Genomic DNA, 72,089 nt, shown 5'->3' on the forward strand with positions numbered 1-72,089 from the left:
GGTAGGGTGTAGATAAATTACATCCAAAGGCTTGAGAGAGCAAAACCACTCCAAGGAAAGAGATGGCAGTGCGGTTCTGTTCACAAAAAGGATGAATATAATTCAGAGATCTGCTCCCTGCATTTGTCAAAGCACATAGGCTTCTGTGTCAGTTTAGAAAAGAAATGTGGAGTAACTCTGGCGGGTTACAGACGGGCAAAAAGGGATGTACTCATGACGTCATGAAGGTAGAGCCTTCAGACGGGCTTTACCTGAATGCCGTCATGAACACGCCCCCCGCACGCCCCAAGCGGGAAGAAGCGGCATTAAAAAGGTGCTGCTTTTTTCCGCTTCTTTTCTGTTTGATGCGTACCTGCGCAGCTCCGTCTGTAAGCCCCTGCACCGATACGTCAGAATTGCTATGCTGCAAATATAAGTTGCCGGTTTAAAAGCTCCGTGTCAGCTGCATCGCATAATGGGTCGGGTTCCCGGGACATGCGTGGTTTGCAGTCAAGCTTTAATTGCAACGTCCGCTGCCATGGAGCTGTGGAAGCTGAGGCACAGCTGCGGCGCATTTTAAGCCTCGTAACCCTAATCCTAGAGCCACTTGTGCGCATGCGTTGCTAGAACCGCGGGAAGTTGTAAGTTTTGCCGGCGGATGTTTTGGTTGTAGAAAGTGAAAAGGGAAAGTTTGGGATTTAAAGTGACCCCCTACACACATTCCTGCGCCATTCTCACCTGGGAACGGGCACAGTTTGGCTGCTCCTGGCACAGCTGTGTGGCGGCTCCCCTTTGCCACCAGGCAGGATGGCTCAGCCATCCACCAGCACCCCGAAAAAAGGCAGGGGGACGTCTTGGTCTCATACTGAGACGGCTGACCTGATAGCTATATGGTCCCAGCCAAACATTTTGCAGAAACTGGAGCAGTCCTACCTGAATGCTGACACATATCGAGAAGGGGAAGAAGCCATGAGAGCTGCTGCACCGGTACACCAGAATTGCTACGTCGCTACTTTAAGTTGCCCATTTAAAAGCTCCGTCGCATAGTGAGTTGGGGTCTTGGAACATGCGCAGTTTGCAGTCAGGCTTTAATTGCAACGTCCGCTGCCATGCAGCTGTGGAAGCTGAGGCACAGCTGCGGTGCATTTTAAGCCTCGTAACCCTAACCCTAACCCTAACCCTAACCCTAGAGCAACATGTACGCATGCGCTGCTTGGAAAGTTTGGACTTTAAAGTGCACCCCTACACACATTCCTGTGCCATTTTCACCTAACAATAAAAAACGCTAAAACTGTAAATATTGACATATGTACAAGGGAGGTGAGGGGAGATGGCAGAGGGACAGCGGTGGCAGCGGAGACAGCTGTGGATGTGCATTGCAGATTCAGCAAGAGCGCGGGGACCAAAGGAGAGGAGGCATCCATGATGCTGGTGACATTGGCAACGTGCAAGTGGACAAGGATGCCAACACCAGCTGATCACCAGCTGGCAGGAGACCACCATTGTTTTTGGGCAGAGCAGGGGGGGGGAAGTTTAAAGGGGCTTGGGCACTTTAAATGCACACATAGGCTTTCTGCCGCCGCTGCTTTAGCGCTGCGCAGCTGCGCATCCGCCAGCCGGCAAAGGAAAAAAAGAAAAAAGTACTAAGAAGGGCGCCCCCCCGCCCTTTTACAAGGAGCTGTATGCTTTCATTAAAAGTGATGGAAGCATCAGGCCCAACAGACTAGCCACCAGTGGGGAGCGTGTCAGGGTCCCGGCGGGCCAACCAGCCAGAGCAGAGCCTGTGCTGGTGGAGGAGGAGGAGGAGACCCCGGAGCTTGAATGTGCCCAAGACCTTTTGATGCCCTCTAAACTTGCCCCCAAAGGCAAAGGGCAACTAGAGGGGGCCTGGGATCAAGGGGCAGGGAGCACTGACAAGGCACTAGGTCCCATGATGTCCCATAAAGACATCATTTCGCCTCCCAGGGCATGTGTTCCCTCCCAGCTCTATCTACTCTATTCTACCCTTCCTGTTCTCTCCTCCCACCATGCCTGGCTCACTGGTCCCCAAACCAGCAATCTCCAAACTCTGTCCTCCCAGGCATTTGGACTTCATCTCCCAGAATCCCCAGCCACCTTGCCCTGTGGTCTGGGATTCTGGGACATGAAGTCCAAACGCCTGGGAGGACAGAGTTTGGAGATTACTACCTCACACCACTCCTGCCTAGCTTTAGAGTGCACAGGGAAAAAGTTTAAACCCTGCTTTCTTCTTCTCTTTCTCTTCAAGGGGGTCATGAGCCACTTCCGAATGGGGTAGGCACAGTCAGCCAGTATCAGGGGCCCGATCTGCTGGCCTGTGATGTTGATGCTGGGGTTCCCTGGCACATAGATGCCAGCCTCCATGGCCTCGTAGATGAGAGAAAGTTTAAAGGGGCTTGGGCGCTTTAAATGCGTAGACAGGCTTTCTGCCACCGCTGCTTAGCGCTGCAGCTGCGAAGCTGCGCACTTCTCATGCGGCAAAAGAAAAAAAAAGCCACGGTTTGGGCCGCCCGTGCGGAAGCTGCCTCTCTTTTTGCAGCGTCCTCCGAGGCGGCGGTTTGGAAACTCCGGGTCCGAAACGGACCCAGGTGAGACGTCTTCACTGCCCCCCGTGTGGAAGCTCCAACACCTGAAGCACACCCCCGGGGCGGGCCGTCTGGAGGCTCCGCATTCAGCTGAATACACCTCCAAGACGTCCTCCCCTGCCCGTCTGTAACCCGCCATAGTATTTATAACATCATTCGGAATCCTGTGCCCCTTCAGATGTTGTCAGACTGCAAGCCCCCGCATTACACACCATTGTCTATGCTCACAGAGGCTGCTGAGAGTAAGAACTGACAGCATGTAGAGGGCAGCATGATTCCCATTCATTTAAAAAAATGACAGAAAAATGTAAACTGAATTGCTTCTTGTCAGTGGAGACTTGCAGCCTCTCACTGTTACTGTGGTACTTATCTGCCAAGCAGGATTGTACAACTATCCTCCTTGGACTCTGAGAGCAGCTTTTGCAGAGTTCTGTTCTCTTTGCTTCTTTGAAAACCTTTAGGACTTCACCTTGCAAGCCCTCTTCTTGCTATATCACACATGTCCATAAAAATGGAATTATACATGTTTGCATTCAATGCATCGCCACATGTCTTTGCAATTGCATAACTGCTGCCATCGCATTCTCTTCCTGACTCCCCTGTAACCCAAATTCCTTCCCAATGCCCTTTCCAGCATGCCTTTGGGGTTATTTTTTATTTTCCCTTTTTTGTGCAATTCCAGAGCTCTGCTACTGCAATTTTAAAAAGAAAATAAAAGAAATAGAAAAAAATTAAGAAAATCAGGCTTCTTGGGAATAGCTGTGGAGAGTGGGGACAGGGGGAGAGAAGGGAACACTGACAGCATGTAACTACCAATAATGCAACTACCCCAGTAGCCAGCTTTTTTACCTGAAGACTAGAGTGATTGCAAGCTAACTGATGGGTTTTCTCCATCAATGAAAAGGGATGCCCTACTCACACTTGGGAGATGCAGCAGCTACCAATGAGAAGTTACATTGTGCTATAGGTATTGCCCAATTGCTTTTCTATGGATCTAATTACAGTTTAAAAGCCATTTGTAGTAATCTCCTTAGGGTCTGAACAGACGGCCCTTTTAAGCCACCATCTGGGTGGCTTTGGAGGGCAACGCTTTGGCATGGCATGTCACAAAGCCACCCTGAAACCACCCAGAAGTCAAGCAGGTACCCAGATGTGGACAGCTCCATTATGCTCTAGCGGCATGGTGTTTACACACCACACACTGCAGGAGTGCCCTCCAAAGCCATGGGGCCACGGTGGGAGTGGCAAATCCAGCTTTTCCACAGCCTTTCAGCCAAGTTCACAGAGTGTGTTTGCCGTGGCCTCAATCTGTCTTTGGAAGGGGCAGCTACAAACCACTTTTTCCATCCTGTCTGTTTCCTCCCATTCATTCTGTGGCCAGCTATCCACATTATCAATGGTATTTTTATGAGAGGTGGATAGGTGTTGATTGTTTACTAGAGAGATTAGAATAGCAGTTCCGTTTAACAGATCTGTTTTATCTTTGCGAAGTACATTTCAGTATGGTCATAATAAAAAGACTATGCAATAGATGGGACATATTTTCACAACAGGATGGAAATGAGTGAAATAGGGACATGAAATTCAGCTGACAAGGGGTGAAATGTACCCATTCTGGAGGTGCGGGAGAGACATGGGTCACATTTTTATAAGAGCAATACTAATATTTTCAACATTAATGTCTAGGCAATTTTATTTTTAATGAAAGGGAATTCAGTTGAGTCATGTTACTCTCCAGTGCTGACAACATGTTGGTCACTTTCTTCTTCTTTTGTTCCTGTGGAAGCAGAGGGTTTTAAACACATCATTGAACAGAAAACCACTAAATACTATGTATTTAGTAATAAGGCCAGAAGAGATGTCTACGATGCCTCATTTTTTATTTATTTATTTATTTATTTATTTATTGCAGGTTCTCTGTGTAGTATTTTCTTTTCAATGGTACTATTTATGGCTTTAAAACCTTTATTTAAAAATTATGCTGAGAATGGAGTTGCAATATTCAAACCACAGCAATAATTTCTAGGAAGGCTGGTGTACTTCACAATGGTGGGGCCCATGTACATAGGTTACCACTATTAGTCTGCCGCCACGCCATACTAAGAATAGGGACTGTGAGGTTGGTGCATGGTCCCTAACCCTAGTATCCTCACCACCACGCCCTTTTTGGCCTGTCTGTCTTGGGCCTTTAACAACGCTGGCTCTTCGGCTTAGTAATGGAGATTAGCACCGCCCCTACAGTCGGGCATGACTTGCCAACCTTGTCAAAAGGGAAACCTTTACCTTTAACTTTTTACTCCCAGAGAGATTTTCTAAAATTTATTTGACATCATCAGTGGCTATTGGTGGCATTCATGTCAGCAAGAGAGTAAATCGGCTCTCACTTCTAGACCAAAAGCCCTAAAAGAGCTATCCAAGTGGTGAATTAGACCTCCTTTAAAGATCATACTAAATCCCATAGAGGAGTTACCATCCCAGTGACATGAAGCCATCAGCCATCACTGGAGTTCCAAAAAAAAAAACATTTGATGATGTGACATCTTCCTCTGAATGTGATATCATGTGCCAGACACAACATAACTTCATAAGTGCAACATAAGTGACACCCATATGCACATTCTTTATGTTTTTGTGAGATAGTGTGATTCTGCACCTTACCTGTGATCCAAAGTAGAAACTGTTTCATGATATTGTGAGGCGAAAAACTAGAATGGGAATCTGACACTTGTTGTATTGCATTCTCTTAAGATTTATCTTTTATTAAGTTTTGCTGAGTGTATGCTCTGGCAAAGCAACTTTTGTCCACTACACACTTTCCCGTGTGTGGGGGGGGGGGGGGGGGGGGGAGAGAGAGAGAGAGAGATTTTCTGAAATGTATTTATTAAAATATCTCTGTCCTGTCCTATATCACTGGTTTTCAGGTAGCTGTACAGATAAACTCAGTTTACTAGTACTTAGAACAATTAAACTTTAAAACAATGAAGAATAATTCAAATAGTCTAAAGATATATTAGACTGCATCTATTTTACCAATTAAAAGGGGGAAGAAAATGAATTGCTGTTTAGCTAGTTTTATGGACAAGACATTAACAGGAAGCAGAGGCCAGCAAGGGGAAAATTAAAAGGACCTTAAAGGTTTGTTCTACAAGAGTAAACAAGAAGGGTGATTTATTAGGTACTCTTTGTTAAGAGTCTTTGCAGCTGTGTTTATGGATGATAGGAGTCCAGGGAGAAAAATGCAAACAACCATTACTATCTACAATCCCATTGCATTTTGTGCTGGGCTTTTCAAGCCTTCCCCCTTTGCAAACTCTGGATGCATAAGTAGCTACAACAGATACAAATATAGATCCTTTAAATCTCATTTTGAGTTAACAACTTTGTCTATTCACAGAAAATTTCAAGCACATGTTTAAATTAAGTAACCTTCCCCATGCTGAGAAACTGAAAGTAAATCTACATGATTGTTGTGGCTTTTATGTTAATTGTGAATTGCAGGATTTAAGACTCCCACACAAGTAATGCAAGTGCTGATAGAATTCAATATCTCTCAGCTGGTGGCTGAACAGCAGGTTTGGAACACTGAATTACTGCCTAATCATCAGGTGGATGCATGCAGGTCACCCCATCCTGCCACTTTGCCTGGCTGCCTTGCTCATACTGACAAGCTGAGTGCTGAAAGCATGCACAAACTTTAATGCCTGGAGCATGAGGTTATATGTCGGTGCCAGCCTTCTGTAAGAACAGATCAGGCAGCAGTCAGAGAGAACTGTGACAAGCAGCACTAGCCAAGAAGCAAGTCTCTTTAAAAACAATGATAAATTGGTCCCTGGCCTGTTCTTTTCTTCCAGAAAGTTGTTGGCATTCAAGCTTCTCTGAAATGCCTGTTGTCTGACTGGGAAACCATTCTCCATTATCCCATATGTGTACAGAATGTTAACAGATGAGCTAAGGTAGATTCATTTTAAGCAAAGATAAGCAAAGTTTGCTCCTCCAGAATCCCTCACCATTGGCTGCGCTGACTAAGGGCCTGAACAGACTGGCGATAAATGCTGGCCTCAAATGGGGGCGTGGTGTCCACACAACACAAGCCCCAATGGTGCCCTGACGCCACCACCATGCCATGTAACTGACCACACAGCAAGTGGTGTCACGGCACTCCTTTGGCACTGCATCCAGATGACTCAGCCCCCAAACAAGTGTCAGAAGGTGCCTCTGCAGTGGCAAAGGCACCCTTTCCACAGAGCAAAAATGAGCCACTTTTTGTGGCTCATTTTTTGTACCATGGAAATGCCAGATCAGGGCCACAGCATGTAGCTGCTGTGGCTCCAATCCAGAACTGAAAGGGGAGGCTGCAGGCCACCCCTTAGGAGTGCTCTATTTAGCCCCTAAGGTTACTAAGAGCTGGTAGGCCACATAATTCCTACCCATGAGCGAAAGCATTGTTTGGAGGCATTCTCCAGTGATGGCTAAAGAAAATATCCTTTTTTGCTCCCCAAATGGATTGGTTTTGAAGAACCACAACTTGAGTTGCTAAGTCAGAATTATCCCAGGCCCTGAGATTTCAGTGGCCATCTTGAAACCTAGTGGCCATTGTGATGTCACAGGAAATGGATCCTGGTGAAGCTACAAGGCTGGTATTGGAAGACATTACCTCTTGTGGTGTCATTAAGTATGGCACATTAATCATCAACCACACTTACACAGAGTATACTCTTCAAAAAATTTAAAGAACCAAGCCAACAACAAACAAATAAGGAAAACATTTATACACACACTTTTCAAAGGAGTGCTGTCACACTGAGATTCCTACGTCCTTCACAATGAAGATCAGAGATTCCATGCTAGGCCCTAAGATCTGAAAACCCCTGACATGACGTGTGTCATATTTACAGAGTAACCAGTCTGCATTGTGACAAACAGCTGGCCTAAATACCCTAAAGGCACCAGATCCCATCTGATCTTGGAGATAAAACAAGGTCAGTTCTGACTAGTACTTGGATGGAAGACTGCCAATGAAGACCAGGTGCCGTAGGCTCTATTTCAGAGAAAGGAACTGGCAAAACCACTGCTGAGTATTTCTCCCCTAAGAAAACCTTCTGAAATGCATGGAGTCATCATAAGTCAACAGGCAATACTGTGACAAGAAAACATGTGCTCTCCCTTTAAGCCTTGCCTTCTCCCCAGATTAAAAAAGAGGTGTGTCTAATGGGGCAATGGAATGCATAGATCTGAGTATGTTTTTTTTTCTACATTTGATCACATCAGGATGAGTTTCAGATTATTTTTAGACACAATTTGGGAGACTACGATACAGTGTAAATCAGCTGACATGGGTATCAGCATTCATCAGAGAGATCTATATTCATTTCTGCAGGGGCATTTCTGAAAAGACACAGTTGACATGGAACACAGGATTACTTCACTATACCAATAGATGTGTAGGAAAACAATTTTTGATGTCTTAAGCAGTTTCTTCGGACTTGTTATCTTCCCTGTCAAAGGAAATATAAATTTTCAGGGGCAAACATCCTCATATACATGATAATAAATAATCATTTGCCATTTTATTTATTTGTTTGTACATTTATTTATAGCATTAATATTCCATACTACAGGTAGAAAGAAGTATCTTAAATATCACTTTAAAAAGGTAAGATATTGAGGGTCATAATCTAAAACAGCACATCATGAAAAGGAAAGTTGAGATGATAGGGAGAAGAAATATAGAAAACTCAGGTATAGCTTTTTGATTTTGGCCCATTACAAACGGGCAGGAAAGTATGTGCGGAGAGCGTACTAGGGTTAGAAAGGGGCGGTGCTTCCACACCCCCTAACCCTAGTGCGTGCTCTGCGCGCACAAAATGGCGGGGCCATTCCACATGGCCGCCGCCATGAGGACGTCACGACCGCGCCACCTCTATACGGGGCGGTGCGGATGTGACATCCTCGCTCCGCGCCAGGGCGCTTAGTGCGCCCTTAGCGCGGAGCAGGAAGGAGCTCTGTTTCGGAGCTCCTTCCTGGTTTGGTCCGCTGGGCACAGCCTTCACACGGCTGCACCCAGCGGACTAAAGGAGAAAGGGGCCAAGCAGCCCCTTTCTCCTCCTCCCTGCTGCCGCGGGGTGTCCTTGGGGCTTGAAGCCCCAGGGACACCCCTTTTCAGGCTGTGGGGAAGCGGCCTTTTGCCGCTTCCCTGCAGCCTGGAAAGCGGCGGATCGGGGCCTCAGCTGCTGCTGGTCTCACAGCTGAGGCCCCGATACACCAGAGAAAGGGGCGGGTGCAGCCCACCCCAAACAGGCGGTCTGTAACCCGCCATTGTGACTGTTCTCATCCTGATGGAATGAGTTTGGAGAGAGGCAAATGATTTTGCTATCATTGATTGAATATACCCCCAAAACAAAAAATCTGGAATTTGAATACCATCTGACAAATAGTAGCAACACCAACATCCATCTTTTCTCAGTGCATGGATGGTGTGGTTTCCTAAATCACTGGTGTGAAACTGATGCTATTTGCTTCCTTTTCACGGGAGGGGTGGATGGGTGGGTGGCACAATTACCACCTCCACTTTTCCCTTTTCAAGCTTCCAAGCGTGTTTCTGGATTCCTAGTAGCAGGGCAAGGGGGAGGTGGCAGGACTGGTGGATATTTTGTGGCACTGTGCACTCACAAACGTCTAGGGTTTTGATCATTTGCCCTCTTTTGTGCAAACAGTAGGATGTTTTTGCATCTGTCAGGTATTTTAATTGGATTATATCCAGACAAAATGACTTGTGCTTTAGTCCCATTGACTGAGCACAACAAAACCTGGATCCAACCCATTATGCTATGACTGGTACCATGGCATTTTCCCATTAAAGACTGTCATTCTGAGTAAGTTTGATTGCTGGCATATGTACAGTGAGACCTTGTTATCTACTGAGGTTTGGTTCCAGGAACCCCCGGGGATAATAAAATCTGCGGATGCTCAAGTCCAATTCAATTTAATGACATAACAAAATGGTGTCTCTTATATAAATTGGAAAATCAAGGTTTGCTGTTTGGAATTTATGCTTTTTCTGAATATTTTCAAGCCGTGGATGCTTGAATCCGTGGATAAAAAATCCGTGGATAAGGAGAGCTGACTGTATTCAGAAAAGAAACAAACTGGTAAAGTACACCATAAGACTCATCATGCAGTTGCATATATCATATTAATTGATCCATGACATTTACAGGTTACTTTTCTTCATTGATGGGATTCCAAGTGGCATACAATGGATTGCCAAGGTCTCTCACCTAAGGACAGATCAGGTCCAGATCAAAGTGTCTGCACTACAAGCCTTGAGACCTTGCATGTTGCTTGTCCAGATAAGAAATCCTTGCCTCAGCAAGTCATATGAGCTTTGAGAAGCAAGGATTAAAGGCTTATTTCAAGAAGACAAATTCCACTGCAGGCAATTGCTTTCATATCATCTTGGTTGTTGTCTTAATGACTTGCTGCTTTCAGCTTGAAATAGGCCGTTTATATGTCTATTTTTTTATTTATTTATTGCATTTCTCTATTACCTCTCAGCCTGTGAGGACCTCTCCCCCAAAATGATGTGCAACAGATTGCTGTTGTTTTGTGCCTTCAAGTAATTTTTGACTTATGGGGATGCTAAGGCGAACCTAGCACAGGGGTTTGTTTGTTTGTTTGTTTGTTTGTTTGTTTTTGGCAGGACGGGAATTGCTTTTACCTTCCTCTGCAACTGAGAGAGTATGACTTACCCAATTTCACTAGTGGCTTTCCATGGCCAAGCGGAATTTGAAACCTGGTCTCCAGAGTGATAGTACTCAAGCCACTACACCACAGTGGCTCTTGTGCAACAGATACAAACATTTTTTTTTAAAAGAGTAAAACATCTTCTTGAAATTGTTCAAAAACCATGAATAGCTAAAATATATATTAAAAAAGCATAAATAATCCAGTGGTGTATTCGAGATGATCAGGCTTGCATTCAGACCATATATCCCAATATGAATCTGGTTGAGTTTTGACTACTTCAGGAGAGAGCCTTCTCTCAGTCCCACCACCAGCACAGGCAAGCTTGGTGAGGGCATAGGAAAGAGCCTTCTTGGTGGGTGTTTCACTTCAGCAGATGCATGGAATGAAGCCTCTATGACAAACATAGGAGATTATCGCACCGCCTTTCCTCCTATGGTAGACGTGGGATGTAAACTTAAATAGGTGGATTTTATCACACACACCCCTGCCCAGGCAGTAGGCATCCCATACCTGATCCCTGCTTCTGCAGCACCTTTTAAAGAATGGGAAAATCTCATTCTTTAAAAGGTGTGGGAGAAGCCCAGATCAGGTAAGGGACGCCTACTGCCCAGGCATGGAGGTATGTGATAATATTCATCAGTTTAAGTTTGCATCCCACATCTAGTGCTGGAGAAAAGGCAGTGTGATAATCTTCATAGATACAAGGGGATGGGTAGTATGAAATATACTGCTATCAACAACTGTGATTAAAAAAAATAGCTTATGAAAGTAGTTTATGAAAACAGTACAGAAGTTTACAAAAAGTTGCTACTGTCCTTCTTTGTTCCTTTTAATACTAAAATAGACTAAGGAGTATATCACACAAGGCTTTTTGGAGCTCAGATCCAGGGTGACTCCTGGTTCAGCTATGGAAATTCATGTCATAACGTGCATGTTTTATCACACCTGGTTGCCCTTCTGTTGCTCTTCTGAATCGAGGGGCAATCAAATCCATGGCAAGTCACGTGATGCAGATTCATGCAAAGCAGAGTGAGTGCAAATTGTATTTCCACACCGGTACATACCATGCGGATTCAACTATTCGAATTGGGACCCTTGAACATGCTCAGTGGGGCTCTGGACGCTGTCCTCCTTCCCTGCCCCCTCCTTAGCTGTCATTCTTCATCGGACTGAAGGAGCAGCTGGGGATGATAGGATAGGTCGCAGGGGGTCACTGGGGCCAGAGTTCGAATGCAGGAGAAGGCAGGGGATGATGGGATAGGTCACAGGGGGTCACTGGGGCCAGAGTTCAGATGCAGGAGAATGCAGGGGTGATGGGATAGGTGTCAGGGTGGCAGAGGGGGCGAGATGGGGCGAAGGAGGAGGAGGGGGATGGAGGAGCAGGATGCAGGGGGTCAAGGGGGAGTGACATCAGAGTGATCTTCCACACCAAACCAATTCGAAGTGAAATCGAAGTGAGCTTGAAAGCGAATTCTGTGAATTCACTTTTTTTTCCGATTTTACCAAAATGAGGGGTCACTTTGGAATCACTGTGGAAGCGCCACGGAAGGAGCGCCCATAGAAAGGAATCTCATCTGATAACACATTCACGTTATGACGTGAACTCGCATTGTGGACCCGCAGTCACCCTGGATCTGAGCTCCAAAAATCCCCCAAAAGCCCCATGTGATATACTCCTAACACAGCTTTCTCTCTGAAGATAATTTAAAACAGCCCTGATTTAAAGGATATAACAACACAGTATTTGCAGTCTGCCTAAGAATGCAGTCCTGAACACACACAGGATCAAATGCCACTGAACACAAGGAGATTCTCTTTAGAAGACAGATACAGAACACCACACTACTAATACAGTATTTTAAGTTTTGCTTTAGTGTGAAGGATTTGACTTCTCTGTCACAGTCATCAAAATGTCTTAGGATGGTTTCACTTTTCCTCCCACACAAACAGTGATGCTTGATCCAATGGAGTGATATCTCCAAAGGTATGAGTTGGTCTAGAAAAAGAACACCAACCCTGCCTATTTGCTGTAATGCTCCTGAAACTATTTCTTTCTAATAGAATTGGAAGAGACCTTGAGGACCATCCAGTCCAATCTCCTGCCTTGCAGGAAGACACAATCAAAGCACTCCCAACAGATAGCCATCCATTCTCTGTTTAAAAACCTCCAGAGATGGAGATGCCACCACACAGTGTATTCCACTGTCAAACAGCTCTTACTGTCAGGATATTCTTCCTAATGTTGAAGTGAAATCTTTTTTCACATAGTTTGAATCCATTGCTCTGGGTCCTATTCTCTGGGCCTGCAGAGAACCAGCTTGCTCCATCCTCAAGATGACATTCCTTCAAATATTTATACAAGGCTATCATATCACCTCTTAACCTTCTCTTCTCCAGACTAAACATACCCAGCTCCCTACCTCGCTCCTCATAGGTCATGGTTTCCAGACCTTTCACCATCTTGGTTGCCCTCCTTCTCGATTAATTAGTCATCCAAAGGATCAGCAGTGGAAGGAAAGGAACACTGCTGCTGAGTACCCAAGCATACATCACCATAAATACAAAGTAACTTAAGTGTGAATAATGTAATATGTAGAAAATTAATACATAGCAATTTGATGTGCCATATCCTAGGATGGGACAGAGTTGCTGCTAACATGTTTATTAAAAGGTAAATGTGTGCATGAGCATTTTCTCTGTGTAGCTGGTTAATAATGCAGAATGGGTATGACTGTCAGTGTGTTGGCTGACCTATTTAGAGTCTTTCGATGGAACTTGCAAGCTTGACTCATAGAAAAGGAGAATTTTCCTTTACACAGCAAGCAGTAAAGCGAGCAATTAAGCATTCTTGTGACTCTTCAAGGTTGTCAGAGATTATTTAATACACAGGGCAGATGGAACTACTGCAGTGCTGAGACCAAACAGCAGGACATTTTCCTGCAAACCTTCTCACCCCTTGTTTAGTACTTGTGGAGTGGTGTTGCAAGGGGAGGAAACTGTTCAAAGCACAGCAGAGTGTGATCTCAGTCCTGCTCTAACTCTCTCTCTCTCTCTCCCACACACACACTACAGCAGGGACGTAGCCAGGATTTTAGGAAGGGGGGAAGACTAAGTGCCACCATTATATTGGGACTTGGGCACGGCGGTGCAGCAGCACGCACCATTCATTTTTCTAATGGAAGGGGTGGTCCGGAACCCAAGAACCCCTCCCCCCTTGGCTATGTCCCTGACTACAGACCATGTTTTCTGCCTACCTATATTTAGGAGTCGTTTTCAAGTACTGGTTGCTCCTGACTGGGTTTTGTTTTTGTTTGTTTTTTATACTTTTTCATCTTCCTCTTCCTCTTCCTTCTTTCAAGTTTATTCTTCCCAGAAATAGTTACATAGCCATATAAAGCAGTTCAATTATATCAGTGATGGTGAACCTATGGCACGCGTGCCAGACGTGGCACTCAAAGCCCTCTCTGTGGGCACACACGCTGTCACCCTAACACAGAGTTTGCCAGAGTTTCTTACTAAAAAGCCAGAGGGACGTGGCACTTTGCCATAAATAAGTGTGGTCTGGGTTGCAGCTTGGGCACTCGGTCTGTGAAAGGTTCACCATCACTGAATTATATGATATGACTGAAGGTAAGCAAAAATCCTTGCCCTTTCTCTGAACTAGCTTTGTTTGATTTCACTGATGTCACTAAATTTCACTGGCTCATGATATAATTTATTTTTAAAAAATCACCTGGGGCAAGATAGTAGTTATACTATTATGAAAACAAGATGAGCAGTGAGGAGAGAAGATTAGAGGACTGACCTCTCCAAGTGCCCCTTTTCATGCCAAAAGGAGAAAAAAGGAACGTGAATATTCCTTCCAAAAAGGGGTCATTTTTTTTTACTTCCAATGTATTCCTGTGCCATTTTTATGCTCTAGAGTTGTATTCTTCAGTTTCATAGCAGTCTCTTGGCACAATCCCATTGATGTGCACTGGCACAGATATTGGTAGATCAGGATGCACATTCTACTTTCCAAGTGCAAGCAGTGATGATGAATGGAATAAAACAGCTAATTTGTGCAACTGAGGCATCAAATGTAGGGAAAGAAAAATATGAGACCATACAGTGGCTCTTCAACATCAGTTGAACAGTCCACATTTACTGGAACTATGGATGTGTTTCACACATTTGAAATAGCATTATTCATATTTAACCTATGGCTGAAATCAAAACTACTGATGTATGTACTTCATCATGAAAATCAAATCTGACCCTTGGTTAGCCAACTATTCTCTAATAATCTGATTCTATTTTTGTTTACTTTGAATTAAGTCTCATTGATTTCAATGGGATATACTTCCAAGTGTACAAAGGATTTCAGACTTGTTTTGTCTGTTTTCATTAGGGTCATGAAAACCAGGTTCAAAGACATGTGTCTTGCAGTAAACACATAGGCGGGGTACAGACCGCCAAATAGTACGTATACAATACGTACTAGGGTTAGGAAGGGGCGGTGCTTCCGCACCCCCCTAACCCTAGTACGTATTGAATACGTACAAGATGGCGGCGTCCTGTTCATACGGGCGCCGCCATCTTTACGTATCGGACGCTGAGCATCCGTACGTGTCGCAGCCTTTATGACGTAGCGAGTGCGCCCCTGGCGCCTCGCTACGTCACAAACGTGACTCAAAAAGAAGCTCCATTTTGGAGCTTCTTTTTCGGTCCGCGCGGGAGCCGTGCCGTCTGAAGGCTCCGGCTCCCCCGCGGACCTAGCGGCGGCGGCAGCAGACCACCGCAAAGCGGCGGTCTGTACCCCACCATAGTGCATCACATGTACTTCAGAGGCAGATTTTCCTTTCAAAGTACTCACAAGAAATAAATGTGAAAAAAATAGATCCTGAGAATATTTTGTAAAGGAAAGCTATAGACACACACCCTTCATGTCTAATAAAGTGCACCTATCTATATGCAAGCACAAAAATTACCATAAGAATAGAGATGCCTAATGATTTTGATTAATGCACACTCAGAATGAATTTACCTGGTCCATACCTGATCTGTACTTTCAAATGTGTAAAACATACATTTCCAATTGTGCACTTCTTTGCATTTTTGTGACACAGCTCACACAAATAACAAAATGCACCTAAAGAGTTATATTTGAGGATAAAATGCATTTAAAAATCCATAAGATTTCTAAATATGGGTGTGAAAATTGAATAGTAAAGAAAGGAGAGAGGAAGAAAAATCAACACATAAATGGCTAAAAAGACAACTGAATGTGTCCCAGAGCAAATCAAGCCTTAACTCTCACTAAACAGCAATAAAACTAAACTGAGGCTGTTGTACTTTGGAATATAATGAAGCAACATGACTCATTGGAAAAAATGATAATACTCAGCAAAAATGGAAGACAGTAGGAAAAGAGGAAGGTCACATTGTTACTGGGCACCTTCCAGTCACTTCCAACTCATGGTGACCCCGAAAGGAAACTATCTTGAGAAGTTTTGTTCAAAAAAAGCCAAGGTCACCCAGTGGCTTTCCATGGCTGAAAGGAGATTCAAACCCTGGTCTCTCAGAGTTTAGTCCAATGCTATGCTGGCTCAATATCACAGGTGGATTAAATCAGTCAAAATCAGAAGGTATGGACCCTGACCTTGCAAGACCTGAGCAATGAAGGGATCTACTGGCAGTCTCTCATTCATAGGGCTGTCATAAGCTGAAGTTGAATTAAGGGCAAATAACAACAGTGTTATGGGAATATACCATTAGAAATCCAGATTTCATGAAAAATAGCTGAGTTTCAACATTGCACAGGTGGAACTAAAAGCTCCACCCACACAGTTGTGCAGGGTTTTACTTCCACACTATGTAGAACCCAGCTTCACAGTGGTGGGTTGCACAGTCTGTAGTCATTTAGTCACCAAGTGAGGTTGCAAAACACCCATGCAAAGTTCAGCTGTCTTACTGTAGCTGGAAAGAAACAGTAGTTGTTGCCATCCCAAACCTCTACCAAGTGCACTGGAGATCCAGTGCTCTTCTCCCATAGCTGAACTGGGATGCTTCCCAGAGACCCTATCCCCTTCCTTTGCCATAAATGGCTTCCCTATCTTCTCCTGGTCACTGAATTGCTGAGAGAGGACACACCTGCCCTTGAATTGAATAGAAAAGTACTGGATATCTCTTCATACAATGAAGTTTAAAAAGATATATAGGTGTATTTCCACAGGTAGTCAACAGAATTCTGGCCAGTGTGTTTGTAAAAAATACATATTTAAATATACATTTTCATATATTTCTGAAAAAGAAATACATACATGAGAGACAAAACAGTAGCATTGTATTGCAGAGCAGTTATTTCATCGTCATGCAAAATTCTACATAATTTCCAAGCATCTACCCATCTATGCAGTGAGATATGTTCGTGAAGAAAGCTTTGTACAGACATATGACACATAGAGACAAAATATTCAAGAGCTACTTTTTTGTAGCTCACTTTGTACATGTTGGCTATTTATACATGTTGCTAACTGGATCCATCCACTATAAGGTTGGGGGTAGTATCATAGAGTTGGTCCAATAGTTGTAAAGCTTTTGCGTAATATGGGTTTGTTATCACTAGTTCAGAGTAGTTAACGTTTGACTCCACTTCCAGCAGCAGGGCATGTGATTAGAGAAAGATTAAATGACTCAATTCAGTCTTACTTTATTGGCCACACTGTTACACAGACAAACATTGGCTGATTCAGCATTCCAGAGTTCAAGGAAAAGGTGAAAGAATTGTAAATATAGACAACTTTTTAAAATGAAGCATTTTATTTGACATGGCAAACAACATATTTAAGTCCTGTCCAAATAGAAATTGATTATACTGTTTGCCATGTTTTGATTATTGCTTTTGCTATTCACATAAGAAAATTTATGCATCATCACAATTGCTGGATTTACTACTTTCTTGTATCTGTTTCCCAAGACAGCAAGTACCGTCTCGGTTACAAGCATCTCACTGTCTGAAAAAGTCAGTAGACCCTGCATGTAGGTTCTTAGGGTTTGTCTGCACCAGTTAATTTAGATCCAACAATGAGGGCTGTGTTTTGCAAGAATGAGCACAGATCACATTTTATTGCAATGGAAAAGGTCACAACTTTATTGGTTAATAGACCTGGCCCACAGCATGACAAAGAGCAACCCATTCATGAGTCAATTCATTTGTCAGTCAATAGAAACCCCTTTGGCCAGCTTACCTGCTGTGTAGCACTAGAAAGACAGGTGTGGGAAACCAATCAGGTAGGAGTCACTGTGTGGTTGCATTGCCTCCTGGGAATAAGGCAGAGCCAGCAATGCCTGAGATGGGCATGACCTAGGTGTCACACCATTATGATCCCTTAAGCACCCACTATTCCAGGTATGATAGGTGCACAGGATTCATCTAACCCCAAACTGGATTCACACCACAATCCAAACCTGCCCAAAGTTGTGATAATCATTATTATCAGTGTAATACCAGTAATGAAACAACCACCTGTACAAAAGCTCAAACACTGAGGGAGAATAGTAATGCTGATCAAAGTTGATTTACTCTTGGCACCATAGGGAAAGCAGCTTAAATGGGAATACATCTGAATAAAGCCTTCACTTCCTCTTGTGCACCAACCCGTGCCAGCCAACCAAACTGCCTTTCATTGCATGGCCTTCCAGCTCCATACCAAGGCCATGTGGATTCTTGGGGGAAAGAACAGCACCAGCACATGGGATGTGGTACCTGCCTCAACTTCATCTGGTGCCATGGTCCAGAAACTGTCACTCTTCAGTGCATCAGGAAACACACTTTTTAACGTATGTACAAGATACAAGGGAGAGGAGTGAACCTGCAGAATTTCTGTTTCTTCTGCACCTGTTGAGCTCTACCTCTTCCCAACCCATAATATATACATGCACACAAAGTAAATAAATCTATTTAAAACTCGAACTGTGGGATGGGATGGAGTGTTGAGACAAATGCCTTCTAAACTGGTCAAAATCCAACATGTTGTGAACCACTGAAACAAAAGGCTGCTGCCCAACTCACCGGGCAGGCAGCGTTGCCTCCAATTGGCCGGCCGAGGGGGGAAAGGAGGGACTTCCGCCTCCTGAGCAACGCTCTAGGAGGCGGATAGTCCCTCTCTATGGTCACCCCAGTCCTCCAGGGCAGCCAATTGGCTGGTTGCTCCTGAGGGCAGGGCGACTCCCCTCTTGGCCCCCACCTTTGGAATAGGCCTATATATAGGCCATGCAGCGTCCTGCTCGGCGCCATTTCTGCTTGGCTCTGCTGCTGAGCAGAGCCAAGTTTCGGGGAGGCAAGCACAAGGGGCTTGCCCCCTCCTCCCCACTTTGGAATTAGGGTCCCTGCGACCCTGCACAAGACAGGTGGGGGCTTCCTTCCCCTCCCCCACCCTTACTGCGGTCTTGGGGGATGGAGAGCTGCGGTGGCCACCATTTTGGGCTGAGATCCCTGCCATGGGGCCCAGCTAGTGAGTAGTTTCGGCTGTTTTCCTTCCCCTCCTGTATTTGGATACAGCTTTTGCTTTGGAGAGTGTGTGGCTTGCCCAAGGACACCCTGTGTTGGGCTTGCTTGCTGTTTTCTGTTCAAAAATTTTTCAGCCTGGTCACACTCTCTCAGCCACCTGTTTTGTTATTTGCTCTTTCTAACTGGCAATTGCTGACTGTTTATTCATCATGCCCAACAAAGCGGGGCACAAAAAGACATCCTCGGCAGTAGCTATGCAAATTATGTCTGGTCAATCTGGGGGACTTCCGCGTATGCCGGCCTTGAATTTTAATGCCACTTCCTCCTCTGCCTGTGAGGAGTTCCAGAGTTGTTTCTACATCAGGATCTTCACGTCTTGGGCCATCGCCAGCTGTTCATTGTTTGTCTCAATCGGCAATGTCGAAGCTGTCACGTTCCATTGCTGAGCTGATTGCAAAAGCCACTTCACCTTGCCAGCTAAGTGATCCAGAATCTCCTTCACTTCCGACCATTGCCAGATCTCCTGGAGCCCTATCTTCCAGACAAGTACCTTTGGCAGACCGTGACAAGACCCCTGTGGCAGCGAAGCATTCTGTTGTCTTGTCGTCATCCAGCTCCAGTTCGACGCCGTCATCATCTTCCAGTTCGGACAGCAAGGCTTTCAGCAACGTTGATGATGACAACAGACGTAGACGGTGCAAGAAAGGTCACAGAGCCAAGAAAAGACACCGACGGGCTCGATCCTCACAAGCTGCTCAAGATGCTTTTAATGCTGTTAACTCACCTTTACCTTCTGGCAGAGATCGCTTTTGGGTTGAGCATGCCTTGGCCCCAGGCCTGCCACGCTGGGCCATCAAGCGTTGTAACTGGCGACCCGGTCTTCAGGGGGTTTGGGTCGACCAGGAAGCACAAGGGTTTCCAGTTTGCACCCCTGGAGAGCGCCTTCCTGGCTCTCATCTACCTCGCAAAACAAGGAAGCTGATTCTCAGAGGCTGTTTCGTTGATGTCTTTGGTTTGGTTCCTCCGACAGGTCAAGCAGCTTTGGCAGTTAGCTCGCCCATGGGAAAAAAGAAGGCCCCCTTTTCTCCTCCAGTTGACTGCAATTTTGACAATTGGCTAGAAGGTTTCACCGTTTTTAGGGCTGTGGTTTCCATGGTCTTCCCTGAACGGGCTTGGCAGCTCAACAGCCATTTGCTGCATGTCCTTAAGGCCAGAGAGTTTGCTGGCGAGGCAGCAGCCATCGCTTACGATACGGCGTTCCACCAGCATGCTTCCCAGAATTCTAGAGAGCGATGGGATCACCTTCATTCCGAAATTTGGCTATTGGAAGTTGGAACTCAGGCCATGTCGCCTGCATCTTCCACTTGCTCTACTCCTTCCGATAGTCCAGGCCTTGTTTTCCGAGATTTCAATGTTGGCAAGTGTTCTCACATGCAGTGCAAATTTGATCACCTTTGTGCCTCTTGCAGAGGTCCTCATGCTAGGCTGTCCTGCCCTTTAACCCTTCCCAAATCTCTGGCCTCGCAGGTTCCTTGCTCTGCCTCTCTGCACAGCGGGGGAGCTGGCCCTGCTCCTAAATAGCCATGCTTGAGCTGTGGTTGGTTCACCTGGTTCATGTGGGTGCTCCTATCCCTTACCTTTCTCGTGGCATGTTTGATCACTGGATCTTTGTACTGTTTTGTTTACTGTTTTGCACATTGTTCAGTTCTTTCACTTTCAGGTTTGGACCGAGCACTATCATTGCGGTTTTAGGCTGAGCCACTGCCCAGGTGGATGACTGCGATTATTGGTTTCCACTCTGACGGCGTTTAGGTTGAACCTGGCTTTTCATTGGTGGACATTATGCGTTTCTTCATTGTACATCCCCTAGGCTGAATGCATTGATATGTTTGCAGCTTCAGCCGATTTGGACTTTTTTTTTTTTTTCCCATGGGTCAGGCCAGCTTGGTAGCTTCTCTGAACCCAGTTGGTGTTGCGTTCGGGGTAGGGTTGGCGGTGGCGTTCCTTTGGAATGGCCTTTGTGGCGGCAGCAGAGGTTCTGGATTGGGTAGGCATGGTCTAGAAGGTTGCATAGCACTGTATCGGAAGTCCCTATGGGACACGGGAGCGATGAGGGCATACGTTGTGGTCTTTGGGGGGGGCATAACGTGACACCACTTCCCAGTGACTAGGGGCTTTAGTTAAATGCAATCTGCAGGTTGCATGAATATGAGAGGGCGTTAATCCCGATGCCTTGCTTTATATGACACACCATTTATCCTACAACGGCGGGTTGTAAGATGATCCAGAACTCATGCTTTTGGCCAACCCTACCTTTTGCTGATGCTTGCGTTAATAAAGTTGTGGCCTTTCCTCCACATGCAGCTTTGCGTTTTATTATGGTGACGCCCTCACAGGCAAAGGCTGCCACTCGACTCACCAGGAAGGCAGCTTTGCCACCGGGGGCCTGGCGCCACAGAGGTCTGGCATGCCCCAGCATGCTTTGCTGGGGCGAGCTGGCCTCCAATTGGCCAGCCGAGGGGGTAAAAGGAGGGACTTCCGCCTCCTGAGCGACATTTGGCTGGCTGCTCCTGGGGGCGGGCCGACTCCCCTCTCGGCCCCCACCTTTGGAATAGGCCTATATATAGGCCATGCGGCATCCTGCTTGGTGCCATTTCTGCTTGGCTCTCCCACCCGCCCTCCTTAGGGTGCTGTCACAACTTTTGGGGCAGCAGCAGAGGTTCTGGATCAGGTAGACATGGTCTAGAAGGTTGCATAGCAATGTATCGGGAGTCCCTATGGGACACGTGAGCGATGAGGGCATACATTGTGGTCATTGCGGGGGCCATAACGTGACACCGCTTCCCAGTGACTAGGGGCTTTAGTTAAATGCAATCTGCGGGTTGCATGAATACGAGAGGGCGTTAATCTAGCCCCTAGCTCATCCCGATGCCTTGCTTTATATGACATGCCATTTATCCTACAACGGCGGGTTGTAAGATGATCCAGAACTCATGCTTTTGGCCAGCCCTACCTTTTGCTGATGCAAGTTGTGGCCTTTCCTCCACATGCAGCTTTGCGTTTTATTGTGGTGACGCCCTCACAGCAAAGGCTGCCACTCGACTCACCAGGAAGGCAGCTTTGCCACCGGGGGGCTGGCGCCACGGGGGTCTGGCATGCCCCAGCATGCTTTGCTGGGGCGAGCTGGCCTCCAATTGTACTTTCTTCCCTTTCCTCCTTCACAACAAAACAAAAAACACCTCAACTATTTGGGAGAGTGTCCTGGCCCACTGGGACAGGCTTTGGGCATGCATGAGAGTGGCATCCCCCCCAACACACACATATACACACACCATGTCTGCTAACAGAAGCAGTTGCATCATCCCATTGGTTTCTTGTATCTTTCCCCACTAGGTGGTGTTTCATAGGCAACAGCAATATGGCTGCAATCCTACATACATTAAACTAGGAGTGTGTCCAATTGAACTAAGTGGGACTTTCCTCTGAGTAGACATGCATAGGATTGGGTTGTAAATCAACAAGGGATATGATTCAATTTACGCATCTGGAGTGTGTTCAGAGAAGGACAACCAAAATGGTGAAAGGTCTGGAAACTATGCCCTATGTGGCGTGACTTAGGGAACTGGGTATGTTTAGCCTGAATAAGCCCTGTTTAAATATTTGAAGGAATGCCATATAGAAGATGGATCAAGTTTGTTTTTGGCTGCTCCAAAGACTAGGGCACGGAGCAATGGATGCAAACTACAGGAAAAGATATTCCACCTAAACATTAGGAAGAACCTCCTAACAGCTGTTCAACAGTGGAACATACTCCCTTGGAGTGTGGTGGAATCTCCTTCTTTGGAGGTTTTTAAACAGAGGCTGGATGACCATCTGTCGGGAGTGCTTTGATTGTATGTTCCTGCATGGCAAGAGGTTGGGCGTGATGGCTCTTGAGGTCTCTTTCAACTCTATGATTCTATGGTCTAGCCACCTTTAATTGGCATGTATAATAGCTAACTGAAAATATTAGTGACAAGGCATCACCAAGGAGCTGCACCACACGGTGAGGGGAAATTGAATTAACAGTTGCAACCACTTTTTTTATCCAACTCAGACAGCAGCCAGATATACCCAGATTTTACAGAATGTTCCTGGGGCACCATGGCAACAGTGGGGCATAACCCTGCATTCCCTTGTTTCCAAGAGTCCCCCATGAAAGGAAGAAAGAAAGAAAGACAGGCAGGCAGACAGACAGACAAAAAAGGTTTAGAACTATGTTTCTTCCTCACAAATCACACAGAACACTTATAAGGAAATGGATTTATTTGCAAGGATAGATAAGAAAGAATACACAGAATAAACAGACTTTTTCATCAACACATACAGTGGGCAGACTGCTAACCAGCATACTCTACTGCATGCCAAAAGTATGGACTTCACAAAGCATGACCTCAAGACCCAAAATAGCATGATGCGCACCAAAGACAAAATCTCATTTTAGGATTGTTGTACTGTTGTGTATCTTTAAATAATTTCCAATTTATAGTAACTCTCACAGGGATTTTTCATGTTGAGAGTGTGTGACTTGCCCAGGGTCACCCAGTGGGTTTCCATTGCCTAGTAGAGATTCAAACCCTGTTCTCTAGAGTTGTAGTCTAATTCAAACCACCATGCCATGCTGTCCCACTTTTAGGATAGTGAGGGCAGAGGAACACATTTTATGGGAATATCTAGCTATGTATCTGGTGAGCCTAGTTAACCAATCTGGAACCATTAAGGTCCAAAGGTCCTAGTATCTTAGGCCACAAGTATATTCCCACCAGAAATGAGATGAAGAGGTCCTTTCACTAATAATGAAGCTCCTTGGAAGCTCCTTGAGAAAATAATAAAAAAGAGATGCTTTTTGAAAGCATTATGTGATCCATAAGCAGCATCAAGATGTTATATGTTCTGTGGCTATTTGAAAATACACTCCACAGGAAGATAGACAAGACAAGGATGATTTCTTTACAACCAGGAAAGAATTTTAGTAGTTTGGCTTGCTCAATCACACCCATATGGAGTGACAAATTGGGTGTACCAGACAAGTTCTGATATGTGGAACTATTAAATACTGTCAAATGTAGTTTGGTATCATTCATAAAATTTGTCTTAACCTTCCCATAAGTTTTTCTTTCTGTTTGTGCCTTACACATTTTTATCTGAAGACTACACACAATATGGTAGAGCCTGGAAAGTTTCTTGTAAGAAGCACGAGTATAATGACATGCTGAGACCTTCTTAATTCCCTATTCAAAATGAAGACAAGTACTCAATTACAATAGGAATAGCTCATAACAATATACTGTTGCTGGGAAAAGACAGGATGGAGGAGAGAGAAACTGTTGTGAGGGCTATAACCAGGTTCAGAGGTCTACCAACCAAATAAAGACAAAAAAAGAAACAGAGATTAACATGCAAATCACTTGCTCTCAACTAAAGGTTACACAGTGCGTGTGTGTGTGTGTACCACTCACTCCAATGCCAGCATTTTCTGAAGATGCCAGCCACAGATACAGGTGAAACATCAGGAATAAACTCTTCCAGAACACAGCCACATAGTTCAAAACCCCCACAAAAAGAACTATAAAATTAAAGACAGCTCAGATGTTATCACTGTCATACAGGGAGAAAAACGTGCCTATCATTAGTGTATGCTCAATAAGAAATTGAATGTAGGAAGTCAAAAACATTGACCAGTTTCTACCAGTACTTTCATGCTGCTTTTGTAGTAGCAAGTTCATCTATTCCATATGAATGAGAATAAAAGTCAATGAGTGTAAGTCAATGAGTACACAGCAAGTTTCTGATATTCCAAAACACCATTCAAACTATTTACCATCTTGTAAAGTGATAAGATAAGTGACTGCTTAAAGGTTTTATGGCATAGATATAAAACTTTTTCCCCTCAACTTTTCCAAGGTTGTAAAATATTCTGATAAGTAAATCAGTATTTCTTTTACTTTCCTCCTTTGCTCAACAAATAATTTAATTTTATAGTCTCATAAAAATAAACTTGTTGGATGTTTCACCTACCATCCCCAGGTGGTGAAATTACACTATAAATTTTTGCTTGTAAAATCATAACACAGAAAATGCCAGTATAATTTAAATGACCTGAGCACACATACATACATGCTTGTTTTTCCTCTTCTGTAGGAGGCAACTCAACAGCTGAGTTCATCTAAGGGGTTGACTACACTGATGAAAAATATTCAGCTTTAACTTACATTTTTCTGGTCCATGGTGAAGCCATTAGCCCAACACCTAACAAATATACCAAGAGCCCTGGTGGCATAGTGGTTAAATGCTTGTATTACAGCCACTCGCTCACAAACTGCAAGGTTGTGAGTTCAATACCATCCTAGGGCTTAAGCTCGACTCAGGCTTGCATCCTTCTGAGGTTGCTAAAATGAGCACCCAGCTTGTTGGGGGTAAACTGCTTAGAGAGTGCTTAAGTGCACTGATAAGCGATATAAAAATGTACTTACTATTGCTATTGCTATACTTGTGTATAAGTTGACACCATGTATAAGTTGAGGACAGGTTTTGGGGCCAAAATCAGGGATTTTGAGATGACCCGTGGATAAGTTAAGGGTAAAATGTGAGTCTCAATAGCTTTCCTTCCCCTCTACACCCCAACTGTCTCTTTGGGAGACAGCCGGAGTGGGGAGGAGGCTTCAGAGGCAAGCAGAAGAAGAGGAAGGCAGGAAAGCTTTTGCTCCCAAGGCTTTCCCCAATCTGGGTATCCTCCTGCCTTCAGAGGACACCCAGACTGGGGAAAAGGAAGGCAGGCAAGCATTTGCCCCCAACTCTTTCCCCAGCCCAGGTGTCCTCCTACCTTCAGAGGACACTCGGACTGGGGAAGAGGAAGGGAGGCAAGCATTTGCTCCCCAAGCCTTTCCCCAGACTGGCTGTCCCTTTGGGAGACACTTGAGACTCTTGAGGGGAAAGCCTATTACCCTATTGCCATGTATATAAGCCAACCCAGGTTTGTTTGTTTTTTTGGTTACTCTGGGGGCATAAATTCCTTGATTTATAGTCAAGTATACAGGTAAATGTATTCCCCGCTGACAAGGTTGTCAAGTTGTATCTGACCATAGGGGGTGGTGCTCATCTCTGTTACTAAACCAAAAAGCCAGTGTTGTCAGAGACTACTCTGTGATCATGTAGCCAGCATGATTGCAAATAATAATAATAATAATTATTATTATTATTATTATTATTATTATTATTATTTATTTGTATCCCGCCCAATCACGGGGAATCTGGGCAGCTAACAGCAGTGGAAAAATACGATACAAAAATTACAATAAAATGCAAAATAATCCCTTCCCAATCCCCTGATCAATACTTAAGAATGCTGTTTACATTCTCACAGGAGTGGTACCTATTTATCTACTTGCATTTGCATGCTTTTGAACTGCTGGGTTGGCAGAAGCTGGGACTAGTGATGGGAGTTTACTCCATCATGTGGCACCCAGGCCTCAAACTGCCAACCTCCTGATCTTGCAATCAACAGAGTCAGCATCTCAACCACTTGAGCCACACTCAAATTCTACTGACTACCATACATTTCTCATACTCAAATTCAAATTGGTTCAAAAGAGATACATTTTTTTCTTTCTAGCATGCCAAAACCTATCAACCAATAGCCTTATTGTTTACCTTACAATCCTGCCAGCCTGTGCTCTCATTGGTGGCCTCCCCCATCCAAATGTTACAGAGGGATAATGGATGTAAAAAAAAAAGTTTATCAAATATTATATATTCCTCCATTTCAGAGGCCCTACTAGCCTTCGGTTACTATGCCCCAAATGTAAAATGAAATAAAATAAATGGCAATACCACCAAAATTGGAAATGAAATGAGTACAATTTTTTTTCAACTGTATAGACAACTCCTGAGTCACTTCTGCTAACCAGTCTATGCTTTGGGGAATGGAGGAACAGAGCTTTCCATGAAAGTTCTCAGCCATCTGCCAGCAATACCCTTTTGCAAAGCATGTTACTGGACTCTGCATATTAGCCACAACTTTTACTGGGCAAAAAATTAAGCTGTATACCTTTGTCTGAGGACTGAGGTCTGCTGGAGGACCTTCCTTTGTGACCAACCTGTGGGAGCAAAACACTGTCTAGAGACAGGAATGAGGACCTTCTTTGCTGGAACACTTCAGTTATGAACTGCCCTCTCCTCTGGAGGTCCAATTCACACTAGCCCTGCCTCCTTTCCAGCATCAGGTTAAAACATGTTTTTCATCAAAGTCCTTCGGGGTCTAACAATCTTGCTGTATAGGCTTTTAATGGTGTTAATCTGTTTTCCTTTTAAATTGTTTTAACATTTTAATTGTTAAATTATTAAGTATATTTTAAGATATTTATATTATTCCCCGTTGTTTTAAATTTAAATTGTTTTTTTTAAAAACCCAACAACTAATATAGTTGGCCCTTCTTATACACGGATTTTTTTATACACGGATTCAAGCATCCATGGTTTGAAAATGTTCAAAAAAAGTATAAAATTCAAATATCAAACCTTGATTTTCCATTTTTAATAAGGGACACCATTTTGTTATGTCATTATATTTAATGGGACTTGAGCATCCATGGATTTTGTTATCCACTGGGTATCTTGGCACCAAACCTCAGTGTATAACAAGGGTCCACTGCAGATAGATAAATAAACTGTGTCTTTCTAAAGATTTTTGAAATCACATACTAACTGTTGAGGCATATATTATTCATTATTCATTTTCATTTTGTGTTCCTTTACAGTAGCAATAGCAGTTTTATGTCATATTCAAAGATGAACATCATACCTTCCAACATTTCACAAATGAAAACTGGGACATCTGTCTCCAAGCAACATCAGTCTCTGGTCAAGTTGCCAAAAGTTATGAGGAAGGAGTGGCTGCAACAGCTTGCTTTAGCCAGAGCCTACTGGGAAGGACAAGATTCTTCCCGTTTCTCTCCTCAGCCTCCTCATGAGATAGTTTCAAACTGCTGTTGCAGCTTGAACTCAATTTGTACCAATTGAAGTAAGCTGATAACAAAGAGAGAAGGTGAGAAGTGAAAAACTGGGACATTTTAAAGGTATCTGAAAAAGTGGGACAATTGGGATGGTACCTGCCAAACTGAGACAGTTGGAAAGTATGGAACATTATATTGAAAAATGCTCATGTTTATGTTTATAAAATCTAAAGACAATGTGTTGGTTTTATAGACTGCATGGCATAGTGGTTTGAGTGTTGGACTATGATTTTAGAGACCAGGTCTTGATTCCCAGCTCAGCCATGAAACCCACTGGGTGACTTTGAGCAAGTCACATGTTCTCAGCTGAATGGGAATACAATGGCAAATCTCCTCTGAACAAATCATGCCAAGAAAACCCCATGATAGATTTACCTTAGGGTCACCATAATATTGAAATGACTTGAAGGCACACAACAATGACAACAACAAGAAGGAGTGACATGATTGCACTGTTTAAATACAAAGGCTATCACAAAGAGGCTTGTTCTCTTATGCCTTAGAGAGTTGAACTGTGAGAGTTGATGGTGAGAGTGGTTCAGCAATGGGACCAATTTCCTGGAGAGGTGGTGGCATCTCCTTCTCCGGACACTGCCAAGAATGCTCTAGCTGGAGATCCTGCACTGAACAAGAGATTGGAACTGAGGGTCCCTAGAGGCCCTTCCAACTCTTTCAGATTTCAGATTTGATTGCAGTTGGTGAGACAAGATTCATACCAAGGTTCAAAGGCTTGCTCCTAGATGCAGTCAAGGTTACAGTTATGAAAATTATTATTATTCCTTGAAGATGCCAGCCATAGCTGCTGATGAAACGTCAAGAATACACTCTTCTAGAACACAGCCTCATAGCCCGAAAAACCCAAAAAAAACTACAATTATTATTGCTTGCAAAAGTGTATTTTTCAAAGCATTTGTCATGCTAATCTGAAGAAAATGAAGATCAGCCATAATTCTTAGGAGGAAACCTATCATTTATATCCTGAAAAGCAGAAACATGTGGCTCTTGTCATTCATGATCTCTCATCATTCATAAACCCAAGGTGATGTTTGCCAAACATGGTGATAATGGAACACAACATGTCAGATTGATTCATGGCTTTTATACATCTTAACTTTTTAAATACCTTATATAAAAACTGTAGCAATGTTAACAATGTTTGTCAGTCTCCTTTATAAAACGAAAAAAGCAAACAGATTTCCTCTTTTGCAAGCAATCTAGTACATGAGCATTTAATTGTTTACAATATAATTACTCAAGATATAGACCTTTTAAGGAATAATATTCTTGAGGAATTATTCCCCATGGTTTATACCATTGATGAGAGTTTCCCCCTGCAATGCCAGATGACTGGTTGCCAAATATCCCTTCTGAGCAAAATCCATTTTATAAGAATTCCAGTTACAGTTGTTCAAACATACAACCACTTTCACCCTTGCACATTCCAACTCTTTCCCTCCCACACACTTATCTTAAACACTGCATTATAGTCCTGAGTCATTAGGTTTAAAAGAAGGGCTCTGGAAGTTATACTTACGCATTTAGCTATAATGGAACAAGATATTAAATACTTAGTTTTACAGCCATGTGGCTTCTTGCCAAGATAATGCTCCTCTGTTCTCTAATGAGAGTTCAAATCAATTGCCTTTTAAGGTGGTGGGAGATGTGGAAAAGAAGCCTCTCTGCCTTACTCTTCATTAAATTCTACAGCCATAGGAGCCATTGGAGGACTGAGAATGTTGCCTTTATTTTCTCCTTTAACATTTTGAGATCAACTGTCATCACATGTGTCAAATATTTTCTCTGAACCCAGAATTCCTGGCACAGAGTGGACACAAATGTAAACAAGTAGTATCTCCATGTGCTTTTCTGATCTCATAGGCTGACACATACACCATTATAGCTGCTGCCATAAAGCAGCTAGAAAAGGGAGTACGTCAACTGTAGAAACTCTGACATTCCTAAAGACCTTCTGTGGTTTTACCAACCAAGAGGGAGTAGCCCTCAATCCTTCTGTACAGTTTGTTTTCCATCAGCATGACCACTGCAAGTTACCGGCCTGAATCCTATTGGTTAGCTCCACCTAGTTCCATTCAATCAATTCTTCAATGGAGATTCAGCACTTACATAAATCCCACTGATTCAGTGGCCCTACTCTAGTCTACTCTGTTATAGGATGTTCATTAGAGTCCAGCAGATACACACTAGAAGTTATAGTTTGGGAGAAGTGGTCCCAAAAATTCTATTTTTCCAAACCTGGCGGAGAGGCTTTTAGATTCTGCAGAAACATGTCCTGGCTTTCTTCACCTATTTCCATACCTCCTTCCTAGAGAACCCCTTTCCCCCTCTCTGATATCTGAGCTGAGAGAGAGGGACCCTGCAAAAAGCCTCTGTAGTGGCAGGACTGAAATTCTACATTAGATCTGGGGTACAGCTATGGAGGGGGTAAAATGAGAGCATCCCCACCCCTCCAAAATTTGTGTCCTTCAGTGAACTTTTTTCTTCCCCAGTTTTTTAATATTTAGGACAGAAATAAAATAAATACTGTATCTAAAAATCCATATGTAAGATAAACGAGAATTGACAGATTTGTCCATCTAGAGTCCATTTAGAGCTTTTGAAGTGTTGTGTATACAGCTATGTTACTATAGAATGGAGGGGGGGTTGAGAAGAGTTTCCATCTTTAATGCAAAGGTACAACATGTTTCTCTTTATGGTGGTAATAGATATACTTGCAAGCATATAGTTGGTACCAATGAGGAGGGAGATTTTCATTTCAGTTCATTTTTTTTGAAGAATTTATCAAAATTCACAAAATTCTTCATGCTGAAAATGGAAAGAATATGTGGTTTTAAAAAATCAAATGTAGGTGAAACTAAAACTGGCAGATTTTCCCATACCAAAGCTCCATGTAAATATTTTGCTGATAAGACCTCCTTTGATTTATCAGAGTTTGTTGGTGACTTTTCATTGCTGTTTTTCCAGTGCTTAAACTGCATGTTTAATTGGCCTATCTTTAAAGTAATAACTTCAGGCCAAAACTGGAGGTGGCTCTTTTTCCTAAGTAAAACCATCATGTCACACTACTTGCCAAAATCTGCACAGTAAAACTGTCACTTGCTTTTTTTTAAACCCACCTGCAGAGAAATGGATTCAACAGCTCTCTAGGGTACATTTCAAAGGCCTGGAACCTGGAACTGCTTTAATTGAATACTTTCTGATCCTGCTTGCTAAAAGAAATCTGTAGAGATGGGACTGGTTTCAATTTGAAATGCTTTGCCCTCTGGAACTTTGTATTTGGTGTTGTTGTTGTTGTTTTTAATTAAAAAAAAGACTCTCACAGGAATATATATTTTACTCACTTAAAATCTAGTTCTATGGATATACAGTAAATGTGCATTGCTGAAAGTCTAACATGCAGAGACTAGGGCAATATTGCATGGGTACTGGGGACAATACCACTAGCAGAAACAAGCAAAGAACTGGAGCAATTGCTGAAGAAGGTAAAGGATCAAAAGCACACTACAGAAATAGCCCAGTCCAGAAATAGACAGCTGCCCTGTCTCAATGCTAAGGAATTCTGGGAACTGTAGTTCTGTGAGACATTTAGCCTTCTCTAATAACAAAATATACTACTGTTCCCAGCATTCCTAGCACTGAACCAGGGCACTTAAAGTGGTCTCAAACTGGATTATTTCTGCAATGTGTTTTGGACCAAGGGAGAAAGTGCCAAGGTAGGCTTAATGTTAAACATCAAGAAAACAAAAATAATTACCATGGAAGATCTACAAGAATTCAACCTAGATAATGAGAAAATTGAAATAGTCAGAGTTCCCATAACCTGGATTCTATTAGGGTTATTGAGCATGATTGGAATGGTTACTGGCAGTCAAAAAATCAGAAGAAGACTAGGAATGGGAAGAGCAGTGATGAAAGAACTAGACAAAATACTAAAGTGTAAAGACTCGAAGGTGAGGATAGTCCAAGCCATTGTTTTGGCCGTCACCATGTACAGATGTGAAAGCTGGACAGTGAAGAAAACTGATAAAAAGAAAATCAACTCATTTGAGATGCAGTGCTGGAGAAGAGTGCTGAAGATACTGAGAACAGCCAAGAAGACGAATAAATGAGTTCCAGAAAAGATCAGGCCAGAACTCTCCGTGGAAACCAGAATGACTAAACTCAGGCTATCGTACTTTGGCCATATCATGAAAAGGCATGAATCATTAGAAAATACAATGATGCTTGGAAAGGTAGAGGGCAGTAGAAAGAGAGGGAGACCACATGCCAGATGGTTAAACTTGATCAGGGAGGGCACGGGCCTGAATCTGCAGGACCTAAGATCAATGGAGGATAAGGGGTCTTGGAGATGTCTCATCAATCACCATGAGTTGAGATTGATTTGAGTGAAATTAACAACAACAAACTGTGAATAGCAATACTGTACAGTGGCAGCTGGTACACTCCATGTCAGTAGAACAATGAATCCACATTTTAGTTCAGGTTTTAAAGGAGCTATCCAAAGTGGTTAATCCTATCCCCAAAAGCATTCCAACACCTTGGATAATTTAATGAAAGTTTGGATTAAATCCCAGAGTGAGTTTACTACCCCACTGACATGGGAGCCATCAGCTCCAGCTGACATTTTACCTTCCTGACATGCTCAATAACTCTAATATAACAACTCCTCAAGTTGCTTTACCTCTCACTTTTATTAGCCCTCAGCACTGTCAGCAGGCAGCCAGAGCTCAAGGGCTGAACAGACCCACACCTGTGTTGGTGCCAATGTCTGTTTGGCCCTCCTGCTTACCAGCTCCCTCAACAGCCCTCTTAACTGACAATAGCAGCTGCATTATTAATATATGTTAAGTATCCCTTATTCAGAAATCTGGAATCCAAAACTTTTTGAGCTACAACACAAGTATCATAATACATTACTGTGCTCAGTTTGAGAGGCTGAAGAGAGACACAGCTGAAAAGAGACACGAAGATCTGTGAAACAATGGGAATCCACACCTTCCACCATTTCACAGATCCTCAGTCTCTCTCTAGCCTCATTACATTTCATTATGTATATGCAAATACAGCATGTCCGTGCCATATATGGGCTTGCCATACACGACTTTGAGTTCGTGCGTATAACAACCCCAGGAGAACAAAATGGTGTGCATGCCACAGGAACACATGCAGCACTGCACACTGGAGCGTACCACCATAGGAATCAATAGGATTCCAGCACTTTTCCCTCTTACATGTGGGATCTGGAATGGATCCCTTGCATATAGGAAGGGCCCGCTATATAGCTATTCCAAAATACAAAAACAAAAAAAAAAAAAATCCAGAATAAGGAACCCTTCTAGTCTGATCCCAAGCATTTTGGATAAAGGATACTCAAACTGGATGATGATGATCATGATGATCATGATCATGATCATGATGTGGATGAAGAAGAAGAAGAAGAAGAAGAAGAAGAAGAAGAAGAAGAAGAAGATTTAAAATATATTTACCCAGCCCTCTATCAAAAGCAAATGATTCCAGCACACTTGCAAATAATATTTGAACAACATTTTAAAACAATTTAAAACAATAAAAACAAATTAAACAAGCTAAAACATAATAATGAGTTTAAAACAGATTTAAAAGATTTATGCATTTTTAAAATTATCTGCATGAATATTTGAGATGAATTAATGAGGCCCACTTGCCACATAAATGAAATTAATGTTGGAACCAATTTGGCTTCTAAGAGGAGAGCATTACACAATTGGGGTGCTGCAGCTAAGATCCTCTCCCATGTCTCAGCACAGTGTATTGACCTCACTAGTGGGACACAGAGGAAGTCCCCACAGCAGACCTCAGTTATAAGTGCCTGCCTGAGAGATGCTCCCTCAAATATTGAGGTCCAAGTCATTTAGGGCATCATTGGCATCATCATCTTTATATTATGTACTCAAGGCAGCTTACAAAAAAAATGATTACAATATAATTGTTTTTCTGTATGCCTTTAGGTCATTTCCAATTTATGGTGACCCTAAGACAAACCTATCACTGTTCAATTAAAAACATATAAAAAGTCAACATTAAAGTAGAACTGAATTATTAACCATACAAAAACAATTTAAAGCAAACACTTAAAAAATGTTAGTACAATTTAAAACAATACATCACCTTCTTACAACCCTTTCCTTAAAAGCCTTCAGTTCTAAAGACCTATCTGAATAATAATAATAATAATAATAATAATAATAATAATGTTTGCCTGCTGACAAAAGAACAGCAAAGAAGGGCCATTTTAGCCTCCCTGGGGAAGGCGTTCCAAAGTTCAGAGGCAGCCACTGAGAAGGACCTCTTTCATATTCCCACGTAACATACCTGTGAAGGTGGTGGTGAAAGAAGGGCCTCTCCTAGACCTCCTAGGGTCTGGGCAGGCTCATACAGGGAAATCTGGTCCATCAGATCTAGAGAGCTGCCCACAATGTTAAATTTCCAGCAGTTCCTTGGAATGCTTAGTGTAAAGCGGAAGAAAGAAGTCCTGCCCTTTTACAGGTTGAACTGTGACAGGAAAAAGTTGCCCTGAGCCAAGTCTAACTGATCCATCTTTTAGGAATCTGGGCAAGAGATCTGATTTGGGGGCTGGGGGGGGGCAGGGGGAGATAGGTAGCTTGGGTGTTCTCTCCCCCCCCCCCCCCTCTATGTGTAGATTGCCACACTTAGGCTCACTTTCTTCTCCTGAGATCACTTCCCATTTGAGCTTGCTCCTAGCTGAAGAGAAACAGCAGACTCTGCATGTGCTTTTAGAACTAATTTCCAGACAAGGAGGCTCCAGGAGTTTCTGTAACTACCTTTTCCCTCTTGTTCCATCAATAGATGGGATTTCTATAGACAAATAAAAATAAAGTTTCCCTTTTGTTTGTGTGTTTTTTGCTTTAAAAATTATCAGTTTCCATATTCTAAAAGTTATTCTTGTGGCATCTTTAATACTAGCCAGTTTATTTCACCATAAGCTTTTGTGGACTTCAGTCTGCTTCTTCTGATGTCATATCACTTCCCAGCAGTTTGCTAGCTCAGTACATGGCCACTGTGCCCTGCTAGTAAAAATATCAAATAATCTCAGCACGTATCTCCCAGTATTGTTTGCTATGACTGGAAACAGGCACTCCAGCTATCATGGGACACTGATAAACAACATGCCATACAAAACCATTTGGAGCAGCTGGAAGGTCCTTTTTGTAACAGTCAAATTGATAAATACCAGGAAACACACATGCAGTAAACCAGAGATGGAAAGACATAGTGGGGGCTGAGAAGAGAGTCATATTTCAGAGAAGCAAAAAGTATAGAGTGTGTTAGAGTACATACAAAAAATATTCTAGTAATATTTTAAGCTTCACTTAAGCAAAAAAAAATCACTGCTAACCACAGTAAGATACGTCTTTTCCCTTTGTTATACACTGATCCGTTTGATATAATGCGTACCATAGTTTTCACTAACCTGCCTCTCTCCTGGCCCCTTCTCTTTCTTTTTTTCCTTTTTAAAATCTGGAACAACCACTTGCTGTTTTGAACTTTTGCTCTGGCTACCATTTTGCAATTGCACAATATACATGTATCCAAAGGATGGTGGAAGGAAACCTACATGCTTCCTCTTCCTGTTTAATCTACTTAAGGTTTACTATTAGACTGGATTAGCACAAAGGTGGAATGCATTTATCACAATTAACAACCATATTCTTTTGAATTAAAGAGCACAGACAAACATGACAGAAATTTGTCAGAACAACTTAAACCAGAGACTAGAAGATTTCAGACGTTTGATATCTATCTGGAGCCCTTTCACACTACACCAAAAAATCACTATGATTCTATTTTAACTGTTACGGCTGCATCCAATGGAATCCTGGGGTTTGTAGTTTATTGAGGCACTACAGCAGTCTAGCTGAGAAATATCCCTTGGTAAATTGCAAATCCTAGGCCTCCATAGGATGGAAACATGGCAGTTAATGTGGGATTGTGGTAGTATTCATGCAGTATGAAAGAAGCCTTGTTTTTTTTTAAATGAAAACCGCACATATTCATACAGTATAATGTCACCTTTAAAACATTTTTTTCAAAATTCCTGGATTTGTTTCCGTGCAAAAGCTCCTGTTGTACCATTACGTACCTTGAAAATGTTATAGTTTTATATATCCAGCATGAAGTTGCAATATTTCTTTTATTTTCCTTTTCTTTAACATTGCTCCTGCTTCTTACATAAGGGGAGGAAACAAAGTATGCATAAATTGCCATCATGGATTTCAGAGGCTGTTTGAACAATGTCCAGATTAACTGGACACTTATGATGCCCTAGTGGTTTTGGAAGTCATGCACTCTTTTTAGCTAATTTTATCTGCCAGTTGCAGACTATGTAGTTCCTACTAAACAATTGTAGTCACATGAGATCTGAAGACAAGAGAATTTACCAGAACATAAGATTATGCAAGGAGTAAAATGCTGGTTCATCAGTCAACTTTCTTGAGATTTAAGAGTCTCAACCAGATTGAAAATTAGAGTGAATCATAAAGGAAGGGTGCTCAAATTGGCATCTAGTTTCATGGGACACTTAATACTCCCAAATATTTTATTCGTAGCAACATCCCAAATCCACAGAAAGTCACAGTTAAATGAGTAGGCTCATCCTGTGGCCCTCCTGTGCAACTTTATGGCCAACATTTACCAGAAAGTGACCACAGAGACATATTGGAGGACCTGGAGATTTCTAGAGAAAACACTTTATCAATTTGTTGGACAACCTAGCCCCGATAGGAGAAAATCTTCATTTCCTTCTGTAAAACAGTCTGGTTCCCCCCCCCCGCACCTCCCCCCTTCTTTTCCCTTCTTTAAATATATATTAAAATATCTGGGAGAGTATACAAGATATTATACAGAACAACTAAACATGTGTCCACCTTTATTAAATTTCCATGTAAAAAGACTACTTGCCTATTTGCAAAGAAAATCACACACTCACCCCCAAAACGCAAACAAGCACATGCACCTGCAAAAACTAGATATGGAAACAGCTGTATGGAGAACAAGCAAACCTGCCTTATGGAGGTTTATAGCATTGGTCCATTGACTATTGACTATTCTGACAGACCAGCAAGGTGAGAGATATTCTCCACCCCTATGGTGAAAAGGCTATTTCATTAAAGGTGAGAGAAACTGAACACTGTTAGAGCTAGTTACTTTTGTATGACTGCGCTCACTGACTGCTAGCTTGCAGAATACCTGTTCGTTTGCCTTTACCAGTGTCTTCCAGTTTCATTCTAATTTGCAGCAATATATTCTTGTCTCTGTCTCTCCATCTAACCATGTATTTTATTATGCACACAAGCATTTTGTAAACAGAGCTAGCTATTCTATATGTTTTACAAAGAAGACAGAGGGGCTGTGCACACTAGCCATAAAGGCCAGCTTGGGGGGCTCAGTCGGAACATGGCGTCCACATGCCACACACCCTGACTCTTCCCCCAGGGCGTTGTGATGCTGCGCACTGCTTCACACAGTGCATGGCATCACAACATTCTTCTGGTGCTGCACCCACATAATGCAGCGCCAAAGGGGTGCCTTAAAGCCATGGCACCGCAACTATTGCACCCTTTTCAGGGTGCAAAAGGGGGTGCTTTTTGCAGCTCTTTTTTGCGACCTGGAAAGGCCAGATCAAAGCAGCAGCGTGCGGTTGCCACAGCCCCAATCCAGCACAGCTGAAGGTGGCTGCAGGCTGCCCCTTAGGGGCATTTGCACAGCCCCTAAACTTGCTTCTTTCTTTACTAGACCTTCAGGGTTGTTGTTCAGCTTCTGCCTTGCCAAATTGATTACTCTGCTAGAGATATCTTATACTACCTCACACACTTCCCAACAATCGTTATGTAAAATGAGATTATTACCACAGGCAGCAGGCACTAGGGACACTTTGGTATTGCATTTCCTCTTAGAAAACAGAGTGGCATACACCATTCAACCATCTTTGTTTCTTCAAGTGGGATGGTGGAGGACATCATCCTATCACCAGTGTTCAAGTAAGATTCAATTGTCAGGCTAGTCAGATTCTATATGTGGACTGGGGAGAGGACCTCTTCTTGTTCTTTGCCTCCTACCACAAAATATCTGACCTAGTCATGCACCTGGGTCTTCTACAGGCCATAGGCTACAACCATATAGCTACTCCTGTTCCTCTATAAATATTTGATTTACTTCAGATAGAAAACCATAACTGCTGTATTTGCTGGTAATTATCATGAAAAGAACATCTTTGTATGAGTTGCTGTGCAGCCTCTTAGGGTTCCTTTTAAAAACCAAGAAAGAAGTGCTGAGTATGATTGTCCAGACAGTACTCAGAGTGTAATTATATGCTTATTTTTAAGATTACAGGAGGGCCTATGGTGTCAGTAGGGCTACTACAGTGTTTGAGTTCTGGGTGTATGCTAAAATTTCTACTCTGAGTGAAACTAAGGTGCAGTACAGATTGGCACTTTGTGCCAGCCTGACCACAGACTAAGGTTGCGTAAGGGCTAAGCATTTACATGCTCAGCAATCCTACCGCGTGCCCCAGGTGCCATCTTGTCGTACACCCATACAGATGGTGTGTGCCATGATGACACTGCTCATGCACAGCGCTTACATGGCACTGTACACAAGGGGCATCGTAAGGCAGTGCCATAGCCCCTTCTAGGGTGCAAATAGGAGCCATGTTTCATGGCTTTTATTTGCCCCAAGTTGGGGGCGTCACGTGTGGTTGCCATGTCCCCAACCCAGCCCCTTCCAGGGGTGGCATAGAGCCACCCTGAATGGGCTGTCTGTTGAGCCCCTAAGATGCAAATACTGAATGTAACACAGAGAGCATAGAGGAGGGAAGAAGATGATAATGCAGTGAAAGATGAGTCTGAGTCACATATATTTGAACGGCATAAAGAAACAGTTATAAAGAACAGTTTCAAAAGCAATGAATAATTTCTTCCTCTGGCCCTACGCACAGCTTAAGAAGCACTCTATATAATGTGTGTGTGTGTGTGTGTGTGTGTGTGTGGGATGTCTTTAGCATATTTTGCAGAGGAATTGACATGGTAGTCTATTTCGGCATCAAAGAAGTATTTAAGATCCATCCTGTCTGTGAACTAAGTAGGATTTGTACAACAGACTATCCTGACTCAAAGGACAGGCAGTTTTATCTTTCCTTAAAGATAGATTGATATGAGAACTAACCACCAAAAAGAAGAATTTCCTCCTTTCAGAAGGCATTGGCAATCTTTGAAAAGCAAGAAAAAAGGTGCTGAACCACAAGCAGCAAGTGGCAAATCAACAGCAGCCAACAGTTTCAAGATCAAGGCTGTCCTGGTGTCCTTGGTTGAACTTTCTGTGCCTCAGGATTGCAGTGGCTTCAGCTCAGTGTGTGTGATCTTATGCACCATATGTGCCACAGTAGATAATGACAATGATCCAAATTTCTCCCGTCATGCGACTCCATTGATTTTGTTAGGATTACACACCCAGGGTGAAATGGACTTTGGTAAGAGGTCAACGGCAGTATGTCAACTGCAATTTTTTGAAATCCCTTTGCTATGATGGCACTTCAGCATCTGCAATCCACAATCATTCTTTTTTAACAGCTGGCTAATTTTGAAGGCTTTTAAAATTCTCATCACTGTAGGAAATTTGAAATGATGAAAGCAACAGATGCTGCTAAAGTATCTGTCTTCTGCTGAAAACAACCTATATGCCCATCTGTTCCATACCTGGTTTATTAAGGTGAGTGGAGGAGTCAAAACATTTTCAGGAACCAATTAACAACTTTGCCACAGTGGGCCACTGACTCCTTGCAACCCTGACATGTATATATCTAAACTGCCTTTTCAGGAACCCAGGATCCTTATACTAAAATATAAGATCTCCAGTGGTAATATCCATAATCCACAATTGATTGTCTTATGTTATGTCAAATAGGAAATACATGAAACAGCTTAACAGTTGGATAAAGGAAAGGCAAAGCAACAATATGGGAATAAAAGGATAGGCTATATTCTCCCTCTGCAAGTTGGAAGACTCAGCAAATCAGTTACCTAAATGATAAGACATGTAAAAGAGCTTTAAATGGAGGAGCCACAAATATCTTCTTGCTGATGTAATTTTCAGGGCTGTATACTTGCCTGCCATATTGGGAGGGGGAAGAATACAAAGAGTGCAGAAAAGGCTGCAAAACATTACATGATTCTGCAGTGTGTTGCATGTTCCACTGGGAAATCGATGCTGTTGTGAGGCACAGATGTTTCAGTTCAGATAAACTCTTGTTCAGGTCCCAAGCCTGTACAGAGTTCTTTGAGGAGAGATGTACAGCAGAACTAAGTGAATAATTAACAGGGAACATTTAATCTTGCATAATCAACCCATGTTAAATAACTGTGGAAGCATCTTTGTTTTCGTAGCATTGTTTTGAATAGTTTTAATTTTTTAAACATGTCTCAGAAAGAAACACACTATTACACCAATATGGGAGCAAAACTGAAAGACAGCGTGTTATAGTTGTTTGAGCTTTGGACTATGACCATGGAGACCAGGGTTCAGATCTTCACTTAGCCATGGAGACCCACTGGGTGCTCATGGGCAAGTCACACTCTCTCACACTTTGTGGAAGGCAATGGCACAGAACAACCAGCAAGACATTATAACTCTCAGCAACAAAAGTGAATCCGAGAAAATAAATTTATTATATACTCTGGACTTTTGTGAGAGTAGGATGATCAAGGCAGCAGCCATAGAAACAACAAATGAACACTTAGCTTCTCACTGTGACCAAGTATGTGTTTCCTCAGATATTCTCCACTCAGTACTATGATTTCAGTTTAATGGTCCTGGCTGCTTTCTATGGAATCCTAGAATTTGTAGTTGGGCAAAGCACTAGAGCTCTATGGGAAATCTAAATACCCCTCCCTAAACTGCAAATGTCAAGATTCCGGAGTATGGAACCACAACATTTTAAACTGGAATCACAATGCTATAACTCTAGTGTGAAACAGTCCTTAGTTTTACCTATCCAAACCTAGCTCCAGTTTTAGGAATTAAAATGTAAATGTACATACCTTTTAACATTTCTAGAAAATTGTTTTTATGGCTGGGAAAGAAATTACTCCAGATTGTCTACTATCTGTGGTTTTTCTTCCCCTCTACCACTTGTCATTGTCCAATGTGTCTGAAGTTCTTGAGGTACATCATATTCATGTACATATCCTGATTGCTAATAGTGCATGTCCTTATGTGTATGTTTTTCCTTTTTAAGTCATTCTGCTTATATACTAAAATGGAATTTAGTATGCATGCAAAACAAAAACAAACTTCAAATGAGGAAGGGGAAGGAAAAATAAAGGGAAATGTTGTGTAAATGGATGCCCAGTTTCTTCAGATAGCTTCTTTTGAGTGAGCACCATGATGCTGAGCTTTAAAAAAATGTTTATAGATTGTGGCCTAATGTGGCTACATTCTTTATTAATGAACTGAATCTAATTACTCATTCTGTCAGTGCTTTAAAGTGTTCACTTTTGTGACAGGTTTGGCTTGGTGTAGAATTTTTCCCTTCAGTCGGAAACTGAAAGAATTGACTGAAGTAATAAGATGCGACAGTTGGCGCCCAAGGCTTTTCTTGGGGACTGCTTTGTGCCTCAAGTGGTGTGATAAAGGGACACAGCTGAAGGCTAAGTAACTTCCACCCGACAAGAAATATAATATTGCCTGGCAGTCTCTGCTTACTATCTTATCACAGTTATGCAACAGAACTACGGGGGAGGAGGAAGAGGAGAAGAGGGGGAATGGGGGGAAGGAAGAATACCAGTACTATACACTTGCTAATTCTCACTATAAGCAGCAAAGAAAAATGGTGGGGATTCATAGCTTTGCTATCATGGCATGTATCTGAATGTTAAAGTGTATGGTGCTTTCAGAGTAATTTTTCTTATGTTTAAAGATTTATAAAGTGGACAGATTTTCCTTAGATACAAAACTCAAGAATGCAGCCATCCCCTCCCTAACTGGCTTATCATACTATTTCATAATGGTTTTCAATTGGCAAGGGGATCAGGAAAGGCTACAATGTATCAGCCTGTCTGTTTAATTGTATGCTGAACATATCATAGGTAAAGAAGAATTAGACTTGGAGGAAGGAGACATGAAAATTGGAATAAGGAACATCATCAACTTAAGATATGCAGATGATACCATATGCTAGCAGAAAATAGCAAAGACTTGGAATGATTACCTCCGTGTTGATCTTGGCCCATGGTGACCCTGCTGATGAGACATCTCCAAGATCCCCTGTCCTCTACTGCTCTACCCAACTCCTGCAAACTCATACTCATGACTCTTTAATAGAGCTCATCCATCTAGCATGCAGCCTTCCTTTTTGTCTACTTCCATCCACCTTTCCTAGTATTATTGTTTGTTTTTTTCAATGATTCATACTTTCTCATGACTAAGTTTTGTCATCCTGGCTTCCAGGGAGATTTCTGGCTTGATCTGCCCTATGACCCATTTGTTTATCTTTTTGGCCATCCATAGGATCCTCAGCACTCTTCTCCAGCACCACATCTTGAATGAATTGATTTTCTTCCTATCTTTTTTTTTTAACTGTCCAGATCTCACATCCATACATGGTAATAGGGAATACAATGGCTTGTATGATTCTACCTTTTGTGCTGAGTTGTATATCTTTGCATTTTAGGATCTTTTCTAGTTCTTTCATAGCTGCCCTTCCCATTCTTAATTTTCTTCTGATTTCCTAGCTTCAGTCACCATTTCTATCAATTTTTGATCTCAAATATGAGAACTCTTTTGCTATTTCTAGTTCCTCACTGTCTAGTTTGAATTTATGTAAGTTATCCGTGGTCATTATTTTTGTTTTCTTTATATTCAACAGTAAGCCTGCCTTTCCACTTTCTTCTTTGATCTTCCTTAGTAGTTGTTCAAGGTGTGAGAGGTTTTCTGCTAGTATGGTGGTGTCAGCATATCTCAGATTGTTGATATTTCTTTCTCCTGTTTTCAATTAGCCATTAGCCATTGTATGTTTGCAATGTGGTCCCTAGTGCCTCTTCCTTTCCTGAACCCTGCTTGCACTTCTGGGATTTCTCTTTCCATGTGTGGTTGAAGCCTATAGATAGAAAGCCCTGGTGGCGCAGTGGGTAAATGCCTGTACTGCAGCCATTCACTCAAAACCACAAGGTTGCGAGTTCAAGACCAGCAAAAGGGCCCAAGCTCGACTCAGGCTTGCATCCTTCCAAGGTCGCTAAAATGAGTACCCAGACTGTTGGGGGGCAAATTAGCTTACTTGCTAATTAGCTTACTTGCTGTTCACCGCTATGATCTTTGGAATAGCGGTATATAAATAAAACAATTATTAATTATTATTCCTTCTTCTTCTGTGTCCAAGCCTGCTTTCCTTACACTATGTTCTGCATATAAGTTGAACAGGTAGGGTGAAAAGATGCAGCCTTGTCTGACCCCTTTGCCAATTGGGAATCATTCTGTTTCTCTGTGTTCTGTTCTGACAGTAGCTTCTTGTCCTGAGTACAGGTTCATCACCAGGACTATCAAATGTGTTGGCACTCCCATGTCTTTAATAATAATAATAATAATAATAATAATAATAGGATTTATTTATATGCTGCCCAATCACTGGGAATCTGGGCGGCTTACAAATTTTACAATTTGATCAAATTGGAAAAGCGGGATATAAATAAACTATTATTATTATTATTATTATTATTATTATTATTATTATTGACGGTTCCCTGCCCTCAGGCTTACAATCTAAAAAGACATGACACAAAAGGAGAAGGGAATGGGGGGGAGGGGATCAGGTCCAGCATTCTTCTCTCCCTCTGAGGCCTGGACCAAGGCAGATGGACTGGAGGGAGGGCTCTTTTTCTTAATCGAGGCCAGGTCCGATGGCATTGGGCCTGTCCTTTCACTCCCTCCCAGGCCAGAAGATGACAGTTGGAAGGAGGGAGGGGAGGGCTCCTCCTCTTCAGGCCTGATGGCGTTGTTAAGTCTTTAATGGTGTTCCATAGGTTTTCATGATCTATGCAATCAAAGGCTTTGCTATAGCCTATAAATATATGCTGATTTTCTTTTGGAATTCCTTGGTATGCTCCATTAGCCATTGTATGTTTGCAATGTGGTCCCTAGTGCCTCTTCCTTTCCTGAACCCTGCTTGCACTTCTGGGATTTCTCTTTCCATGTGTGGTTGAAGCCTATAGATAGAAAGCAAGATAGCGCTGTGATGGGCTTTTTCTCTCTGTTGGTGTTTTTTAAGCATTCTAAATATAAAAACTTATGTTTTTTCCAAGACTAACCCTGCTATTCATCAGACCGAGAAGACTGCCTCAGAAAGGTGATTTTGTATGTTTTAAAAAGGACATCAAATAGTTGTCTAATATATTATATAATTATTCTCAGGGAAGGGTAGATTTTTTTCTGTCTTGGGGACTAAAGAATTAGATTTGGATCAGATGCTATGCAGTTTGACAAAATGCAGAGGCTTTTGTAGCACTGTTTTAGGCAGCCAATGTGTTGGGAAGTCCATACTATACTTATTGTGAAACATTTCAAATATTATGTAAACTGTAAGACTGTGCATCCAGAGATAGAAAGAAAATTGGTGCCCATATTCCTGCATACTTTTCTCTCTTCTACCTCTGAAATCAAGAAAGTCAGACTGAGATACTGGCATAACATCTGAGTCAAAAGAAAGAGAGAGAAGTGGGAATGATTTGGATGACAGGACAAAGGGCTAACCTTTAAAAGGAGAGAGTCCCAATTAAACTGAGATTTTCTCTGAAATCTTTAACATAATGTACCAAAAGGAACCTTTATTAATAAAATGTACCATATGTATTTATGGCTGTCAGAACAGAAGGAAGAGCTGGAGAGAGGCACAAAATTCTTCTAGATACTGTAGAAGAGTGAGGAAAAACCCCGTCTTAAGAAAGAAATAGATTGGTTTTTAGCTTGTTACAGCTGAGTTATAAGTGGCTTCTTCATTAAAATGTTTCACTTCCCTTTAGTCATTATTAGAGGTGCACAGGAGTTCATAATAACTTTTTTATACCTATTTCCCATTCCAAACCCAGATCAGTGGCTTTGCTTAGCATCCAATAAACACAGAAAGTATTTGAAAAAAAAGTTACAGCTTTTTTGGATACAGCTGAAGAAACATGGCTAATATTCTACCTCATATGCCTAAATAATAAGGCTGACCATAGTTCTTTTGCACCTTGAGGTGTATGGCGGTGCAATATGCTGTTACCCTCAGGCAAAAAACAGTTAGGATAGGGATGCTCCAAACCATCATCTTTCCTGCCATCAGTTCACTTGTTGTTACATGCTTTCAAGTCAACTTTGTCTTACGGTCAACCAACCTATCAAAGGTTTTCTTGGCAAGATTTATTCAGAGCAGGTTTGCCATTGCCTTTCTCTTAGGGTAGAATCATAGAATCACAGAGTTGGAAAAGAATTCAAGGGCTATCAAATCCAACCTCCTGCCATGCAGGAATACTCAATCAAAGCTCCCCCAACAGATGAACATCCAGCCTCTGCATAGAAATCTTCAAAGTAGGAGACTCCACCACACTCCAAAGCAGCATATTCCACTGTTGAATAGCTCTTACTATCAGAAAGTTCTTCCTAATGTTGAGGTGGAATTTCTTTTCCTGTAGTTTCAATCAATTGCTCCAAGTCCTGTTCTCTGAAGCAACAGAAAACAAACTTGCTCTATCTTCAGTATGACCATCCTTTCAAATATTTAAATTGGGCTATCATATCACCTCTTACTCTTTTCTTCTCCAGGGTGAGAGAATATAACATGCCCAAAGTCACCCAGTGGGTTTTCATGGATAAGTGAGGATTCAAACCCTGGTCTTCTAAAGTACTAGTCCAACATTCAAACCAATACACCACACTCACTCCTGTAATTAACATTAACATCCGACATAAAACAGATCAAATTCTTGCTCATCAATAATATATTATGCCACCCTTTAGCTTCCCCAAGATAGTTTTTTTTGTAGTTACTCTGGGGCTACGCAGACAGCCCCAAAGGAGTGGCCTCCAGCCGCCCCTTTTAGAGCTAGATCGGGGCCATAGCAACTGCACACTGTAGCCCTGATCTGGCCTTTGTATGGCACAAAAAGCAGCTGCTTTTTGTGCTCCACAAAGGGCATGATAGCCATGGCACTGAGGCTTTACAGCACTCCTTCAGTGCTGCATGCAGACACAGTGCAAGAGGAGCACCGTGACACTGTGTGACATGTGGAGTGGTGCACAGCATCATGCCACCCTGGGGACAGAGTTGGGGCATGCGTCATGTGGACGTTACACCCTGACTTTGCCCCCAAGCCAGCCTTTAAGGCTGGTCTGCACAGGGCCAAATATTACATATCCCTCTCTGTTGGCTTTATCCTTCTAAGCTAATTTTGATCTACTTTGGACATCCCTATACCCACCATGACTAGAAAAAATATAAACAAAAATGTCGTCAACTCCACAGATGGATCTTTCATGTAATACACAGGATGCATTCGCATTGCAGAAGTAATCCAGACTGACACGACTTTAACTGCCATGGCTCAGTGCTAAGGAATTCTGGGAACTGTAGTTTTGTAAGATATTTAGCTTTCTCTGCCAAAGAGCTCTGGTGCCAAAACAAACTACAATTCTCAGAATTTCGTAGCATTGAACCATGGCAGTCAAGGTGGTGTCAATCTGGATATTTTTTCTGCAGTGCAGATTCAGCCACAATTTGCCTTTAGGGTGAACTCATTTGTAGTGAAATAAGAGGTTCTACAGTCAATAACTATGTAGGTTTTGCAAATTACAAATAGCTCTCGCCATTTCCCCCCTGTATTGACAGATGTTTGTTTGTTTGTTTTGCAAGCTGGCAAACATATTTTTTCTTGCTTTAAAAAAAAGCAATACAGTAGTACTTTTGGTGACATTACATTTGTATGTCTGTGATAATGATAAGAAAACAGGTTATAGAAAAGCTGGCAGTGGTTTGCTATTATTGTATAATGTAGGATTCTTGATTATATATCAAACCAAAACCAACTCTGTAAATTTTACTCTTGCAAATTTTCCATCTGTAAGGATGACATAGATCTGTAAAATTTTCCCAGGTCATAAATACACAACAAGAATAAACATGCACCAGCAATACGGTGATCTACAATTCTTCTTCAAGCAGCAGAGGAAATGTGCCCTTGGCCACCTTTTGATTGGCCACTTTGGTGAGAGGTTTGATATAGCACAACTCATTTACATTCTTCCATGTGAGTTTCCGAAGGTTTAGAGACAAACCTGGAATTGTATTCTTTAGGTTCTGCCCACCATTTTAAGAAATTATGACTGACACCCTATACAAGCAGGGGTGTAACACTACAGGGGGAGACAAAATGAAGGCATTGCTTACCAGATAAGAATTCAGCATCCCGATGAACTGTTCCTTTAGTCTCCAAATTTCTAGCATTGCAAAGAGTGAGACACTGAAAATCATTCATACTTAAAGCTCTTCTATTTGCTGTGTTCACATTCTCTTGGCTCAAGTGAAGTCTGAAGATATTGCAATGCTAGAAATTAGGGAAATGAAGGAAAATTCCATTGGCAGTTCAGTTCTTTTCTGGGGAAGCAATACTTTACTCCCTCCCCCCACCTTCATATGATGACACCCAAATATATTTCTCTATGTCTCAGACTGATGCAGTGACTAAGGATGGCATCTCTCCTCTGAATGCCTGTCTTGGGGCAGTAATGGACTGGATGAGGGAAAACTGACTCAAGCTGAATCCAGGTAAGATGGAGGTACTCGTTATAGGAAACCCAAGCCCAGGTATGGAATTATGTCAGCCAGTTCTGGATGGGGTCACACTTCCCCTGAAAGACTCTGTCCGCAGCTCCTTGACTCGTCGCTTCACCTGACAGCTCAGGTGGATGCGACAGTCAGGAGCACGTGTTATCAGCTTCGGCTGATACACCAGCTGCGCCCCTTCCTGGAGCAGGGAGACCTTGAAACAGTTGTACATGCACTGTTCACCTCTCGATTGGACTTCTGTAATGCACTCTACATGGGGCTACCCTTGTGTCACGTTCAGAAACTTCAACTTGTACAAAATATGGCAGCCAGGTTAATTACAGGTACTCGTCGTAACGAACACATAACGCCAGTTTTGAAATCCCTTCACTGGCTATCAATTAGTTTCCGGGCAAGGTACAAGGTGTTGTTGATTACCTTCAAAGCCCTACATGGCTTGGGTCCAGAACACTTAAGGGATCACCTACCTCCATACTGTCCGTCCCACAATCTAAGGTCCTTGGGGAAGAATCTACTTCAGCCAATAAAATCTAGGCTAACTTCAGTCACCCAGGAGGCCTTTTCCACCACAGCTCTGAAGCTATGGAATGACCTGCCGAAGGAGATCCACGACATTTCTACTCTTACAGCCTTTAAGAAGGCTCTTAAGACGGATTTCTTCTGGCAGGCCTTCCCTACCTTGTTCCACTCCCCATTTAGTGTGACTTACGTCACTCTGTCCACCAGTTATTCTCTTAAATTTAATAAGAAGAATTAAATTAAAATTAATTAAAATAAAATCCTTGCCTCAAGAAGAAGAGCCCTCCCTCCATCCCGTCATCATCAGACCTGGGAGGGAGTGAAAAAGAGAGGCCCGATTTCCATCAGGCCTAACTGTGAATGTACTCACTTCGCTCTCTTAAATTTTATTGTATTTTATTTAATTTTTTGTATTTTATTTTATTCTCTTTCTTTTTATTGTTGTAACCTGCCCGGATTCCTTGTGATTGGGCAGGCTATAAATAAATTATTATCATTATCATTATCATTATCATTATTATTATTATTATTTCTATACCTCTCTGTGTAAGCAGAGCATAAAGTGGTGCCAGCTAACTTAAGTAACAATAGCAACAGCAACTACATTTCTATACTGTTTATCAGTGAATTAACATTCCCTAAATTATTTACTATGTGTATGCCAATTGCTCCCAACAAGCTGGGTACTGGTTTTATCATCTTGGGAAAGGATGGAGGGCTGAGTGGACCTGGAGCCCTGCCTGGGATCAAACTCACAACCTTGTGTCTGTGTGCAGGTGCAGTACTGGCATTTAACCACTGTGCCACCAGGGCTCCTGTAAATCCTAGAACGCTGAGGAGGGACAGAGGCAGTCAGCACAACAGTGGAGTAAGCAATCTTTCTGGACACACCTTCATGGCCAGCCAGTGGCCATGTAGATTAGGGGAATGCAATAGTGCCCAGGTGCTGTGCACAGCCAAACAAACATTTGTGTAAGGAAACATTGGATATCTCCTTACACAAATACCTTAAGAAGCACATCTCCAATGTAACCCCTACTTATGCTAGCATAACGCTCGCACATGTTTCTAGGTTCAACTGAAATTTTCTTTTTATCTTTTTGGTTCTATGATGCAAGACTCAAGGATGAAGAATTACAGAATATTGTAACTGTGTCATCTTACTGCTATATTAGGACATATAGCATACAGAAATGGTTAATCATGTTATTCCTCACCCATACACACACACACACACACATGCACACAAAGACATGCATTGAATGGAATGGAAACAGTTCACAATGGGGGGGTGGAGTCAGGAAGAAGTAGTCACCAAGAATAAACAATAATTTTACACAAATGGCTGCTTGATATTGTAGAACACCTGCTGTCCTAACCTCCAGGCATTCATTAACAGAATTGACATGATAGTCAAGTATTTGCCTTGTGGTTGAAACATACAGTAAATTGTTATCCTTACTTTTATTGGTATACCAACAATACAAACACTGGGTAGCTTGTTCCATGATTGTCATTCTGTGTCATAGTGAAAAACTTAATTAAGTGATGGGTAAAAAAAAAACAGACCACTAAAATGAGCTGTATTTCAACTTACAGTACCTTTGAATGGGAAAGAAAGTTCTACAATAGTTATAGTAAAAGATCATATGTTTTTCAGTTCAGAATTCTGTGTGTCATTTTTAGATAATTTTTATGCCACATACTTCTTTTAAGATTAGAATAGATCTGTAATTTAAGCTGTTTTGTGGACCTACCTGTCCTAAAATGGTGGCATATAAATGTGGAAACTAAATGAATATTTAAAACTTTTACATTTCCTGGCTCACTCATTTCCAGATTTTCTGCAAGACTTATGATTGTTCCCACTTTATAGATGAGCTATTTTAAGATTTAAAAATGCAACACCAAGAGTTATTTGATGCATCTAAGAAAATTTCATTTATTAATTACATTGTTATCCTGTACATCATTCAAGAAACTACAGACAATCAGTACACAATCAGTGCTTAGCCATACGTTCTTCAGATATGAACCATTACTGAATTATCTGATCAGTCACATTTGGGTGAGGAATTGATTGTAGAGAGATCGTGTTCCCAGGGAATTTCAGAGGTGCTTGCCTGATCTTTTTAGTTTTATCTCTCATAGCCACTTTTCTGGCTAGCTGAATTAGCTGTATCTGCTTTAAGACATGCCTATACAAATGCATCAGATCTTGTCTGATCTTGAAAGCTAAAGGAAGACCACCAATGAATATCAGGTGCTGCCAGCTATATTTCAGAGGAAGGAACTGATAAAACCACATCTGAGTATTTCTTGGCTAAGAAAACCCTATGAAATCCATGGGGTTACAATAAATCAACAGGCAGCTTGAAAGCACATACATACACATACAACTTTCATTGAGAGCTTCAAACCACCTGCCAATGTAAAACAAATCTTCAGAGAGAAATACGATGATAAGCTAGGTTTTAAAGTATTAATGTTGTTGTTTTTGTTGTGTGCCTTCAAGTAGTTTCCAATTTATTGGCAAGATTTGTTTAGATGATGTTTACCATCATCCAGAGACATGTGGTGGGGTGTTATCAGTACACTGATGACACCCAAATATACTTCTCTATGTCTCAGACTGAAGCAGTGACTAAGGATGGCATCTCTCCTCTGAATGCCTGTCTTGGGGCGGTAATGGACTGGATGAGGGAAAACCGACTCAGGCTGAATCCAGGTAAGACAGAGGTACTTGCTATAGAAACCCCGAATCCAGGAATGGAGTTGTGTCAGTCAGTTCTGGATGGGGTCACACTTCCCCTGAAGGATTCTGTTCACAGTTTGGAGGTGCTCCTTGACTCATCGCTCCAACTGACAGCTCAGGTGGATGCGACAGTCAAGAGCGCCTGCTATCGCCTTTATCTGATACGCCAACTGCGCCCCTTCCTGGAGCCGAGGGACCTGGAAACAGTAGTACATGCACTGGTAACCTCTCGATTGGACTTCTGTAATGCGCTCTACTTGGGGCTACCCTTGCGCCAAGTTCAGAAACTTCAGCTGGTACAAAATATGGCAGCCAGATTGATCTCGGGAACTTCTAGGAATGACCATATAACACCGGTCTTGAAGTCCCTGCACTGGCTGCCTATTAGTTTCCGGGCAAAGTACAAGGTGTTGGTGATCACCTTTAAAGTCCTACATGGCTTGGCCCCAGAATACTTGAGGGAACGCCTTCTTCCCTATTGTCTGCCCCGCACACTAAGGTCCTCTGGAAGAAATCTACTACGGCCAAAAAAATCTAGGTTAACATCAGTTTCCCAGAGGGCCTTCTCTACTACTGCTCCTGAACTATGGAACGACCTGCTGGAGGAGATCCGTCACATTTCCACTCTGGCAGCTTTCAAGAAAGCACTCAAGACGGATCTCTTCCGGCAGGCCTTTCCAACTTAGTTACCCTCCCCAGATATAGAGATATTTGTCCCCTCATCTGTCTATTTTCCCCTGCCAATGTTTCTGCCTATTTTTGTTTGTTCAATGTTTTTAATGTTGTTAATGTTTTTAATGTTTTTAATGTTTTAATATTATTACTATTTAATTCTGTTTTAGTACTGGGAATGGGATGGTGGTGGTAGGTCTAGGGTTTGATTTTTTAACTCTATTGTAATTTGTTGTATTTTATTTTTGTAACCCGCCCGGATTCTTCGTGATTGGGCGGGCTAGAAATAAGTCTATTATTATTATTATTATTATTATTATTATTATTATTATTATTATTATTATTACCATTGCCTTCCTCTGAGGCTGAGAGCATGTGATTTGCCCAAGGTCACCCAGTGGGTTTCCTGGCCAAATGGGGACTCAAATGTTGGTCTCTAAAGCTGCAATCCAACATTCAATAATCATTATAAACATTTTAATATATTTTCCAGTTGAAGTAGTAAATATTCAGTTATTTATTTTGCTCTTCTGCAGCATCATATAATTAGAATAATTGCTCTTCTTATTATTTTAAACACAAAAGGCACTCTAACCCAATTTTTAACAAATTTCCTTCTGATGCTGGTAGCCAGTAGATCATTTACACACGCGCGCGCGCGCACGCGCGCGTGCATGTGTGTGTGTATATATATATATATATATTCTCACTCCTTTCAATGGCAAGGAGAAATTCCTAGCTAGAAAAAAACATACTGAGGTTAATTTGACATGACTGTGACAACTTTCCCAATTACCTGCTTTATTAAATACCTAGGCGCCTGAAGCATTTGCTGCTGGATTCTTACAATCAGGTAATAAGATTCCAGAAAAATCCTCATAGCTGCTCATGAAAATGCCACTACAGAGTATAAAGCATTCACATTGTTCTTTAAAGTTAGAGGACAAATAATTTCAGAAATAGCATCCTGAACTTCTCCAACATAGATTGTTGAGAAACAAAATATTCCCAGTGCCCCCAAAACCTTCTTTGATGCCTCAGTAGCTTCCTTTGCTCTGTCTTGAAATGCTAGCACCTCCTGCATGTCTCATCTACTGTAGGTATATCTATATTCTCAGTGGTTTCATCCTTCACTGGTTCAAGCTTCTAAGTGCTCTGCAAGTCTCTTCTGTTCCTTCTCTAGACAGCTGCATCATCAGGCTGAACTAAATATGATCCTAGAGCTGTATGATGAAATATTGAGACATTTTTCCACTTTCCATTTTAATATTTTAATTCAGCCATTAGGGCTGAAGGGTGGGATATAAATACCTAAATAAATAAATGAATAAATATGTAGCAATTGGGTCTTTCTATTTTTACTTTTAAAAGATTACCATCCAGCAAGGATGTATCTCTTGAAAGTGGTGAATTTGACAGTATTGTCTGCCGCCGCACATAATAATTTTTCTCTTCCTGCCCCCAAGAATGAAATTTCCATGCCATCCCCAAATTTCTAGCATTGCAGAGAAAGTCACACCTAGAACTCATATATTTGCTGTATTCACACTCCCTTGGTAACTTTGCCTGCCCCCTCTTTTGGATGAACAAACTTGTTTCTAAATGTTTATCTGTTTTATGTTACTGCAGTGTTAGAAAACTGAAGACTAAAGGGAAAATTCATTGGGGGCACATAATTGTTATTTGGCACCTTCCCCCTAGATTCTTCTTTCGACCAGCAACAGTTTAACATTGACAATGAATTGTCTTTGGGCAAGTGACACCTTTTTCCATAACAGAAAACTACAGCCTATTCTCACCCCCATTCATTTATTGTGTATTTTGAGAGGTCCCTGCATGTGTCTCATGATATTTTTCTGATGTGGGGAGGGGAAACGTTTGGTTCAGGAGGCATCTGCTTCCCACAAGTGCTAACCTTGCGTGCAGAAGGCTCCACAATGTGGACCAATAATTATCTTAATGGTGCCTATTTTTGAAGGCTTCTGCTTATCCCCACCTCTGCCACCCATTCTGAGAGCCGTATATCTTTCCCATGACTGCCACTAAATATGAGGACCTCCTACTGCCCCACCACTATGACATCAGATATGGGAACCTTCTAGGTGTTCCTGTGTTAGACTTTATTTGCCTAGTCTCACTACTGGACACCACCACCCTGCATAACTGCTGCCACTACAGACACTCAAACATTCTAATAACGTTTATGTAGCATTCTCAGAGGCACATGTGTATAATACAAAAATAATTTATTAAGCAGAAGCTCACCATAAAGTTTAATATTATTTATTTAAAACATTTGAATCCAGACTGGCACTAAGTAACGAACTCTCACTCATATTCCTAAACTGAACCCTCACATCTTTCACTCTCTTTAACTCTGATATCTGCCTAACCTTCCCCCCCCCCAAAACTCCCTTCAGACAGTAAGCCCATCACCAGTCACTCCCATGTTCTGTACTCTCATCCTCTCCTGACAGAAATTACTTTAGTACATTAACTATACATTACAGTTGCCCCTCTGTTTGCACGGACTTCAGATCCGCAACTCTCACTTACTCATGAGAAGCAAACGGAGTTTAAAATGGGGTGCACATTTGAAGCACACGCCCGCAGCCACTCATGGGCACGTGCCCCCATTTCAAGCCTATGGGGCTTGCATATATGCAGGTTTCTGTTTTTGTGGGAGGTCCAGAACGGATCCCCCATGAAAATGGAGGACTGATTGAACATACAGTACATAGTCATACTTTACCTTAATTTCTTTAATAGCAATAGCTATTACTGTATAGCTAATAGGTTGTGTCCGGTGGTGGGACTAGGCAAATAATAAACACAATAACATTTTTTACATAAGTCTAGGATATCAAACTGTCACTATTGCCTTTTTTTAATGACATACTTTGCTAAGTAAATGGTTGTTCCACCAAGGCTTTGGTTGTTGTGGTTTTGTTTATAATGCTCAAGAAACATTTAATGCTTGGTCACCATTAGCAAGTCAGAATTGCATCAAATTAATCAGGAAACAATGCATTTATAATTTGGAGTGAATTGTTTGTTTTTCTTTTAGGCCATCCATATGCTAACGTTATTAACTGCCTGTCAGCTAACAACAGTGAAAAATGTTGTGAGCTAGAGACTTTAGTGCATGATGAAAACTGCATCCATATTTTTACATGAAAGATAGAACCATGTTCTCATGTACACTCTTACAAGAGTGTCAGGGGGAGAACTAACTAAATGTAGACCTGCTGGTCACTTGGCTCACATCCCACCCACCCCACACCTGTACTGGGAAAAATATTTTGGGAAATGGGGCAACAGTTGGAGGTAAAATTACTAGGTGGTGGGAGGATACAGATGGCATGTTGTCCTAAGACAGGAGGCTATATTCAGACAGTAAGAAAGAGCATGGTTAGGCTTTACAAAGATCTGGCATGACAGTAGTACATTAGCGCTCTCTCTCTCTCTCTCTCTCTCTCTCTCTCTCTATCTATCTATCTATATATATATACCCTGCATATTCTTTTCTGTATATCTAGATCGTTGCAGCAGGATGTAGGAATGCCATTCAGAGAAATTATTTTTGAGATCCAGTAAGCATCAACCATGGTTATGCATTAAATACAGAATATTTGGGTCATTCCAGTCCTTAGTTAATCTCCTCTTGAGGCAATAAGTGCCACTTCTGTGCAGGAAGAATTATTCATGAGGGATAGTCATGCAGATGCGGTATCCTTGTCTGAATTGTTGCAATCATTTAAGTAAAGAAGAACCAATGAAAGAAGTATAGTCTCTCTCTTATACCTACCCATATGCATAAAATACTAGACATTTATAATGCATGCTTTCCTGAAGAAGATGACAATGATGAAAATGACAGAGGTAGTGATCTGGAATGTACAGTAAGATTTGTTACTCGATTGTACCCTCTTGTATGTGAACAGACTGAGAAGAAATTTCCTCAGAAGCATGTTTCTAAAAGCAAGGCAATATTTATACAACCTATTTTCTGTTCATACAGTTCTTTAGGTATCAGGATAAGGGGTAAAATGTCCAGCGTACGAAACTGTCCAAGTTCCAGCCTTGTGCAAGGCAGTATCAGGGCTTCTGACATGTACAATGAGATTGAAGAGGGGTGAGACAGATGCCCTACTATCCGGCTTGAGCAGGCTGTCGGGGGTTGTGTGGCTACTGAAGGGTGACACTGCTGAAGAAGCTTCACTTTTCACTGAGGCCCCATTGCCAATATAAGATGAATGCAGCTGCTCCTTTTGGCAAGATCAGGATGTCTTGCAAGTGAGTGGTGGAAGGGAATGAGAAGATGCCTGAGCAGATTACAGAGCCAGTTTCATAAGAAGAGAGGAGGGGGGGGGGCTCAGTTCCCTTGTCAGCCTGCCAAGGATCAAGAAGGAGAAGGAGAAGGGTGCTGTAAATCCCCTACATTCCTTGTCAGAGGTCAAATGAGGGCTTGCTTGGGTGCCACATAGAGGCTTCACTTCACAAGCCAGCACATGCGCGCATGCACACCTAACCGTGCACTTGCTGTCCAAAGGGAATGGTCTGCAAGTAGTATTCAAGTAGGATTATATTTCAAAACAATTAACAATGTTGAATCAAATGGAATAAATAGCTCTTTGCCTAATTACAGATTAAGTAAGGGAATACCTCCCCCCCCCCAAATTTGGGCCAAGCTTTGTTGTTCCAGAAGAAAGCAAAAATTTCAAGTTGCACGGTTTCTTGAACAGATAGAATAGGTTTATAATTCTCAGCTATAAAGCAGAGTGACTAAAGGCTGCTTATTCATGTCAGTATTTGAACTGCTTTGAAGCATTGTTGAAATGCTGGTAATCAACAACAACAACAACAACAACAGAAATATGCTGTGCATAACACAGAAATGAAATCATTTTGCCCATAAAGCCCAGAATCTACTCGTTCCATTCTCAATATTTTTAACTATCATACTATTCCATTCTAATTCCTGCTTATCAATCTATTACATGAGAGATAAATAATGATTTTGCCATTTCAGTTCCTTGCCTGTACAAATATAGATTAGCAGTAAGTCTCAGAGGGGAAAATAAGCTAGTCGTGTGCCTCAAAGAGAATAACAACTGTAAAATGCTACATGTTACAACTGTAGCATAAATTGTTCTGGAAGATCAAGCAAGATATAAATGAAATTGAGCACAACAGGCACTTAGACAATGCCAGTTCATTTCAGTGCAGCTTAGCTTCTGCTGGAGAACTTTGAGTGTGTTGTGTCTAATTATAGGATCATGATACTGTTTAGGATGATGATGTTGCTGCTGCTGCACACAAAAAGGCATTGTTTGAGACTACTCTTTTTCTGTCAAGAACAGAAGGAAAGCCACACTGATCATATCTTTATCCAGCTAATCCAGCATCTTTCTTCATACAATGGCTAGCCTAAACTTGCTGGCTGGCATGAAAGTAATAGCCATTCTCCAGATCCTCCAGGGTAGATCCATGGCAACTGATATTCAGTGACAAATTGCCTCTGAATGGGAGGTTTCATATATCCATCTTGACAGCTCAATTGTCTGTGATTTTGTCTTTAAAGCTACTCAAAGGTAGTTGTTATTGCCACATTGAATTGTTGTTGTGATTATTAATATTATCCCACCTGGTACCATGGAGTTTCAGAGCAGCATGCAATTAAAACTGATTTAAGCAGATTAAAACTGTTTAAAACAATAAAAATAAACAGATTAAAAACATATTCAACAAGTTTTAACAAGTGAGGTCTAAAAGGTTAAAACAGTTCAAAACCATGGATGAAATCCTTCATGGTCAAACATAACATAAGACTTCCATAGATGGGATTCTGCTACTGCTACTTTCTCACCACCCCCAGAACTCACCATTGGACAATTACAAACAGTTCCAATCAGCCATTCCATTGCTGGTAGAGTTTGGGGGAATCAGAGAATCATCTGGTTATGTCCTCATAGCTAAATGCAAACCAAGGACATATGTTGAAAGTCACTGGGGTCCATTGGTGATCTCAGTGGATGGGAACATAGTCAGACATTTTCTAGATCCTCTCTGTTCTCCAGCAGCAATGAAATGGCTGGGGAGGGGGAAGAGAATGTCTATGGAACGTCATTGTGGATGGATGGAGCAGAGGGGAGATAATCAGCCTCCAATAATGGCCCAAAATATACAAAGCATAGGGATCTTTTTTCCAATTTATACTTTGATTCTTCTGTTCATCAAAATATTTGCCTGGTAGCAATAGCCCCAGACTACCTGCTATACCAACAAATATAAATGAAGTTGTGCCCATAAACCTCTAGTTCTAGCATCAACTAATAAGTTACTTATTAAAAGTAATATCTTCTTTTAAGGGGTTGGTCTTTGAAATAAATGATTGGTCATACGGATAGGTAGAGAAGTACTGTAACACTTTAAAAAGTTACTTCTCATGAGGTTATATGTAACATCCATTACATGATACATCAAGCTGATATTTAGACTTTTAGAAGAAAATGAACCCGAAATCAGATTTAGTAAGGAATCAGCATGATTAGGATCATTTTATATAACAACCCATGTGACGTATGTCATAACTAATCCTCTTTAGTTGAATAATTTAAACACAGAGTCAGATGTCCAGAAATTTACAGCTCCTTTTAATTGTGGTCTCACAGGGTTTGAGAAGCTGGGGCTGAGACAGAAGGGACCCTACTCTCCAGCAGGAAGTGGTAGATGCTCAAGATACAATATTATCCTTCGCATACTGGCAAAGAAACAAGGAGAGATTACACCACTCCCAGCAACTGTTGAATAGAATGTGCTGATTAATTAAGCACCTGGTGTTTTGAGACAGCTGCCTATAAAACTTCCAGCAGCTAGCCAGCAGCTCTGTTATTTGCAACCATTTTATCTAGGAATGATAGTACTCTTTGGTATTTGTTTTCTTGGATTGGCTACAATTTGACTACTCTGTTTACTCCTTGCTGGCTTCATGTATTGGGATTAATGACTTGCTGTTATGACTTCTGAACCTTCTGACAATTGCCTTCTTGCTTCCTTTCATCTTGTTTGGATAATCTGTGACTGACCTAGACTGGATTAACTATCTGACAGCTCTTGCACTCCACCCACCTGCTCCTGGTCTACATGCTGACCAGCTAATAGGACAATGTGGCTATAAAACAGTATAGGGAAACCCTTCTTTTAACCTTAGCATTCCTCTGTTCCTCAATAATGGAACCAAGAGGGAGAGTATCAATTCCCTCTCTGTCCTCTTCTCTCTCTGTGTCTCTTGTCTTATTTCTTTCTCTCTCTCATTGCCTCCCACATCAACTATACCACAATTAGGCTTTTAAAGGCCATGAATGACTCCAATGGAAGCTTTGTAAGAACCCAAGTTCTGTGTGGCCCACTTCTGAAGGATGACTAGAAGGTTTTCAAAGAGTAATCACAGTGTATGGGACAAGTTAGTCTTTTTCCTCACCAATGGCATGACACTATCCCAAATATCCTGCCAAGTCAATTAGGCGTTTTAAAAGCTTAATTTCTGGGGCAAAAGGGAACATGTGGGCTGGACTAAACACCCTCCTGTAAAGTGTTGCCTGTGTTCTTAATAAGATTAGAGGCACCATTCATTTATTTTCAGAAATGAGTCTGTCACAAAGAGTTAATTTATAATTTGTCATTCCTTTCTTAATATGAGCTCATATATGTTGCACCATTTACTAGCTGCCAAGAAAGTAAACTCCTAACATTAGTCTTGGCCACTATACTTCTGTTACATTCATCATGAATTATTTCAGCCTTCATCAATTAGTTACTTGAGACAGAAACATACGTACAGTCTTCCCAGACTCTGTATAATTAGACAGACAATGCTGAACAGGAATCTGGTCAACAGCTTATGTAACTAATGCATGTGACATTCTGGTAACTGCAGGTTCTGCTACTAAGACATCAGTTGCATTATGTTACAGGATTAATATGCTACCCTAAAGGGGAAATAAAGGAAATTGGAATCTATAATATTCAACTGTAGCTTTCCAAATTCTATTGCGAGAAACAGAAATATGTAGATGAGGGCAATAAATACTGGTGAGTTTAGGATTGACATTCAATAAGATCAAACAGTCTATGTAAATTTCAAAGGCTGTATATTCTCAGCACAAATTTGATATAGATCACACCAATATTAATATTGTGTCCTCAATTATGGCTGTTAATTTTAACCACAGGTCATATTCTTATTTCCTTTCTGATCATCATTGTCTGGCATTGTGTATTGCAGTTATGGATTTGTACCCTAGAGTTACAGATCTACAACTGCTTCATATTCTATAAATTACATAGTCTTACTATAAGATAACAGATGTGCCCCCCAAAACACACCAGCTCACACCAACAGTCAGCTGATACATTGGATGAAGGAGGTCTGCTCAGCTGCTGATGGGGTGCAAGGAAAATGTTTTTTCCACCCCCTCTCACCAGCGAGCAAGGCCTGGGACAATTGGAAGCAGGTTCCCTGTTGCAGTTCCTCATTGCAAATTCACTTGCTAGGTGGGAGGGGGCTGGGAACTTCAATTGGCAACAGAATAGACCTCCTGCACCCAAATGCCCTTTTAGGCTGATAAGGTGGGCTGAGGGATATAGTGGTCAGGCCAGGAAATATTACTTGGTCATGCACACATAATTAAATAACCAGTGTAGAATATTGGTGATGATCACTTACTGTACAGAACCAATGAGCTGGTCAGAGATACTAATTTCAAAAAGCATGGGATGGAAGATTATCACAACCATTCCATCTCTAAAGTGCACTCCTGGTTACCACCTACAACTCAAGTAGAATGAAATATAAGCGGGGGGGGGGGGGGGAAGACTGACAACTAAGAGGTGAAACAGTTGGTTCCTTTGTGCTGCCATCCATGTGGCTTCAGAGTGTGGCATTTTGACAGTGCATGCTCTCAAGCCACCTGGAAGCCAGCTGCCCAGCTGCCTGCACATGAGTCAGCTTCCAGGCACTTTGGCAGCACTTATACACCGCACACCACCAGAGTGCCTTAAAACCTGCCACATCGGCTGTTTGCAGTTTCTTTTTCAGCCAGCAAAAAGGTGGATTGGGACTACGGCATGTATTTGCCACAGCCCCAATCCACCTTTGGAAGGGGCGGCCTGTTCAGCCCAAAAACAGAATGAGAATTTGACAAAACTCCATGTGAATATGTGTCAGGTCCTTTACATTTGCATCCCATCCCATAGCTAAGCACTAGTCAACCATGGCATTTAAGTGGATTGAGAAACACTACACCTTTTGAAGAATTCAACCCTGTGTTCATGGTTTAAACATTCAGACTCTCTTCACTAAAGGGGTATCAGTTGAAACTAAAGAAGCATCCAGGTAAAGGTATATAGATGGACATTGCTCCTCCCCTTTGTTAAATGGCTAATAAATTGTCATGCAGTAGAGGAGACTGAAGCAGTTTAAAAGATAGGGTAGTGAGTTGCACAAATGCAAGTTGTAATTACATCTGCAGAATTTACTAACTCACAACCTATGGTAGCATTCACTCTTTTAATGCTTGCCTATCATTCATGCAAAATAAAGAAGAGCCCACCTTGTTTTATACTGCAAATCACTGTGCATCTTATTCCCCTAATATGTTTAACTACCAAAAGAGAACATTGTGTATATATCTGTTAGGATGCAATGAAGATAATAAAAACTTCACTTTGATATTCAGAGATAATCTGCTAAGTATGGTCCAATACACACTGCAGAAATAATCCAGTTTGAGACTGCTTTAACTGCCCTGGCTCATGGGAACTGTAGTTTTTGTGAGACATTCAGCATACTCTGTCAGAGAGAGCTCTGGTGCCACAACAAACTACAGGTCCCAGGATTCCCTAGCACTGAGCCAGGGCAGTTAAAGTGGTCTCAAACTGGATTATTTCTGCAGTGTGTTTTGGACATATAAGGATAAAGATGATAAAGTTAAAATTGGTTTGTGTCTTGGAGTGGCATATTTTCTGAATCTACTATGTGCTTGCCCTGTTAGTTTTATAATTGAGTCATTAGTTGGAGCAAGTAAAGAATGCATTTTATTAGACTTTACAGATGTTTATACTAAGGATTGTACAGGTGGATTCTGCCATACCCAAAATGCTTGGGACCAGAAGTGTTTTGGATTTTGGAACACCTGTATTTACATATACATACACAATAAGATATCTTGGAGATGGGACTCAAGTCTAAATACAAAAATCAATGATCTTTCATATACATATACACCTTATACACATAGCCTGAGAGTATTTTATATTATATTTTTCTTATATATAAGTATTTTAAATAATTTTGTGTATTAAACAAAATTTGTTTACACTGAACGATCAGAAAGCAAAGGTGTCACTCTCAACCACCTGTGAAAAAAGTTTTGGTTTTTGGAATATTTCAGACTTAGGAATTCTGGATATGGGAGGCTCAACTGTACCTTTAATGTATTCCAGAGGAAAATTTCAAGAAATGGAATCTTATTTGTGGGACAATGCTTTCATTTCATACCCTCCAACATTTCTTAGAGGAAAATCAGGACACATGGCCAAGCAACATCAGAGTGTGGTCAAGATCACAAAATTTATTAATTAAGAGAAATAGACAAGCTAGTAGAGACTGCAGCAACTTGTTTTTGTCTGTGTCTGCAGTGAAGGGCAAGATTCTGCCACCTCTTGTCCTCCCTCTGACTCACTTGAGTGCAAAATACCTTTGCACTTTGTTCTCAATTTGCAGCAATTGAAGTAAGGGGACAACTGGGAGGAGGAGAGAGAAACTATTAACAAATAAGTCGACTTACCTCTTCCAGCTTGAATTCAGGATCCGGGATACCCCCAGATGTTATCATACCTAAATCACCACCTATCTAGCCAGGATGCTGCTGCCCAGATGCATCCCAGGTCAAGGCCTCGCTTAGCCAGCATTTTTTCAAAGTCGGGGAGCTTCCAACCTCAAAAAGTGGCTGACTGAGCAAGGCTTTACATTAATCAAGAAATCAAAACCAAAAATAATCAGTACAGTCATTTTGGGATATCATAGAGACCGAGGGAAGGGGGAGCATATACTCATGTTAACAAAAGTTATTTTTAGGCAAAATTATTTAAAAGTTTGTCCATTTCTTGCTTTGATTACATCCAATGTGAAGAACTTTAAGAGAGTACAATATATATATTTATTCCCATCAGAAAATGTCCAGGACCTCCTGGGAATTTGGAGAAGTAATTCTTACTTATGCTTTCTTTTCTTTCTTCTTTCCTTTTTTTGATCACAGTCAGATAAAGGGTGTCTTTAAATATTTTGGTTCACTTCATCTCAATCTCTATGGCTGGGAAGATTCCCAGAACCATTATGAGGAATAAAAGAAATGTTTCATATTTTATTTCTGTATCTGTCCTTAGGAAGCATGAAAGTCAACTTGTGCTTCTGCCTTTCAGAATCATTTTTCTTTTATGCTCCATTGTACTCTGAATGAGTTTAGTTTATAACATGATACATTTGCTCAAAGTCAAGGTGACACAGAATAGAAAGCTTGTTTCATAACAGATAAATCCTATAATATTAGCATTTCTGTTTTCCTCCTAAGAGTTGAAACATGCTTAATCACCAACAGCTAAGTGGCAAGGCTTGTGAGCCACATATGACAATGCTCATCAACTAGAAAAGACAAACCAGATCCACACCTTCCAAAGCAAACTGAAGGGGAAACCTCTCAATAGGGATATGTGAAGATTCTGCTTCAGGAATCAAAATGTGCGATCTTCTTCACATTCAGGGGAGAAAGAATGTGATATTTTAAACAAAGGGAATGTAGGAGAAAGCAACACCAGATTCATCCATGGCCTGGAAGAGTCACTCATATGATAGAATTATACTATCATTATTCCACTTTAACTGCAATGGTTGCATAATAAACAAATAAACTTTAGATTTGAACTACATTGTATTAAATTGTGTTAATTTGTTGATGTTGTTAGCTGTCCTCGAGTTGGTTCCAACTCATGGTGGTGCAGTGGTTAAATGCCTGTACTGCAGCCATTCACTCAAAACCACAAGGTTGCGAGTTCAAGACCAGCAAAAGGGCCCAAGCTCGACTCAGGCTTGCATCCTTCCGAGGTCGCTAAAATGAGTACCCAGACTGTTGGGGGCAAATTAGCTTACTTGCTAATTAGCTTACTTGCTGTTCACCGCTATGATCTTTGGAATAGCGGTATATAAATAAAACTTATTATTATTATTATTATTATTATTATTATTATTATTATTATTATTATTATGGTGACCCTGTGGATGAGACATCTCCAAGAATCTCTATCATCCACTTTCCTGACCAGATCTTTTTCAGATCTTTCATAGCTGCCCTTTTCATTTCTAGTCTTCTTCTTATTTCTTGACTGCAGTCTCCATTCTGATCAATGTTTGATCCTAGATAGAGGAATTCTTTAACTATTTAAATTTCCTTGTTGTCTAGATTGAATTTGTGTATTTCTTTTCTGTCCAGTCAATACTCAGTAATCCCAATGTCCTGGGAATTCTGCAGACTGTTTTTTAAAATGCTATTATTTACTACAATAACATTATCTTTATGAAGATTACTGCTTGAGATGCCTTGAATACAATATTCTTTGTTTATGGCTTTGACCAGAACAATTGGCAGATAGTTGTGTACCACAGAGAGCAGTCCTGCATTTTCATAGCAACAGCAGGTATTCTAACACTGGGTGTGAAAGGGGAAAGAGCAGTGATCTTCATAAAAGGACACAACCCTGAATCCTAATATAACAAGAATCAAATAAGAGTCTTGAACAGCAGCTAGGTAGTTGCTTGCTTGACAAGCGATACCTGCTGAAATTCCCCCTTTTATACAACAATTAGTAAAGGAGACCTGACCCTTATTTCATGGTAACCCTACATATACTTTTCATAAAATGTGTAATCGGGACAAACCTTCCACTGGATGTCCACTGATCCTTCCAAGACATGGGGTAGATTCTTATTGGGGGGAGGGGGAGGAGACCCCAAAGAGTATGACTCAGAGAATACAATGAATTCAGAGACATAGCCACGTTAGTCTGGGATAGCATAGAATCATAGAGTTGGAAGAGACCGCACGGGTCATCCAGTCCACCCCCCTGCCATACAGGAAATCAAATCAAAGCATCCCCGACAGATGGCCATCTAGCCTCTGCTTAAAGACCTCCAAGGAAGGAGACTCCACTACACTCCGAGGGAGTGTGTTCCACTGTCGAACAGCCCTTACTGTCAGGAAGTTCTTCCTAATGTTGAGATGGAATCTCTTTCCCTGGAGCTTGCATCCATTGTCCCTCCTCAATATGACATCCTTTCAAATATTTAAACAGGGCTATCATATCACCTCTTAACTTTCTCTTCTCCAGGCTAAACATCCCCAGCTCCCCGAATCGTTCCTCATAGGACATGGTTTCCAGACCTTTCACCATTTTAGTCGCCCTCCTTTGGACATGCTCCAGTTTCTCCACATCCTTTTTAAATTGTGGTGCCCAGAACTGGACACAATATTCCAGGTGGGGCCTGACCAAAGCAGAATACAGTGGCACTATTACTTCTCTTGATCTAGAAAATATACCTTTATTGATGCAGCCTAAAATTGCATTGGCCTTTTTAGCTGCCGCATCGCACTGTTGACTCATGTTCAACTTGTGGTCTACTTGGACTCCCAGATCCCTTTCACATGTAGTTTCATTCAGCCAGGTGTCCCCCATCCTATATCTGTGCATTTTATTTTTCTGCCCTAAGTGCAGTACCTTACATTTCTCCGTGTTGAATTTCATTTTGTTAGCTTTGGCCCAGCTTATTCAGGTCATTTTGAATGTTGATCCTGTCTTCTGGGGTATTAGCTATTCCTCCTAATTTGGTGTCATCTGCAAATTTGATAAGTATGCTCCCAATTCTGTCATCCAGGTCATTGATAAAGATGTTGAGTAACACTGGGCCCAGGACAGAGCCCTGTGGGACCCCACTGGTCACTTCTCTCCAGGATGAAAAGGAGCCATTGTTGAGCACCCTTTGGGTTCGGCCGGTCAACCAGTTACAAATCCATGTAACAGTTACCTTGTCTAGCCCACCTTTTACAAGCTTGTTTGCAAGAATGTCATGGGAAACCTTGTCAAAGGCCTTACTGAAATCAAGATATACTATATCCACAGCATTCCCTTCATCTACCAAGCTGGTAATTTTATCAAAGAAAGAGATTAGATTTGTCTGGCATGACTTGTTTCTCTGAAACCCATGTTGACTTTTTGTGATTATGGCATTGCTTTCTAGATGTTCACAGACTCTCTTTTTAATGATCTGCTCTAGAATCTTTCTTGGTACAGATGTCAGACTAACTGGACGATAATTGTTGGGATCCTCTTTTTTCCTCTTTTTGAAGATGGGAACGTTTGCCCTCCTCCAGTCTTCTGGGACTTCTCCTGTTCTCCAGGAGTTCTCAAAGATTATTGCCAATGGCTCCGATATTATATTTGCCAGTTCTTTTAATACCCTTGGATGTAGTTCATCTGGTCCTGGAGACTTAAATTCATTTAGATTAACAAGGTATTCCTCTACTATCTCTTTACTTATTCTGTACTGAAATTCCCTTAATCTGTCCTCTGCTCCATTATCCTCAGATTGAGCACCCTTTGCCTTTTCTGAGAAGACTGAGGCAAAGAAGGTGTTGAGTAATTCTGCCTTTTCTCTGTCCCCTGTTAGCATTTTGCCATCTTTTCCACACAGTGGCCCTACCATTTCCTTCTTCATCCTTTTGCTGAGGACATGTCCAAAAAAGCCCTTTTTATTCTTTTTAACCTCTCTAGCAAGCCTGAGTTCATTCTGCGCTTTAGCTTTTCTGACTTTACCCCTACACATGCCTGCTATTTCTTTGAATTCCTTTTTCGTGATTTCCCCATTTTTCCATTTCTTATACATGTTCCGTTTAAAACGTAGCTCAGTTGAAAGTTCCTTAGTCATCCAGTCATCCATGCCTATCAGTAGGCAAAGGGATCTTACAGCACCTTTGAGACTAACTGTAGAAAAGAAGTTGTAACACAAACTCAAATCCATCAACAGTGGATTGAACAGAGACGCAATGGCTTCCTGGCACTCTACATATAACATAACACTGGTTAACACTCCAGCCTCACAATGCTGTTCTTAGGAGTTTATCATATCTCCTTTCTGGTCACCACATTCACAAACTCCCTCCACCATTTATATGGTCATCCACTCACTTTGGTTTTAGACAACATCTTTCCACCTGAATTTGTCTCTCAACAACCATTGTTAAAACTAAACTTGTCACTTCATCATCATACCCATAAGTTTTGCATTTCTATAGCTATTGAGATAGTTTGATTATAAAAGTCGTTCCTGGGCAACACTTCATTCTATGCATTTGAGGAAGTAGACCTAGCCTACAAATGTTTATACTGTACTATGACTTCCTTGGCACAGTTAGTCTCAAAGGTGATGGTTTCAAATCACACACATACTGTACATACAGACATATAGATATGCTTGCAAAGAAAAAGTGTACTTGATTGTAACACTAGATCAGAGAACTTGAAAATTCAAATGACCCAAACCCAAAAGATCTGTAAAAACTGAAGGAAATGTAGATATCTGTTTCATATATGAGTTGAGCTTCATGAGTTGTCAGTGACAATGCAGTCATTGTCCTTTGCATATGCTTGATAATGATAATACATAAAATGTGACTGTGCACCTGTTGAACTCTACAAATCACACAGTTAAACCTGATGTTAGGGCTGATTTAATGAAAACTACAAAACATTCCATCTCATCCAAAAATACTTTCATTGGCCTTTTAGTCCTCCAGTTTGGAGCATCAATCAAGAGCTTAGCTTTTAAAAAAATGAAAGGGAAACAAAAAGGCTTCTGTATTCTTAAAGGAGGAAGTAAATCTTTTAGAAACACATGCAGTTATTACCCTGTAATATCTACTTTCCCTAACTTGCAAGACATATAAATTATTCTTTAAAGTACGTTTAAATAAATATCATTTGCAGTAATAATAAGAATCAAATGTTCCAAGAACAAGGAAGATAGTAATTCTTGAAGAAATTCAAAACCGACAGTAGATGCTATTTTTACATGACTTGTATTAAAAGTTGCAAAATATTCAGAAAAATAAGTGCATTTCATAATTTATTCCCCTATGAAATCATTTTAAAGCAGCAAATACTGAACAGAGAAAGAAACAAAGGACAAAATTTCCAACTTGGCAATCTGCAGGGTGCAGGACTACAACATCCACCTTTTTCCATGCCCTTGTGATCAATGCCAGGATGGCTGGAGATTGCGGGAGTTGCACTCCAATACACCTGGAGGGCACCAGGTGGTAAGGCTGATCTATATATCCTAGGAGTGTTGGTGTTTGAAGGAATTGTTAAAGAAAAGGTAGTTGCACAAACTGGCATCAGAACTAGCATTCAGAATTGGCATGCATGGTATTACAGAGATGGTAAATGTGTGAAAATTTGTTCCACTCTAAGGTTCTTCTCCCTGACCTTACCATTAGCATCTCAGGTGTTCTCATGTTCACAAAGCAATAAAAACAAATTGTAATTGTTACAGTGTATGCTGTATTTATTAACACTTTACTTTAAAGATTTAAATTCTTCTTTTGGTCCAATGATCTTTAAGCAATTTTCCCAGAGGTGATATACCAGTAGCAGGTGGGGCAGAGCCATCCAGAGCATGAAAAACTTTTGAGAAGGGAGAATGTATTTTTCATTGCTATGCCTGATGCGTAACAGATTCCATTATGTTTTACTAATGTTTTTGTTGTTATGTGCCTTTAAATTGAATCCAACTTAATGCAACCCTATCCTAGGTTCTATGTTGCCTTCCTCTAAATGTAGCCTACAGTGCCTGGTATTCCTTGTGGTCTCCCTCCAGGTACTAATCAGGCCTGACCTTACTTAGCTTCACAGATCAGACAGGATCTGGTCTCTCCGATAATATACAATAAAGCATTATTAGCATCATTGGTGTTGCCCCAGAAGGGCTTCAACTACTTCCTTCTCTCCCCCTCCTCCTCTCCCATCTCCCCCCACCTCCATGCCTTGGAAACTGACCTCCTTTTGTTCTTTCTTTAAACAAAATCCAAATTGTGCAGAATTTTTATTTAAGACTGACATTGGGTGTTGGGTTTTTTTAAAAAAGCAAATAGTCAGTTTTCCTTAGTCTTTCCCAGGAGGTAAGGTGAAATCCACACTACAGTGCAAAGACCTCATACACACAGGAAAGGCTGACCAGACCAGGTGTGAAATGGACGAGGGGTTCCATGCCACTGATGTGTCCTCATATGAACCATTTTCACATGTTACATTGGATGCATTCAGACTGTGAATAGTTATCAATGCAACAATTACCAACGTGGAGAAACAGACACAATAAGAGAAGCTACACCAGTTGGCTTCTGTCTAAGCCTAATGAGAAAGGCAAGGAGTGTGGCCTCTCATCTCCTCTTGTCCCTGCTGGGGCGACCAAATACACATTATTTTTGCACCTTGAGTTCAGTTTGCAGCAGTTGAGTAAGGTGAGGATAAAAGGGGGAAATGGATGGAGGAGAGAGAGACTGATGGGGCTATACAGACCGGCCATTAAAGCCAGCCTGAGGTCGGAGTTGGGGTGTGACATCCACATGATGCATGCCCTGATTCTGCACCCAGGCCAGCAGGATGCCATGTACTGCACCAGATGGTGGGCAACATCACAGCGCTTTTCTGGCACTGCATCCAGATGCAGTGCCAGAGAAGCGCTGTGATGCTGCCAACCATGTGGTGCAGTACATGGCATCATGCTGGCCTGGGGGGCAGAGTGCCAAAGGAGCACTGAAAAGCCATGGCACCAGCTGCTATAGTGCTCTTTCTATGCATTGCAGAAAGGCCAGATTGGGACTGTGGCATGTGATTGCTGTGGCCCTGATCTGGTGCTAAAAGGGGCAGCTGCAGGCTGCCCTGTACAGCCCCTGAAACATTTAAAAAGCTGCTGAAATAGTGGTATAACAGAGGATTAATTGGGCTGTCCCTGCCAAATTGGGACAGTTAGAGAGTATGTCACTGTAAAATGTGTAAAAAGACTGTAAAGAAATCATCAGGTACACTAGAATCGTATGGTCACATTTCCATGATGTGGAGGTATCAACCACAATTATTCCTTGGAACAACTTCCAAACCATCCTCATGTAGGAACAAGAGAGAGAAAAGGGGTAGAATGAGGTGGAGGGAGCAATCTTTATTTCATCTTTCCCTCTCCCATTGGAGGACGAGATTGAGTATGATGAAACAAGCAAAGGAAATCAGCAAATATACAAACTAACAATTAGTATAGGCATGCAAATGTTGCTAAAAGCCCATGAATGCTTGAATGGGCCTTGAGGTTTTGTTTGTTTGCTTTTGTTTTTGAGAACAACTCCTAGTATCCCTCAGCCAGATTGCTGGGAGGTCTTCTCCAAAAACATTTTTGCGATTCACTTGGCCTTCCTGAGATGTTCTGGGCAGCAATAGCACTTCCAATGGCACTAGGAACTCTCTAGGTTACAGTCGGCCCTCCATATCCATAGATTTTACACCCACAGAATCAACCATCCATGACTTTAAATTATCCCCCCTCAACCTCTAAATCCACAAAACAAACATTGCTTTTGCCATTTTATGTAAAGGACACCATTTTACTATCCCAATGTATATAATGAGACTTGAGCATCCACGGATTTTGGTATCCATGGGGAGTCCTGGAACCAAAACCCAGTGGATACCAAGGCCCCACTGTATTTTAATGGCCCTTAGATATAAACCAGTGAGTTAAAATTGTGCCATAACAGGAGAATAAAGAAAAGGTTTTTAAATTAAAGGCTGCACCAGTGTGCCTTGAAACAAGAAACAATTTAAAACAACACAGGAGGCTTTGTTTTTTGTGGTTTTTTTCCCGTTTTTGCTAATTAATGATCTTAAAGCTAAGCAATGATTTTCTGAACTTCTAAAGGAAGTTTAAATGCTTAACATTAGAAGATTAATAAACTGGAGTAGATTTCTACATTACAATCCAAAGCCACCCAGCAATTTTAACATTAACCCTGACTTAGCTTTAGCGACAAAGTAATAATATAAACCTTGCTGGGTAAAGTGTACCCTGGGGGAATTTCCGAGCAACACGCATAGGTCAAAGGGCAAATCTTTGGCAAAAAGGACAGTTGTTTAAAAAACCTAAATCAAATCCACCACCTGGGGCCTAGGATAGATCAAAGGATAGGTTTTACAATAAAAGTGTCACAATGAAACAGTTTGTTATCCAACCAAGCCAATCTGTGGCAAATCAATAAATGGAACAAACTGTCTCAGTGTCTTCTACTCAAATCCTATTTTTTGCCTTAGAGACAGTTTGGAAAGTGCATCTGGTACAAAAATATGGCAGCACTTCATCTCATAGACATAAGTAGGATGGAGTTTATATACCACCACAAGTGTTCTGCTATTTGCACTGGCTTGTTAATTGTAGCTGTGTTCAATTCAAAAGTCTAGTTATTAACTATAAAGCCCTATAAGATGGCTACATAATTCCAGCACAGTTCAAGGAACTACTTTCTCTCTTTTAATACTGAACATATGTTCAGAACAATTACTCAGCTTCTGAGACTGAGTATGGTGCATAAACGTTGTACTAGGACTCTGCGAGCTACAGATGCTGGTGAAATGTCAGGAAGAAACTCTTCTAGAACATGGCCACATAGCCCGAAAAACCCACAAAAAACCATGCTCCCCATCTCTTCCAAGACAGTATCCTTGTCCCCAGTCCAAGTGAGTTGTGGTGGGAGAGGGATGGGAGTGGCTGCTGAGTGTGGAGGGGATGTGTTCTTGCAGATCCCAGATGGCTCCCAAGTCAACTATATTATCTGAAACATTATTATCTTTAAAATTTTGATCGCATATAATTATTATGTTAATAAAGACAAATTTCCAATACTGCTTATATTTGACAAATCTTTTAATGAATAACTTCATATTATCCTCTTTGAGGAAAAGGAAGGATCTTTGCTGTCTTTGCTCATAAATGGGTTTCAAGTAAAAATAGATGAAATTTCTTTTATATAACTTCAAGATACTGATTTCATTCCATGGGAATAACTTTGAAAAAAAAAATAGGCTACTATTCATTTTCTAGAATTACCTTTGATTTCTCATTTATTCGTTATATAATTTATACTGAAATAGGTGCATTTGTCTGCCTGTGACTCACTTTCAAAAATGTTAATTGGATATGAATAGCCTTGAGTGGCCTGAAACATAACATAGAGAGTTC

Source organism: Sceloporus undulatus, chromosome 5 (assembly GCF_019175285.1).
Source record: "Sceloporus undulatus isolate JIND9_A2432 ecotype Alabama chromosome 5, SceUnd_v1.1, whole genome shotgun sequence".
NCBI lineage: Eukaryota > Metazoa > Chordata > Lepidosauria > Squamata > Phrynosomatidae > Sceloporus > Sceloporus undulatus.